General features: G+C 39.1%; 3 protein-coding genes and 1 long non-coding RNA gene across 18 annotated transcripts in view; 2 read left to right on the top strand and 2 right to left on the bottom strand.

The window, feature by feature from the left end:
• The window catches only part of zbtb40 (zinc finger and BTB domain containing 40), a 31867-nt gene extending 17509 nt beyond the window's left edge, over nt 1-14358 (bottom strand). For 4 of the 9 annotated variants that reach the window (XR_015866588.1, XR_015866589.1, XM_088423316.1 and 1 more), the window contains exons 1-7: nt 13739-13837; nt 13186-13372; nt 8477-8907; nt 5911-6092; nt 4915-5149; nt 4480-4830; nt 1-132 (exon numbers count right to left, since the gene is read on the bottom strand). The exon at nt 1-132 is cut by the window's left edge and continues 75 nt beyond it. Coding sequence is in view for 7 of the 9 variants with exons in the window: in XM_088423316.1 (XP_088279442.1) it covers nt 1-132; nt 4480-4830; nt 4915-5149; nt 5911-6092; nt 8477-8907; nt 13186-13337 (1483 nt within the window). In the remaining 2 variants the exon portion in view is untranslated. The other 5 variants (XM_088423313.1, XM_088423315.1, XM_088423318.1 and 2 more) reach the window with 5 other exon arrangements.
• A 1244-nt stretch (nt 14359-15602) lies between these two features.
• usp48 (ubiquitin specific peptidase 48) lies at nt 15603-49938 on the bottom strand. 5 transcript variants are annotated; one of them, XM_088423500.1, is made up of 28 exons: nt 49798-49938; nt 49255-49392; nt 48844-48964; nt 48625-48766; nt 45843-45970; nt 45611-45735; nt 45026-45134; nt 43081-43214; nt 42844-42929; nt 41853-42032; nt 41600-41737; nt 41283-41432; nt 40331-40531; nt 39371-39482; nt 34818-34969; nt 32935-33009; nt 32713-32837; nt 32280-32402; nt 32148-32209; nt 26926-27036; nt 22656-22786; nt 19308-19414; nt 19104-19211; nt 17368-17550; nt 17137-17262; nt 16967-17015; nt 16266-16292; nt 15603-16168 (listed from the first exon to the last, which is right to left on the bottom strand). In XM_088423500.1, exons 2-28 carry the CDS (start codon nt 49386-49388, stop codon nt 16146-16148), a joined length of 3162 nt encoding a protein of 1053 aa, XP_088279626.1. In that variant the 5' UTR covers nt 49389-49392; nt 49798-49938; the 3' UTR covers nt 15603-16145. The 5 variants fall into 5 exon arrangements, with proteins under 5 accessions (XP_088279626.1, XP_088279629.1, XP_088279628.1 ...); XM_088423503.1 differs by having other exon boundaries at nt 19137-19211; XM_088423502.1 differs by having other exon boundaries at nt 34827-34969.
• Nucleotides 49158-51208, top strand: LOC148417653 (uncharacterized). 3 transcript variants are annotated; one of them, XR_015866603.1, is made up of 4 exons: nt 49158-49292; nt 50694-50855; nt 50949-51048; nt 51123-51208. It is a non-coding gene; the product is annotated as an uncharacterized LOC148417653 (long non-coding RNA). The 3 variants fall into 3 exon arrangements; XR_015866601.1 differs by lacking the exon at nt 50949-51048; XR_015866602.1 differs by having other exon boundaries at nt 50694-51048.
• Nucleotides 51209-60492: 9284 nt separating this feature from the next.
• Nucleotides 60493-72089, top strand: part of LOC148417652 (calcium/calmodulin-dependent protein kinase type 1D-like) — a 14669-nt gene continuing 3072 nt past the window's right edge. Inside the window, exons 1-10 of the mRNA XM_088423045.1 lie at nt 60493-60590; nt 61962-62074; nt 64199-64324; nt 64433-64507; nt 64593-64731; nt 64860-64983; nt 65209-65284; nt 65622-65734; nt 67492-67570; nt 68870-68957. Coding sequence (XP_088279171.1) covers nt 61989-62074; nt 64199-64324; nt 64433-64507; nt 64593-64731; nt 64860-64983; nt 65209-65284; nt 65622-65734; nt 67492-67570; nt 68870-68957 — 906 coding nt within the window. The 5' untranslated portion in view covers nt 60493-60590; nt 61962-61988. The remainder of the gene's footprint in view (nt 60591-61961; nt 62075-64198; nt 64325-64432; nt 64508-64592; nt 64732-64859; nt 64984-65208; nt 65285-65621; nt 65735-67491; nt 67571-68869; nt 68958-72089) is intronic.

The following is a 72089-nucleotide window of genomic DNA, read 5'->3' as shown; positions in this document are numbered from 1 at the left end:
GGTAAGGTTTCTCTCCTGTGTGTAGCCGCATGTGATTCTTCAAAGAGGAGGTAGCTGGAAATTTAGCTCCACATGTTTCGCAAGTGTATGGCTTCTCCTCAAAATGCTCTGTCCGCTTGTGGTAAATCATACCTGAACAGAAGTAAAATGGAAGGAGCAGAAACAGACCAGCATCTTATTAACTCTTTCAGTACATACATATGTGTATATACACGCATATATATATATATATATATATATATATATATATTCAGTATATATATGTGTGGGCCCCCGGTTTACAAACCCCCTGTTTTATGTATTTTTCATCTTACGACGTGGACCACGGCGTTTTTTTGTCCCCCTCTTACGCACAAACCTTTCGTTTTACGAACCATCCAACATGCCGGTCAGTGTGTCCGCCCGATTTTTTTCGCTTTGCTGCATCAACAAAAACAACTTTTCTCGCACGTCACGGAAATGCCGATATGCTATTGGTCGATTAAGGTCACAGTCACGGTCTCAGTCACGGAGATACCGATGTGCTATTGGCCGGCGTCCCGTCAATCACAATGTGAGAAATTCCAAAAGGTTCAGATACTTTTTCATACCACTGTGTTTTGATACCAATTTTTAATATGTAGTATGTACAATTTTGATGTTCTAACCTGTCGTTCAAAACGCATTAACTATTTAACATAGGTTTGGATTGCCCGCCATACGGCGAATTAGCCTGACGAGCCAACCGTGGAACGGATTAATCTCGTAACCTGGGCGCCCATTGTATTACATGAGATTATATAACCGGCGGAAGGTTGTCCTAATATGGTTAGATTTCGCTGTTTGGCGACATCTCGTCAGTATAATGGAATGTTCTGACCCATGTTGTTATGTAACCAAAAAAGGCTGTTATGTAACTAAAAACTATATAAAGGTGTGTGGCGAAATAAAAAAACACCTTCTTACACCAAACTGCTCCAAATGCAACATTTCTCTGCCGTTCTCCAAAAGGTAGTGTAATATATTACACACAAAAAAATATAGTAATATTGTACCTGTTACAAATCCGAGTAACGCAATGCATTATAATGCATTTTTAGCATGAAGTCAGGGGCAAAATGTTAACTTGCTGATCTTAGTATCTACTACAGCAGAGATCAACGCGGCAGCTGCAGACAGCAAGTTGAGTATGTTGAATACGTACACAAGATGGACATACGCCCATTACTTTAAGTTCATCAGCAATAAAGACAAGAAGAGTATTTTAGTTAAGTGCACTTAGTGCCTGACACCTAAAGTGATAAGAGAGGTAGAGAATCCAAGTAGATTCAAACAATCTAATTTCTTGCAAGCATTTTTGAACAGACTCTTCATTTCTACCCATTGGGGTGTTTGCCAGTTGTTTACAGTATTTAGGTATTCCTTTTCATATGAATCATAGAAGTTTTTTTGTTTTTTTTTAACCAATGAATAAGCAATAGTTAATCCGCCATGTCGTCCGCTAATAAAGAAATTCCGGAGGACACGCGTTGATAAACATCTGTTCCGCGTGGACTCCATGCGGAGGGGCATGGTTGCCGATGACGCGCGGATCATTTCATTTGCGTATGTGTCAAGCTTAAATGGTCAGTGTGTAAGATTGACTGTTTTTCATTAAAAGGGAATGAATTAAATGATTATACATTTCAAAAACTTGCAAATTAATGTGTTCTTAATGACCAACAGTATGTTTTTAATATACCCATAAGTCTAGTTATCATTAAATTATATTACATGGGGGGTGGCACTTCTCCAGAGGCGGTCTTGTTTGTTTTGGCTATGGACAATGGTAAATGCAGCAATTGCAACACCTCCTGCTGTCTGTAATGAAAAACAGTCTAAATCTTACACACTATCCCTTTAAACCAAGCTCAACACTTGATAGGACAGGAGAGGATAAAAGTAATAAAGATGACAGATGGATGAAGAAAAGTGAAAGACATTATGCAAGAAATTGATGTTTTGACCGAAGTATGAAAATGAATGCTTATTGTAGATTTCGCAATTTCTTTCTTTCTTATTTTTTTTTAATGTTGGATGGTTTTGTTTTTATTTTCAGATTCTTAAACACTTTTTTTATGTTTATGCCCGAGACATAGATTTTGCTGTAGTGAAAAGTCCCCTGTTGTGAAAAATTTCTGTCTGCAAATATGATTTTGTTGTAGAGTTCTACAGTAATTCATTGCTACTGCATCAACTCCACACAAACAATGCACACATGGCTAATTTGTATTAGATTTTTTTTTCATCTGTAGCAGCATGGAACAAAATGGTGCTTATGGTCTGTTGGCTGTTGTGTTCACCCGGAACGTGCAAACGAGAGTGCGTCACATCCACTTGGGCGGGAGGAGGTGGACTTTTATCATTAAAGTACAAAAACTAACAAAGCATTACTGTCATATGATACAATACGGTAATACTAATAATATTAAAAGTAATTCTCCAGCCCAAGTCCGTGTTGATGCACTCTCATTTGCCCTTTCCGGGTGAACACAGGGCAAACGAGAGTGCGTCAACAGATAGCATACAAGCAATCTCATTGGATACCAAGCTGTCAATCAATGTGCTTTTACAAGCTCTGATTGGCTGATTTTGTGGCACAAACATAACGTGTGAGCAGAGCAGAGCGCACGCAGAGGACAACTTGAGCGAGCGAGAGCTCTATGTTGAGCAAACGCAATGTTGAGCAAGGGAGGGAGGAGTATCGCTCGCGAGATGTTGAGCGAGAGAGGGCTATCGCGAGTGAGCAAAAAAGGAATTTTGAGCGAGCAACCTCTTTTTCTGTGTTCAAAATCCATCGGCGCTCGCTCAAACTCTTATCATTACGCGCTCAATAGTTTTTTTCCTGCGCTCAAAATCCGTTTTCGCTCACTCTGTTTTATTTTCTGCACTCAAAATGTTTTTTTCCGCGCACACAATTGTGGCACAAATATAACGCCATAATATTCAACCCCCAAGTGAAATTTCTTTTCAGTACTTAGTACAATATCCTTTAGCAGTTATGACATTTTGAAAGCGTGACACAAGCTTGACACAAGTTTCTTGCAGCGACCGTAGGGTATCTTGGCCCATTCTTCATGGGCAAAAGCCTCCAGTTCACTCCGATTCTTAGGCTTGCACTCTCCAACAGCTTTCTTCAGGTCCCACCAGAGGTTCTCAATTGGATTTAGGTCTGGTGACTGTGATGGCCACTCTAAAATGTTCCAGCCCTTTATCTTCAACCGTGCTGTAGTGGCCTTAGATGTGTGCTTTGGATAATTGTCCTGTTGAAATGTCCAACGTCACCCAAGCTGCAGATTTGTCACAGACTCCATTACATTTTTATCTCCTGGTACTGAAGGGAATTCATGGTACCCTGTATACATTAAAGCTTCCCTGTACCACGAGAAGCAAAACAGCCCCCAACCATCTTTCACAGTAGGCAAGGTGTTCTTTTCCAAATAATTCCAATATAGTTTCATCAGACCACAGAGCGTGGTCCAAAAATTTTTGTGGCTTGTCCACATGACTTCTTGCATTCAGCAGTCTACTTTTCTTGTTCTTTGGAGTCACCAAAGGTCTACTTTTCTTGTTCTTTGGAGACAGCAAAGGGATGGGCCTGGGAGTTCTGGCATGGAAGTCTTCATTCCGCAGTGTGCACCCTATTGTATTTGCTGAAATTTCAGTGCCCACATCTGAGAGATCTTTTTGCCATTGCTCAGCAGTTACACGAGGATTTTTCTCTACCTGGTGCTTCAGGTAGTGCACAGCAGCTGCTGTCAGGATCTTCTTCCTGACACGACCAGGTAGTATTTCCACTGTGCCCTTTGCCTTGAATTTTTTTATGATGCTTCCGATAGTGTCACTTGGAATTTTTAACATTGTAGCTATCTTCTTATACCCATTGCCTTTCTTGTGGAGAGAAATAATCTCCTCCCTTGTCTTCTGGTACCATTCTCTTGTCTTCACCATGTTGGTAAACACACCAGTAAATGTCAAGAAAGGAGCTGCACAGGAGCCCTTTTAAACCTGCCTAATTGGTGCTTATTATGCTTGATTGATGCTCGTTGACATTCACAGGTTTGCAATACCTAATTGAAAACACTTGAATGATTCTCTGTTCTTTGTAGCCTTTAACCTCTTTTAAGATAAAGGGGGGTGAATAATTGTGTCATTGAATATATAAAAAAAACATTTAATACTTTGACAAAAGCAACTGATGTCATTTTAGTTGCATTTGGTTCTTTAACAAGTCCTTGTAGGATGTCACTATGAACACAATTACAAATGTACACTGAATTCACAAAACACCTATACAGCATAGGGGGTTGAATAATTCTGATAACAACTGTATACCATGGAGTAAACTTGGTGGGTGCTCTTTTGTGCACAATTTCAAATTGTGACGTGAACTCAAATGCAATTATTCAAGCAGCTCAGTTTTGTATTATGTATTAGCCTGGTTCCTGAGGATACACTCACCGGATGGGTGTGCGAAAGTCCGCCCACAGAGGTCACAGGCCACTTTCTTCTTCTTCTTGTCTCCCACAGTACCTGGATGAGCCTCAGCTAAATGACCCTGTAAAGCCCGCTGGTTGGGCAGCTTCATGGGGCATTGCGGACACTTCAGCTGACACTCTTTGGACATGGGGCAGCGTTTCATATGAGCCATAAGTCGGCACTTGTAAGCAAAACTCTTCTTGCACCAGGAACAGCGGCAGCATTTGGAGGATGAAGAGTTTGAATCTTTCTCTTGTACTTCCAAGTCTTCAATGTTGCTTTGCTCCAGTTTGACTTCACTTCTGCTGCTGCTCTTCTCCATGTCTGATTTGGCTATAATGACAACAAACCAGCACCATCACCAACGCATCATTTATTTATTTATTTTTATCTTGCTTGAGTGGTGTATCTGCTCACTTGATGTTTCTGCTGCTGTACTTCCGGCCTGGTGTCCATCTGGCTCCTGTGTATTCTTGTCCAACTTCTGTAGCTGAGAGAGCAATGATTCAGGGAGGGAGGAGGGAGATTCCCGTTGGACCGCATGTAGCAGCCTCAGGACAGCTTGCTCGCTAACAAGTCCCTTCTCCATTTCGCCCAATAGCTTAATCACTACTGAGCGCGGGTCAGCTTCTTTACAGCATTCACACACTAACTTGTGGGAACAGAAATAAAAGAATAAATGCCACTTCCATTGTGTGGTGTCAACTTGCAGCATGTCATTGCTGTAGTATTCATTTTGCTGCTTTTTTTTTTTTTTTTTGTGCATAATTTATTTTAGGTTGGTGTCCATGTCGGTTTTGTGACTGCATATTCAATGCATTTTTCTTTTCATTCGTTTGCAGCAGTTTTATTGTTAACATGTCTATATTTTGTTTTGCATTTGCTTAGTTGTAAGTTTGCTTCCATTTTCTTTTTGTTATTCCATATTTTCTGCCGCATATTTTATGTGTTTGCATTTTTTGTTTGCAGTTGTTATTTTGTTTGTTTTCTTTCACACCTTTGGCATGTCTCTGCCCCCTTCACTCAATGTACACCACAGTATATTAAACAGGTAAAAAAATATATCAATAATCCTCAACAGAGGTCCTAAATATTTAATTTGATTCAAACTTGAATTACAAATACACTAAACCCCAGGAAATAACATTAAAATATTTCTTTTTCATGTTATACTTTAATGTTGGACATGAGCTTTATGTATTTCAAAAATAACTTTGTAAGTCACACCCATGCCTTATGAACGTTTCTGCAGGTTGAGGCTGTGCTTTAATAAACCTCTTAATAAGTCCTATTTGAGTTTACATCTGCGGTCATTCACACAGAAGAGCAATCGGCAAGTCTAATAAAGATTGTACCTATTACTGTAAGAAAAGCTCCATTGTGATCTAACTGTGCACGGATAAGGATGGATACCTGTCTCTCCTGGTCATCCAGACAGGTGTGAGCTGATTGGCTCAAGAGCTGAACAACGTCTGGCACGCGTGCAAGTTGCTCAGTCAGCTGAGATGAGAGCTCCAACAAACTAGGTGTAGTTTTGGTGGCTATTGCATTGTCTTTTTTTACTACGCGGTCTGTGGCTTTGTTTTCTTCTGGCTCTGAAATGGGATATAGAAAAATTGAGTCTTAGCAAAGGAAAATATTTTCAATATTACCTATTTCCCAAGGTCTATAGAAGTGTATAATGATCCTGATTATTTGAGTCCGGTGTCATAGAAAACATCCAGGACACCAGCCCACACAAGGACCAGAACAGAAAACTCCTGGTTTAGACATGCAACTTAGGATGCTATAGTCACACGCTTTTACAACCCCAATTCCATTGAAGTTGGGACATTGTGTAAAATGGAAATAAAACCAGAGTACAATGATGTGCAAATTATTTTGAACCTATATTCTACGGAATAGACTACTAAAGGCATTTAACATTTAAAATGATAACTTTTGTTTTTTTTCGCAAACATTCAACTTGTTTCAAAATGGATTTCTGCGACACGTTCCGATGAAGTTGGTGCAGGGGCATGCTTGCCACTGCTATATCCCCTTTCCTTCTGACAACACTCAATAAGCAACAAAAGACAAGGAAAGTTGATGAATGCTCAAAGAACAGCTCAGGACAGCTTTGGACTATTCTACTGGGGAACAGATTAATTGCAAACAGGGGTATGAATGGAGAGGGTGTACAAGAGACATCCCCAAAAGGCTCAGCAAAGACGGGGCGATTACCACAACTTTGTGAACAACTGTGTGAAAAAATGGTCCAACAGTTTTAAGGACAATGTTTCTTAATGTTTAAGTGTCAGGACTTGTCAAACCTATGGACTGTGGGCCCCTTCTGGCCCTTGAACATGTTTACTCTGTTGTCTAGAAATAAAATATCGACGCTGCACTGTATTGGTTTTTCACTTGTCAATTTCTTACAAAAGGCAAGAGGATCCATAAGCTTGCTTTCGTCTCTCCTGTGTCTCTCCTGTAACCGCCCGTGTGTGCTCAGTTCAGCACACACGCACATGTTACGAATGTGCTATTAAGCACATTGATTGACAGCTTGGTCTCTGGGAGCCGATCACGTGACTCGTAGGTGTGCCGAGAGCAAGCGTGTTTTGATTTGTTTTGATTTTTGGTTTTATTCTATAGTTCAGTATTGCATTGTAAAAAAATAAAAAATATAATAAAGCTGACTACTTCACGGATTTCACTTTGCGCGTGTTATTTTTGGAATGCAAATCCCGCGATAAATGAGGGATCACTGTATCATGACTGCTAATTCGGCCCAGAGGAAAAAATACTGTACATTTTCCTCTATGCGGCCCACAAGCTAAAATGAGTTTGACACCCCTGATCGAAAGGCCATATCATCATCAAAAGAATAAAAGAACATGGCGGACTCTCTAAGTCTTAGGCCGAAAATCAACTGCATTAAAAACTGACATCAAACATTAAAGGATATTACTGTCTAAGCTCATAAACACTTCAGAAAGCCATTGTCAGTTAACGGTTTGTTGCTCCAGCCACAAGACTAAGTTATGACTAACCATGCAAAGCAAAAGGCATACATCAACAACATTCAGAAATGCCAGACTGTTACCGGGACAAATTTCAAAAGCCATCTGTGAGGGAATAGGGGTTTGTTAGTGCCCTTTGCATGGGCAACACACACATCTGTGATGGCACCATCGATGCTGAAAGGAACATCGAGGTTTTGGTGCAACAAATACTGCCATCCAAGCAATGTCTTTTCCAGGGACATCATTTTTTCTTCCAGTAAGATAATGACAAGCCACATTGTACACGTTATAACAATGTGGCTTCGTAGAAACTAGAAATGTTGCTTCTCAGATACCAGACTGACTCGCCTACGGTCCAGACCTGTCTCCTGTTGAGAATGTATGGAGCATTATGATGTACAAAATCCAACAACAGAAACCCTGAGCTGCTGAAACTTAAATTGGACATCAAGCAGGAATTGGGAAAGAATTCCACCAACAAAGCTTCAACAATTGGTGTTCTCAGTTTCCAAACACTGAGTGTTGTCAGAATGAAAAGTGATCCAACACACCCCGTTTCAAATTCAATGGGGAATCAAATTTAAAACAAGTGAATATTTGCAAATAATTATAAAGTTTGTAATATTGAACATTAAATATCTTGCAATTGTAGTCTATTCAGTGGAATATAGGTTATGTTAATTTGCAAATCATTGTACTGTTTTTATTTCCATTTTACACAACATCTTAACTTCATTGGAATTGGAGTTTTAAGGATTAATTCTGCTTAATATTAAAAAAAAAAATCACAATCGTGTGAAGAGAATGGCGTTGAACGTTGACGTTGAACCTTGCGTTGATTTTGCAACTTTTGCGCAGAGGATGAACATTTCTATGAATTTCTTAGTACTGTAAATGTGCTCCAAAGTATCTTGAATACACACCCTCCCAAAATATTAAAAACATTGTTTAACATGTGACTATTAGAAACTGACCGGAAGACTTTGAAAAATCTGAACAGACTCCTTTGAAAGGCTCCTTTGAAATTTCACTTGCATCTTGACATCCATTTGTCTCTGACGTGTCCATCAAGATCCCAGCATCAGCTGACTTGTCCTGAGTAGGGTCCAGCACTGAAACTTCGGGGTTTGAGCTCTGGTGTTTGTTGACCGGAGTGAGCACTGGGCTTTGTGTAGAAGGCGGGGAGCCTAGGGGGTGCTCGTTGATAATATTGGTGAGGGCATTTTTAAAGCTCACAGCTACATCAAACATCTGCAGGCTGTCTGCAGCAGCAACGATGCGGCTGACGTTATGCTTTCCCAAAGGTAGCTTGCCTGTATAAACCATATCCAAAAGACAATCAAACTCTTGCGAGGAAACCAAGGTGGTGTCGATGGAGACAGTGTCAGAAAAATTCAGCAGCGACCTAAAGGGATACACACAAACAATTTTTTAGCGCCTAATTTTTAGCATTAATTTTCACATGGAACAGCTGTTAATGCCAAACAACTTATAGCAAACCAGACCACCTTTGATGTTTGACTTTATTTTTTAAGATTTTAAATCATTGTCACTGGGTTTGTTCGAAACATGACCATCAAACGGAATGTAATGCTCACTGAACTTTTTAATTCAATACAAGGGAAATACGTAAAAAGCAGAGGCGGGCATTTTACTTAGTTGTGCCGATCCGTCAGACTTGGGTGCCCCGCACCAACTTCGGTCATCATTGGTCCACCAATGGGAAAAATATAAATAAAAAAAAATAAAGATTTAAACATCTGAAAAATGACCATGAAATAGTACTTCACAGGTTGCCCTTAAAGGGACACTGTGTAAGATTGAGACCATTTTTCATTACGGACAGCAGTGGTTGCTGCATTTACCATTGTCCGCAGCTATAACAAACATGGCAGCCTCCGGAGAAGTTCCACCCCCCATGTAATATAATTTAATAACTGGACCTACAATTATATTTAAAACATACTGTTGGTCGTTAAGAACACATTTATTTGCAAGTTTTTGAAATTTATAATCATTTATTGTTTTTAAAGGGATAGTATGTAAGACTGAGACCGTTTTTCATTACGGACAGCAGGAGGTGCTGCAGGTGCTGCATTTACTGGTCTGTACCTATAACAAACATGGCCGCTTCCGGAGAAGTGCCACCCCTCCATGTAATATCATTTAATGATAACTAGAACTATGATTATATTTAAAACATACTGTTGGTCATTAAGAACGCATTCATTTGCAAGTTTTGGAAATTTAAAATCATTTAATGTATTCCCTTTTAATAAAAAATAGTCTAAATCTTACCCAGTCCCTTTAATTAAAAACGGTCTAAATTTTAGTGTCCCTTTAAGCAAAAAAATAATGACTAAACTTTACAGTCATCGTACGCCAACTGAAATCAAAAGGAACCTACTGCTCATCACACATTGCCAGCATAAGACTGCAATTAGTGATAAGATATTTTAACGTCGGCAATCCATTAGTCTAACCGTCCATCCCACCCACAGGTGTCAAACTCCAGCCCTTGTGGGCCAGTACCTGCATGTTTTTTAGCCTTATCGCTCAAACAGACGAGATTTAAATAATTAGGATCATTCTCAAGCTCCTGCAGAGCTAGCTAATAAGCTAATCATTTGAATCAGATGTGTTGGGAAGAGAAAACTGGACAACATGCAGGATACCGGCCCTCAAGGACTGGCATTCAACACCTATGATCTAAACGCTTTAAAAAATATTTTAAGCGATGGTTACTAGACATGGACAACATACAAATCCCAAGAGACGAGATATCTCACGAGATTGAGTCAACCCAAGAGACGAGATCTCACGAGATTGAGTCAACAAGAACAAGATATGAGATTTTAGTAAAATTTAAAAAATAAAAAAATAACTGCTGATATATACTTTCAAAATGATTTATTTTCATTGAGCAGGCTGCAATAAACTATTTTTTCCATATGCTAATGCAATAAGTGATGCAGCTGATTTCTTACAGAATAGTCTAACATAAATAAAATATTTTCATTTCACATGCTGCTTCAAGAAAAGTTGCAGCTAACTCTTTCAAAGTTGAACATGAAAAAAATAATACAGTACATTGTTTAAAGTTACCGCGGTCTAGGGTGTGAATTAGCCGTCAAAATCCACTGCCTTCCACCGTCAAAAATGGCTTCATAGCGATTTATTGTACATACCAATATCCTGTGTTGTTTTGGTAGCTCTTGCACTTGGTGGGTCCAGTGGTGATGCAAAATCATTTATTGTTGCTTGCTTCATTGAAGGCGTTTTTGAAGAGTTGGCTAATTTCATGTTTTGGTGGTAGTACTGCAAATGCCCTTGTATAAAGTTCGCGTTAGATGCAGTGTATGGCATACTTAGTTTTTTGTTGTTTTTTTTGCAGCGTTTACAAACTGTCTTTCACTTATCGGTCAATGTGTCACCATCCTTTTCTTCAATTGGAAAACCAAATTTTTGCCACACAAGATGATTTAAAAGTGATTGGGCCTTCTTCATGAATATCTCATGTACTCCATTGAGCTCCTTCTCCTTTTCAATTGATGGCGTATTGAAAAACAACGGTTAGGTGCATACCAACACCTACTGTGTTGAGTGAGTGTTGCACTCAGGCCTATCTACCCTAGTTGTCCTCAATTGCACTTCTGGCTCAATAAGCCCTACCCTCAAAAAAGGTGAAAAGAAAATTAAACTCCTGGCATGCCACAGCGAGAAATCTCGAGGCGTTCGATCTCGCGAGATCTCGTCTCATCCCATGCCTAATGGTTACATGTAGCAACAGCCACATGTCATTTGACACATACATGTAAAAAGCACAGTTTTGCTGAGCTTAATTTACTAGATAATGTCAATTTGGAGGAAATTAAAAACTTCTATCATGCATTTCCTAGCTAAGAGCCAATCAGTGAGCTGAACCTGATTGTTGTCACCTGCAGAAAGGCATCCCAGAATGCTCTCAACTATCTGCAAGCAATTTATTAATTAAACTCATATCAAAAGACAAATAAACACGAAAATCTCAATTCTTAATTCCTAACATTTTTTACTTTAAGTCTTTACGATGAATGCACAAAGCCAGATGTGTGACGTATGCACTTGAGTTCATGAAAACATGACTTGGAAATGCAGTCCAAATAAGGAATTCCTAAGCATGCTGGTGAGTAAAGAGATTGTTGCTCAGTGCAATACATTGAGTACATTTTCTTTCTTAGTTGCTGCATACTAATACTTAAGTTCTCAGCTAGTTATTCCTAAATGCCAGTTTACCCTGAACATTACCCTGAAATTTGGAAGATTCAATTAGGTAAGGTGGTTAACGACAGGTGTAGGTGATTATGAGGACTAAAATGTCAGATGAAATCTACAGTTTTGTCAGTCATAAATCTGTTGTTGTTAAAGTGTTTTCGTCATTTGGTCCGTTGGCAAAACACCATTTCGCTGGTGAAGGACTGACGGACAGTACATCAGTACTGATGAACTGCCCACCTCTGGTAAAAAGAATCGTATTCCCCAGTGTGTGGTCTATTTGAAGCGCTGCATATATTGAAAAAAAAGTTCAATCAACGTTTAAATATATAAAATAGGAGATAAATAATATTTGGTTTTGATCGTGATTAATCAAAATTAATTCACCATAATAACCATTGTAAATAGCAGATGACTTGCCTACATTTAAAATAGGTTGAGTGTAATCATGTTGCACTGCGATCAAATCCTGGAAGGACATTTTGGCGCAAATAGAGGTCAGTCAGTTGGCAAAACATGTTTCTTTAAAGCAGTGCTTCTCATTGATAATTTGCAAAACCCCCACCTAGGAAAAACATTTTCGAGCCCCCCCTCCACCTCGCTGACCATAAATAATATTATCTATAATATTTGTATAAGTACAACTAAAACTGTATCCTATTTTTAACATTGACACAAAGAAAAGGGATTTAAAAAAAATCTTTCAACAACTGTTAACTTTTTTTTTTTTTAAACAGCATACATGTTAAACATATGGATCAAAGTGCCTGAATGAAAGAGGTCAATCCTTATTTTATCACAATTACACTTCACACGGCAAAAACAAATAATTTTCCCAGGGGTCATTCGTGCCCCCTGGCATTGCCTCGCACTCCCCAGGTGGGCTGGCTGCACGATTTGAAAAACAATTCTTTAAAGTGAAATAATCAAGAAATGACAAAAACATGGATTACAACTAGAGTACTGTATTTAATTTTCCGTTCGGCGGTTCAGCTGGAACCCGCCTCTTTTCATACATCACCATCGAGGAGCGACAAGACTTTCAGAGGATACAACAGACGTCCCTCAATATACCTGAAGGCTAGACCGTGATAGCTTCTTGATGCTCGATCCTCGCACCGCAATGCGTGTTTAAGGCAATTGAAACACTCCTTCATTTGGCAGCGAGAACTCAATTTTTGAGTCGTGTGAGAAAGCTTTGACCGTTGCAAATGTATTTTGTGAGGGTCCCGTTCTCATTGTGCATAGTGCTGCTGTCCTCTTGTGGTTGTGTTCAACGGAAATAGGGACCACACATTATTATTTTTTGACATGCTCAAATGACTGGATCATACATGGTCAAATGCCATAGAAGAGCTAATAAAAATAACTAGAAATTGAGTTCCTAGTCATAACAGTTGATTATAGGTAAAACAGATACTTGCAATACCTGAAAAGCATGCTGGAAGCTGCTAGCACCAGTTTATGTGCACGATGAGGATTGTCTCCCACCAGGACAGTGCAGTCACAAAAGTGGCCCTCCTTCCGCAGGGCCCACAGTTGCTGCATCAACTGGTTGCTGTAGTTAGGGAGCTCTACCATTTTATTGGTCAGGGGAGGAGACCGGTTCCTCTATCCTTGATATAGAGAGAACATTCCGTTAAATTGTTAAAACGTCTAAGTTTTACTCAAATTCTACATGACGAGGATATGTATTTTATGCATTTGGTATAGCTGCCACATTGCGAACAAGGACTCACTGATAACTGATGACAAACCGTTGCTGAAACGCATTTCTCATAATCCGCATATGAAGGGTATATAGGCCACGTCTGATAAAGGAAACTGGGCAAAAGCTAATATCAGTTTTCCCCAGATTAAGATCAAACTAGCTTGTAGCTACGAATGCTAAAGAGTCAACAACATTTCAGGCAGTGGGAGACGACCGATTAAATATTGGCAAAAAGAAAAAAGTGATGCTCTCATTCAGTGAGTCACTTTACCTTGGATTATTCAAACGATGCATTTCTTTATTTAAATATCGTTGTCGGACAAATCCAGAACGCGCAATAAAGCTACGCAGTTTTGAAAATGGCGACGAACGTTGTAGCACATGATTGCAACATTTCCGGTTAAGAAACCTTCTGGCGCATGATTACGACATGCAAGTACGTGCCTACAGCCACATTGCTCTAGAGGGGCGAAATTATCAGCGCACTACATGAAGGCAAGCAAACCCAAAACAAATGATGTGGGCACTTTTGTACTACAATACGGTTGTGCACACGCCACACATTTTCAAAGTACCTCCAGATAGCATTTCACATAAAAAAAATCCTTATTTTTAATGTGTACTGAATTAAAAGGCACGCGTTTTGGCTGACAAATGTAAGCCTTATTTTGTAAAGGAAATTAAGCGTATTATGACTACGTTTCAAAGTCCATACATGACCTTGGATAAGAAGCAAGTTATGACTACATTTCAATGGTCCATACATTACTTTAGATAAGAATGTCCCCCTTCCAACATGGCCGCCGCACTGGCACGACAGGTAGCTCAGGCGCTGCAGCTTGCGTGCGTCTTCTCAGCCAACTTTTTAAACACTCCAGTCTAGTTCCTGATTGGTTCCACGCATGCGCGACTAAAAACAAAAACAAAAACAAACAACGGCAGTGCAGTAACGGCACTGAAAACACCTATTTGACAGTGATGGTCAGAAGAAGCCTTCTGAACCCTTGAAGCTTTCCATCCAAATGTTTCACGAAAAGGATCAAGTTGTGATGCGCAATGTCCACGCAAAGCCCGCTTGGTGGCTCAAACCTTGTTTGGTGAACTTTGTGAATGAATGGATGACGGAAGGAAGGAAAGAAGATAAGAAAGGAAAAAGACAAAGAGAAAAACTTTCCACGACACATTTTTACAACCCTTCCAGCATGATCCCATGTAGAGACTAGAGAGTCTACGCAGCATTTCCCAGGCTGTGCTCAAGACGAGTCTGCAACACCTCAGATATCATCCGAAACACAAGGGAGGCATTCTGATCTAATTCTTAAACCACCATATCCCGGGGACGACCCAGGACACGCTTGGGAGAAACCATGGCCTGCGAATGCCTGGGGGATCATCTTGGAGGAACTGGACAAAATGGCTGGGTAGAGGGAAGTCTGCTCAAGATGCTGCCCCTGCGACCTGACCTCGGATGAAGTGGTTGATATTTACCTCAAAAGCATTCAACCCCATGCTAAATGTCCATTCTATTGAGAGCCACTTGAGAACAAATGGCCAATGTTAAGTTAGATTTGTTGAGCCAATTGAAAGCTTTTTTTTTATGGGGGCCCGAAAGTGCCAAAATTCAATAAATGTACCATTCAATAATTAAACAATTACATGTTTTATTAATCAATTAAATGTGTCATTCATTAATTGAACCATTAAATGTGGCATTAATTGAATGGCTAACATTTATTTGACATTTTGAATGAAACATTGAATTAATGACACTTTATTTATTGAATGTTAGCACTTTCCCTCCATAGTTTTGTTGACTCATTGCCAACTACTTTTACTACTACATTGCCAACTACTTTTAAGTTCGAACAATTGGTTGTATAATAGTATCCATCCATCCATCCATAATCTACAGCCTCTTATTCTCACAAGGATCGCAGGCTTGCAGGTGCCTATCCCTAGACTGGGACACCCTCAACTCAAAATTCAAGAGTTTTTATTGTCATAAGTATAGTATTATTATACCACATTTGTTGCCAGCCATTTGCAAGTGTATTTAATAACAATAAATGATTTCATGTTTGGGTCATTTGTAATGGAAAATGAATAATTTTTATGTCAATTATGTATGAGTAGAATGATTGAAAAATAACTTTATTGCTAATATGCAATAACAGTGAAAATAACAATATACATCACTGCTTGTATTCAGTTCCAAATGTGCAACCAATAGGGTTTGCATTGCTAACATTTCTGTAGGAAATAACTTCTACACATATAGTGAGGTAACAATTTTTACATACTTGTGCATTCACGTAACACAACTTGATCATTTCAAGTGAGAATACAAGTCCCCACCTCTTGAAACAAAACACTGCACTTCCTTTTATAATTTAAAATGCCAAACGTATAAAACTATAGAACTCAACATAAGGGATAACATAGCCACTTAACTATCTCAATTTGCACCGAAGCAAAAGTGCAACAAGAGTCCAAAGACAGTTTTGAAAATGTGTCTTGAACAGGTAAAGAAAATAGGAGGCTTTAAGCATCGTTACAGTCACGATTCAACAATGAAAATACACTGGAAAAAAACCCAAACAACAACAACAATATACAGACACTCAATAAGTTCAAGCATTTCTAGTCCAAGTCAAGCATGGCAACAGCTTAGATTGTCTTCAATGTCCAAGAAGCCCTGTGCCTGTGGGATAAAAGAATATATTTTTACATTTTAAATTCAACATATAAGTCATTGACAATATTGGATTAGATTTAGTGATGGTGTAAAAATTGCTTACCTTTAAACCCCTCTTCTGGCATTCCCACTATAAATTAAGCAGTGGTAATAATTGTTAAAAAACAATTAACATTACTGCGGTAATATGAGAATAGATTCTACTTGAGCAATGCTTTTCTAATAGTTTCTAATAGTTCGATGCACTAATGCACTTTTTTCTGCTTAGACAAAACTTTAACCTGTATAAACACCGCCAACAAAAGTAGTTAACAGTTGAAAGTTGGTTAAATTGATTTTTACTTTTGTCGACTTTAAAAAGTATAGTTTTAGGTTTACTTACACTTTTTTTTACGGACAATAATCCTATTTATGGTTGGCGTGACATCATTTTTCTTTCCGAGAGGGCTTTGCAAAATATAATTGAGAAGCACTGTACTATTAGAATTTCAAATCCAGCCCTCGAGTGACACTATCCTGTATACTCCCACGTATCTGATTCAAATGATAAGCTCATCAGCTGCTTTGCAAAAGTCTACCAACGATCCTGATCTTTTGAATCAGGTGTGTTAGAACAAGGAAACATCTAAAACATGCACATAGCAAAGCATGATTAAAACTGTCCCAATCACTACTCTGTGGAGCTTCTTCAAGAATGCCTTTACCTGCAGGCTGTAATCACTGTTAACAGTAAACATGATGCCCTTAATGAAGGCATCTCTCAATCTGAAACTCTATCACACAGCTACAAATAACGATACTTACCTTGATAGACATCATCCATTGCTGCAAAGTCGGCTATTGGTTCATCTGCCTGAGAAAACACAGTAGCATGAAATTATTTTACATGTGATTTTCGGGAAAATTCACAAGGAACTAAAATCAAGGAGCAATGAATAACTGAAGGATTACCAAGTGAATCCTGCGCTTCTTACCTTAAGAGAGATGATACTTTCTGGGATAACGCCCAAACTTCCCAAAGTGGCTGAGTCGTCTGTCAGGTTCTTCCCATTAATGGATAGGTTTTGGTCAAACGGCGCCACAGAAAAGGCATGCATAATCTAAAGTATTACAAGAACATACAGAGCAATGTTTATTAGACCGTGTAAACGAGTGATCCCCTTATTATGCCAGATGAACAAAGGAACTATTGCAGGTAGTCTTACCTGAATTTTCAGCTCTTTGAGAGTTTGATTAGCAGACACAATCAAGGCTTTTTCACCTCTGAGTTTTCGGTGCCGAGTGCTTCTCCTGATTGCACCAAATTCACTGGTGTTAGTATCTGGAGAAGCCACTCCTTCTGGGGTGATGTCGTCACTTAGTTTAAGCCGCTTTGCACCATCTACTGACTGGGAAAAAAACAATATTATGAATATTAATTAGGACAGGATTAGAACGCAACAAGATTCTCATACATGCGCAGCATGAGGATTTTTTTTTTCTTTTCTTATGTTTTGCTTGTTGGGCCAGAAGTGCACTAAAATACACGTGAGAATGCACTGCTTGGAAATGGTCTGCAGGACAGTAAAAAATGCTGCCAAATGTGGAGTAAAGGCCAGCCAACACTTCAAAATGAACCTCAGCAAACTAAATGTTTTACTAGTACGAATTTTTTTTTTAAGTTCTTCCCAAGCGCATGTCGTTACATCAATCAGCTTGACCCTAGTTACTCTAAAAACTGTTTCTCCCAGAGTGTGTCACGATCGTTAATCTGAAATCACGGTCCATTGTCAATTCAGGATACTATTTAACAAACCAAGCTGACTCAAATGTTTGTTCTGAGGGTGGGAATTTTTTTTACTAATTTTTCAGGTATCATAGACTTATAAAGAAGTAATATATGCCATAAGTTTTATTAAAAAAAAAAACAGGATCAATAGTGAAAGGGCTAAACTGAAAAACGCAAGTATATTCAGCACAAAAACAAACAAAAAAATTGTGGGTGGGATTTTTTTTTAACCAATTTTCCAAGTATTCTAGAATTATAAAGAAGTAATATGTGCCATAAGTTTCATTTTAAAAAAAAAATCGGTAGTGAAAGGGATAAACTGAAAAAGGCAAGTACAGTATATTCAGCACAAAAACAAACAAAAAAATTGATCTGAATAAAAACTACCATTGAGTGATGGTAGTTCATTTCGAATCAATCATTCTACATTCTACTACAATGTGTATCAATCAACAGTAATATGCAAATTCTGTCATTGACGAGAGTTTTCTTGCCTCACATGCTCATTATCGCTCGCTCACTCCCTCCCTCTCTCACTGCAAGCTTGTATCATACTCACAAAGTTGTCTACTCATTTTTGAAAGCCGAAACTTCCCAGAGAGCCGACTTTGTTTATCTGGATTGGCGGGAAAGTTCGATTGGTTCACCTTAATACCCACACTCCAGCTTGATAAGACTGCTTGTGTCAAACCTTGCGGGATGACAAATAAGACACACTGTGACGGTAGCATATGATAACATATTAGCCACTTTACCCGCCAAGTTGGTTGCAGTAGCAAATTTACAGTAGTACTGAAGCGGACAAATCACAAAGTGGACAAGGCGATGACCACTTCCATGTTTTTCTGCATCAGCCAGATGATCCAAGACCTCAGCAGCAGAGGAGGACTCATGTATTATATACAATGAGAACTGCACACTGCAGTTGCCAGTTATGATAGCCAACGTGGGAAGGGGAAAAAATAACCGGATTTGACAGATTCAGACAATTTATACATATTGCCAGTACAGCTGCTATATTCTACTAGTAAGAAGGCAAATAAGACAAATGTCCATCTTTTCAGTACAGGCGTGAGCAGTGAATTCCTATTTAGACGGTAGTGCAGCTTTCAATACCCTTACCACCAGCAGTTGAATATAGGTAAGCTACAGTACATATTAGTGCTAATTCACCTGGCTGAGGTCTGGATCTTTCCCTTTAACTACCTTCAGTTGCTCTTCTTTCTCCTCCTCTGCTTCGGAGCTGCTGGCATTCACCTCTGGAACTGCTTCTTTGATCACCTATTCATAAAACAATATCAAAGGTCAGTTAGACTCGCACGCACATCAAGTTTTTGACCGTCCAACCATTCAATTCTAATTGGGGATTTGTCATACCCTTTTGTCTTCAATTATTTTACGTATGTAAATTGTTGCTTGTGTGTACTCTCTGAGGTCTTTCTGTTGCTGGAAAAGGAACCCCTCTCTGCACTCCCAGCATAGATCTGAATACATGAACACATAAAGTAACAAGGTTGATATTAAAAAAAAACAAAACAAGGTTGATATTAAAAAAAAAAAGTCACACCGCAATCACAGAAATCACAGAAATGACTTGATTGAGGTTTGTTTTTCAATCCCTTCTTTACGTTTTTTTTCCCCAGTTTGTGACAAAAACAACTGTCATGACCCTAAGGGGTTGGATGTACAGTCGGCCCCCGGTTTATGAACACCGGTTTACGAACATTTCGATTTACGAGCGTGGACCGCGGAGTTTTTTGTCCCCCACTTACGCACAAACCTTCCGTCTTACGAGCAATCCGACATGCTGGCCATTATATTCGAACATTTATTTTAGCTTTGCTACGTCAACTAATTCAGAAGTTGACGCTCATCACGGTAACATTGAACGCTATTGCTCTTACAATGTCACAGTCACTGTCTCAGTCAATGTGTCAGTCACGGACTTAGTCACGGAGATGCTATTGGCCGGCGTCACGTCAATCACAGAAATGCCGATATGCTATTGGCCAATCGCCTTTATCTAGCATGATGGCACAGCTGGTCCGGGATGGAAGGAAGGAGAGAAAATGAGTGAAAAACGGAAGGAAGGTATGTTGTGAAGACTTTGCAAACTTTATCTGTTAGACATAGCTTCTAAAATTGCAAGTGGCGGTAAAGGAAGAAGTAAGAGGATGATGACAATAGAAACCAAGCAGGAGATAATAAAAAAATACGAAGGAGGCGCACACAAAGTTAACGTTGCTCGTGAGAATGGACGTAACCGCTCGGCAATTTTCTAAGGGCAAGACTTTCCTTGCCGGGGGACGGACCTCGCTCGACAACAAAATGGAGAGACTTATTTTAATATGGATTAAAGAGAAGGAAATCGCCGGTGATATGTTTTAGTTTGAGAAAAGTTCTTGTTTAAGAAAATAAATCAATACATTCTGCGGGTTGGTCTCTGCTCACCTCCTTCTCCATTCAGCTCAAAGTCACTTCGCCTCAGAGGAGAATGTCATTTACCATTTGCATATCAATGTTATTTAGATTAATTATACAGTAGATTATGTTAATAATTTTAGTTTAGTGTGCAAATTCATGATGCTTTTGACTATGATTTTACCACGCGTTGCCAGTCGATGTGTACATACAAATGACCTCTCTTTGCTACATCAACGACATCATCTGCTCACGTTTAACACAGTAATGCTGATATGCTATTGCTCTTATAATGTCACAGTCACTGTTTCAGTCACGGTGTCAGTCACGGAAATGCCGATATGCTATTGGTCGAACGCCTTCATCTAGCTTGATGGCACAGCTGGTCGGGACAGAAGGAAGGAGAGAAAATCAGTCAAAAACGAAAGGAAGGAATGCTGTTAAGACTTTGCAAACTTTATCTGTTAGACATGGCTTCTAAAATTGCTAGTGGCGGTAAAGGAAGAAGTAAGAGGATGATGACAATAGAAACGAAGCAGGAGATAAAAAAAAAAAATACGAAGGAGGTGCACGCATGGCTAACCTTGCTCGTGAGTATGGTCGTAACCGCTCGGCAATCTTCTTCTGAGAATAGTTCCCGTTTAAGAAAATAAATAAACCACCCAGCTCAAGTCACGTCGCCCCAAAGGTAAATGTCATTTTTCCTTTGTATATGTTATTTAATTTAACTGTACAGTAGATTATGTTACTCATTTTTAATATGTGTATAAAGTCGTGATGTTTTTACCAAAGGTTTTTGCACGCATTCACTAATTAACATAGGTTTGGATTGCCCGTCATACGAGCAGTTCAAGTTACGAGCGTAGCCGCTGAACGGATTAAGTTCGTAACACGGGAGCCCACTGTATTTGTGTTGTTTTGTCTCCATGTGCAGGCATTATTAGGTAATTGCACTTATTTTCTGTTGCCGTCAAACTGCCTCCATGCCACACGTCACTACAATGCTGGTCTGTTATTGGTCGGCGTCTCCTCACGAAGGTGCTGGTCCGCTATTGGTCAGCCTCACTTATTTCAAAATGACTTAAGGGTAAAGCTTTGTTCTATCGTGAGTCGTTACACAACTGTATTTTTTAAGTAGAACTGCCACTGCCCTAAAAATTGTTATGCATAGTATGTTTTTGTCACGAGTTGATGACATATTCAAAGCTCTAATACGTGTTACAAAATATTCAACCAATAATTATTTTTTTTTAAGTCACCTTTTTTTTTTGCTCTTATAATGACTGTGTGTGTGGGGGGGGTGAATAAATAAAAAACTACATATGTATGTATAGATCTGATGCCATTGAACATTTTGAGAAATTGAAAGACATTTATTTATGACATAGTTTACATCTCAAAAGCCATCGTCCATTGTGGTCGAAAAATGTTTGAGGGGAATTTTTTCAGTATAACTGCCACTGCCCCAAAAATTGCGATGCATAGTATTTGTTTTTATGAGTTGATGACATATTCAAACCTATATTACACGTTATAAAATATTCAACCAATCTTCTTTGCTTTTTTTGATACAGCCCCTTTCATTTTTTTCGGTCGGGTTTTTTGCACTTATAATGACCATTGGGGGTGGGGGTGAATGAATAAATAAAAACCGACATATGTATGGATATATCTGATGCCACTGAATATTTTGAGTGATAGAAAAAAAAATATTCATAAATGACTTTGAAACACGCTTAAAAAGTCCTTTCGTCATTGTGGTCAAAAACGTGACAGTGGTAGTTAAATCAAATCATGTGTACAAGGGTTTAAAAAAAAATAAATAAAAAGGTATAGCTCACTCACAAAACCTCTTAAGTGTTCTTGCATTGATTTTTTTTCCCGAAAATCCCCACTGAATAAAGAACTTTTTTGTCCCCTTACCTAAGCAATTAACTGCAGTTAAGTGTCATTTATTTATACCCCGACGGTTCCCTAACTGCCCCGACATCGGAAAAAAATTCTTAAAAGAAACACTGGAATGTCGGCGAAAGTAAGAGGCGGCATTCTCGTCTGCCTTCGTTATACTTTGCAAACATTAGCCTCTATTGAGCTTGTTGCAATTTTGAAAAAAATAAAGTAGAATTTACAAGCAGCTTTCAATGTTCCCCTGATGTGAAGGCACATTTACAACTGTTACCAACACCCACAAAAATAGGGGCTTAAGTTCCAACATCCTGATGCAGTAGGTACTTAAGAAGTTTCTCTGCGAAACTAAAGCACAACAAAAATTTTGCTTCAACTTTGGCAGTTTTGTATTCTTACCAGGCTGGGTGGTGTATTTAGTGGTGGGACCTGTAGGTGTGGTCTGTTTGACGCAATGGATGGAGATGGGCTGGTCCACAATGAAGAGTTTACTGACTACCTCCCATTCACTGGGCCAGAGTAGAGCAATGCTGTGGAAGGACAAACCTCACAGTATGAGACCACGTTCAAGTTTTTCATGACAATATTACATGCCTTACATGCCCCTAAATAAATAAAATCCTACACATTCTTTAAGCATTGTTTTTACAAATCTGGGCTTTTAAATTTGAAACTTTTTTTGGGGTCATGCATTCAATTTGAAAAACTGCTCTAAAGAGACGCTATGTAAGAATTAGAACGTTTTTTCGGAAAAGAGGAATACATTAAATGATTATAAATTTCAAAACTTAGAAATACATGTGTTCCAACAGTATGTTTTAAATATAATCATAGGTCTAGTTATCATTAAATTATATTACATGGGGGCTGGCACTTCTCCGGAGGCTGCCAGGTTTGGTGGTGGTTGATAGTAAATGCAGCACCTCCTGCTGTCCGTAATGAAAAACCATCTAAATCTTACACAGTGTCCCTTTAATAGTTACTTGTAAATCGTAAAACTGATTTTCATAGGACGAGAACATGTACTCTTAGTTATAATGTATTTTGACAAGAAAGAAGCCCAAGCCACTTTGAAAATGGAATTGTGTCACATAAATGTGTCTCATAGTATTGCATCCAAGTATATTATAGAGTTGGTGATGTGAATTAGGTACACAACGAACTTGACAGCCATTTTAAGCCAGTAGCAGAGCAGAAAATACGCCCATTTAGATTATTTTTTTTTCATTATTTTTTGGAGTGGAAAATGAGCCGTGAATGTTTCATTTGTCAAAGGTGGAGTGATGAGGGAATGGTAGACCACTCCATCTCTGTACAAAACAACACTGGATTTGATATGACACAATCAAGACGTACATTTTGGGCAGAAAAATGTTAAACTTTACCCGCACTGCACACAAATGTTTTACAAAGGCAATGGTGTGACCAGGAAAAATTTATATCGAACAAAAATTGAATGGGAACGTGCGTTTGGACACACCTTCCCATTCAGTTTTTTTAAAGAAATGATGTCCACTCATTTTTCCTTTCCTTGCTGATTAGTTTTTACAGCTACAACACAACTGATGGTCCTAACATTATCCTATCACTGATAAAGCAAGAATTTCCACTAGAATTAACACTTTCAGATGACTACCTCTTAAAGCTCTCTGAGAGAAATCCACGAGTGTGCAGGTTTTCTCTTTTTTTCCTTATAAGGTTTGTTTACGAGGTTCTCTCGGATTAGATCTATAAATCGTCCTTTACCGTCCTTTACCCACAAGTCTGGTGTTAAGACCTGTGTAAGCACGTCATGGCAGGTTTTAGGCACACGTTTCTTTTCCCCAAGACAAGTATATTTTTTTAACCATATTTTCCGCACTATAAGGTGCAACGAGATACAAGGCGCACCTTCAATGAATGGCCTATTTTCTAAAAAAAATCATATAGAAGGTGCACGGGATTATAAAGCACACATAGAATTGAAACTACAGTACTGGCTGGGGTTGCATTATGCATCCACTAGATGGTGGTGCACTACAGGGAATGTATTAAAAACAATCAGCTAAGTCATCAAACTTTATTCATAGAATATAAGCTTTATTAATACAATATAAGCGTTCTCACAACTGCCAAAATGAATAATCAGCTGTTTTATTTTAGTACTATCTGAAGAATGGGGAAAAATACCTCTTGATTACATTAAAAGACCGTTTAGACAAATGCCAAAATGAATCAAGAGTTTGAAAGAATATACAATGGACCACCATGTTACAACGTCTCTGACTTATGTTATTTTCATGTTGCAACCTGGAGGACTGAGTTTTTTCATCCCCTCTTTATGATATTTTCCTGGTTTTGCACCCAAAATAACTCATAACGCTAGGACAGTGGTTCTTAACCTTGTTGAGGCACTGAACCCCACCAGTTTCATATGCTCATTCACCGAACCCTTCGTTAGTAAAAAAAAAAAATGTTTTTTTTTTTTTAACTGGTGCACGAAATGAAGTGATATGCTGGCAGCGTGTCCACTCCTTTACAGCCGTTTTACAACGTGTCATCACCGTGGGTAAAAGTACCAGTTCCCCGCCGCCACGTCGTGAGTCCGTGCGGCGATCGACCCTTTAGATCGCCGGCCGCAGGAGCTTATTTGCCTGGATTGGCGCTCTGGAGATAGTGTGCTAATTCCGGTGTGTGGTCCCGACTGAAAAGGAGGTCTTACTCTGCTGCTTATCCAGCGCTCTCAAAGCGGACCGGTAGGGAGTCACACTCAGACACATATACAGCCCTCTCTAAGCGGTCTGATAGGGAGGTCTCACTCTGCTGCATAAACCAGCGACCTCAAAGGGGACCGGTAGCAAATCTCAGAGCAGGACGTTTTCAATGACTGTGCCAACTAACTGCAGACTAGACTGAGGGGTCGACCTCTTCGGCGGAGGCTCCACCGAACCCCTGAGACCGACTCACCGAACCCCTAGGGTTCGATCGAACCCAGGTTAAGAACAACTGCCATAGGGGGTTGGCTGTATTTGTGTTGTTTTGTCTCTATCTGCAGGCGTTTTTAGGTAATTACATTTATTTTCAGTTGCCGTCACTGCAATTCTGGTCTGCTATTTGTTGACATCTCCTCACGGAGATGGTGGTCTGCTATTGGTCGGCCTCACCCGTTTCAAAATGGCGGAACAATAAAGCTTTGTTGGATTGTGAGTGGTTACAAAACTATCTATAGTGCATTTTATTGCTTAATTCAAAGTTGAAAGGGTTAGCCATGGGTCCCAAGATGTTAAAGAGAGACGTAAAATGATGATTTATATGGAAACGATGCTGGAGATTATTAGGCAATATGGTCATAACAAGCGGCACTCAAAGGTAAATAAATTCTTTCTATATTTTTTTATTTATGATGTTTTATGATGTTTTATGATTGTATACATGTATAATATATATATATATATATATATATATATATATATATATATATATATATATATATATATATATATATATATATATATACGTAGCACTTCCTCTACTATTTTAGTACTAATTTTTTATACGTATGTACAATTTTGATATTTTACCTGGGGTTCTAAACGCATTAGCTATTTAACATAGGTCTGGAATGCCCATCATACGGCAAATTCGCCTTACGACTCCAACCGCGGAACGGACTATTATACAGTAATTATGATTGAATACTAAACTTAAATGTTTTAATCAAATTGCAACCAAATACCTTAAAATATATATATTTTTCTTCAATTGCTATTTGTGATTGTAAACGCAACAACGCCAGACCAATCACAAAGATTCGTTTATGCAGTCAGCATCCCGTTGTCAGCTTTATTTTGGAGGTACAGTCAGAAGTCGCTGTGTGTTGGGACTTGTGTGAGGTGTCCCAAAGAAAGTTTTCCGTGCAAGTAGGAAAGGCAGAACCGGTATTCTGTATTCTTTTGGATGCAGAACAACTGATGCCCGTTTATTATTTAACGCCCTCCAATAATCTCTCCAGTCTCTTGTCATCCCCCTGATGTAATCACTTTCGAACACTTCCCTACAATCCAGCCGTTACAATAGCATGAAGGCTGTGCTCATTCAGACGACTCCCTTATTCAGGATTCTTCCAAAAGCAATGACTGTAAATCTTTGTTTTCATGTATTTTGAACATAGTTGTTGCCACATGCCGTTGACACTTATATGCATCATACGCGTGCCAATGATCTAATTAGCATATGAAAAGATCGTGACCATGGTTTATTATTGCAACAGCTAACGTTAGCATCGATGCACATTCCTTCACAAAGGTTATTTGTGGCGCATTGTTTGTTTAGTAATGGCTAATGCTTATTTAGTTTTTACTTTTAGTATGACTGTATGTTCATAAAGCACACTCCACTAAATTGAGATAATAGCAAGACGCTCAGCTTCATGGCTTGTGAGACATTGCATTGAGATTGCTGTTGTAACATTTGATATGATCAATGTATTAGGTGCACTGGATTATAAAGCGTACTGTCAGCTTTTGAGAAAATTTAAGGCTTTTAGGTGCGCTTTATAGTGCCGAAAGTATGGTGAATTAAATATTGTATTGTGTAAAGGTTATGTTTTCCCTCAGTTTTTGCCCATGTGTTTGTTCATACTGTTATTCATCATTTAAGTCAAGGACATAAGTTAGTTACAGAAACTTACTGCTGGGCATCTCCGTTGATCAGGGAGTTGTAAGTATACATGAAGCCTCCATGCGGACATACCAGGAGACTGTTGCCCACATTTGACACTGGGGAGGATTTGGTCGGTCTCCTGTCAGTAAGAAATGGTAAATGGACTTACATTTATAAAGCGGTTTTCTACCCAAGGTTACGGAGCATCAGGGGAGGAGGAGGAATGGAAGGAAGGCAGGCAGGTGATGGAAAGGGAGAGAAAATGGAATGAAAGCCAACAAGAAAGGAAGGAAAGATATACAAGATAATCTCATGAGGAAAACTACACTAAAAATACATAAAAGCATAGCACAAAGTGCTATATCTTTAGCTACCACACTCTAATTCTGTTCTACTGTATGTTCAGAAATTTGTTTCAGCGCACAGCATGTCAGTCATCGCACAGAAGGTGGCAGCCGTCTACGACACAGGTCAGGTCAAATCCTTCGGGCATGAATAAGTAAATATTTGAGTCTGCATATGTACCACAACCACAGTCATTGACTAACTAACAAAGCTCTAGTTGCTTTCTATATAGGAAGGACTGTGTCTTGTCCTGCTTTCTTGACAGGGTTCCCACTACTTCCTTGAAATTATTTTTACGGACTTTGCCAAAACATGCACAAATGTTACAGCAGTGATTTTCAACCCTGTGCCATCGCACAAATGTGAACTGTAAGAGATAATCAGGTGTGTCAAGAAAATTAACATATATTCACAGCTTTTGAATAACTGTTTTTGTTCATTTATTAGAGCCAACTATTTAACAGGCAGAACAATCAAATGCTCTACCATAAAATGATTGAAGGTACATTACAGTAAAACTCCTCCACAACAAAACCTGCATGTGCAAAAAAAAACCCCAGTGTGGAAAAAAAAAAAACATGCATTGATGCCTTTCCCTCTTTCTTACTTCATTGTACAAGGAGAAATGCCCCTGATGCATAATACGAAATGTCTTTTTTCTGCATTTGTGTTGAACTGAAATTCACTACGGCGAAAACATTTGTAAAAATATTCCAGAAGATACATGTTGTGGAAAATCTGTTCTGCATGTACTCCGTGCGGAGGGGCGTGATTGCCGAAATAACGCCATTTTGACACGTACAGCTGCGCAGAGATAGGAACCAAGCCAATACATGAAGGCAAGGGTTACTCACATGAGTACCAGAACGTAGTGTTTGGTATGCACACCTCCTTTCATTAAAAAATCTCAGTCCTTCTTAGTGTCTCTCTCACATCAAGTGCACTGTCTGTGTGCACACAGTGACGCCACGTTATTCAAGTCTGCATCTTTGAAAGGTTTCAACTTTCAGTTATGGTTTGCATGGTTCGTTCAGGACCCAGTTTAATTAGTCCAAGGAAGGCAGAGGGCAAATTCTCTGACACTGTAGAGCGGTGCTTCTCAATTATGTTTTACCAAATTTCAGCTTTGATTTTTAGATGTTTACATCTGGATCTGATACACAACTTAGAAGAAAAAATAATTTGTGTAGGAACACTACATTTTTGGGTGATCAAAAATATTGGACCTCATGTGACTTACAGGTATGTTTTGTTGCTCAGCTGTTTCCTAATTAGTTCAAATACTGTATATACCCAACTCTGAAACTGAGCACAGCAGTTGATGACTAACTGCAGTGCTCAGTTTCAGAGTTGGGTTTTGCCTTTGGAGACTACTTCTAGTAAGAAGTGTGTCAAACATGAACCAGAGCGCTGTCTATGGGGAAGAAAGAAGCAATTGTGAAGCTGAGAGAAGCTGTGAAGTTAATCAGAGCCATTGGACAAACATTTACCATATCCAGTACAACCATTTAGAATGCCTTTAAGAAGAAGGAAACCACTGGTGTAGGAAATAACAGACGTTGAACAGGTAGATAACTGTTAGAGACATCACCAACAACCTCCAGAGGGAAGGGGTTAAGCTATTAGTTTATTACTTCAGATCTTACATCCTGGGAAGGACGCATATTGTCTCTTATGGCAATGCGATCTCTGAATCTTTCTCCGTCTCATGTGGTGGTCCCTTACTGTTCAACATCTACATGATTCCTCTTGGCGATATTATACGTAAACATGCTATTAGTTTTCATTGCTATGCTGAAGATACCCAACTGTATATGCCTTTAGAAAGAACAAATCCGTGCAAGTGCAGTAAACTGTAAGCCTGTCTTGCAGAGATTAAACAATGGATGTCTTCCAATTATTCTGCTTCTTAACCCTAGTAAAACAGAGATGTTAATTATTGGCCCTGCTCATCATCAGCACTTGATTAAGAATACCACGTTGAACCTGGAAAACTGTACTATTTCCCAAAGTGGTTCTGCAAAAAATCTCGGCGTGATTTTTACTCAACTCTCTCCTTTCGAACACATATTAATAACATGACAAGAACGGCCTTTTTTTACCTTCGCAATATAGCTGTAATTCGCCCTATTCTTTCTCCTAGCGATGCTGAAACATTAATTCAAGCATTTGTTACGTTGCCCCTGGACTATTGTAACGTTTTGTTCTTTGGACTTCCCATGTCCTACATCAAAAGCCTGCAGTCTGTACAGAATGCAGAAGCGAGATTATTGACAAAGGACGAGAAAGTTCGATCATATTACTCCAATTCTAGCTGACCTGCATTGGCTTCCAATACACGTGAGATGTGATTTTAAGGTGCTGTTAATTACCTATAAAATTTTACACGGTTTAGCTCCTTCCTATCTCGTCGACTTAGTATCACCATATGTTCCGCACCGACAACTTCGGTCACAAAATGCCGGTTTGCTATCGACCCCACGGGCTAAAAAGAAGTCCACGGGATCAAGGGCAATTTCCATTCACGCGCCAGTACTATGGAATGCCCTACCTATGGAAGTTCGCGCAGCCACCTCAGTAGAAATCTTTAAATCCAGACTAAAAACACATTTATATTCAAAAGCATTTAGTTAATTGAGCCTGTCTGCAACTTTCTTCTTTTTTCCTTTTTCCTGCCCCCCTCTGCCGGCTCGGAGAGGGGGCTAGCTAGATGGTGAGGGTTGACTTGACCGCCTCCATTTGGTCCTGCGCTGATCGACCATTGCGGGTTAGGAAATCGGCCGTCTGCGGTCCACTTGGTTGGAATGTGGGATGGTTCCTGCCCAATGGCTTTGCCTGCTGTCAAGACATCACTGCACTATATAGCACAATGTTTTCTGTAATATATATTGTTTATGTGTATCTATTTGTCTGTATCTGGTACATGCAGCATCCACTTCAACCTGTGGGCCTGGATGGGGGCTCCACCCATCTGTGGTCCCTGCTGGAGGTTTCTGATTTTCCCCTGATTGGGGTTTTTGAGTTTTTCCTTCCCCTTCTGGGAACTTTGACAGGGGATGCTGTTATGTACCTTACACTGAAAAAATGTCTCTGTATGACTTCTTTTTATGAAAGAAGTCTGCACATGACTTCTTTTCATCTGTGAAGCCCTTTGAGGCTTTGGTGATTAATGGCTACACAAATAAAATTTGATTGATTGATTAGTATTGACTGGTCAACGAAAACTTCATGAACAAAAGTATCCGAATTCTCAACAAATCCCTCACTAGCTAATCTGCCTCCTACTGTATGCAATAACAATATCTTGCATTAAAAATTTTGCACTACATGATATTCTGCACTACATTATTAGCACTATTGTCTCTGTTTTTCATTGCTATTTCTTGCTATTTATTTATTGCTCGATTATGTAATGTCATCTGCTGCCCGGGGAAGTGAACAGAAGAATTTCATTGTGTGGTACAACTATACATATGACAATAAATCTCTTGAATCTACAGTGTCTATCTACACCAATGCCACTCATCGTCAAGATTATTAGGAAGGCCAGGCAGGATTTTGCCGTACAAATGTACAGATTAGCCTCAAACATTCTGGGACAAAGTTTTATGGACTAGTTTATGGTCAAAGAATAATCTTTACCAAAGGGACGAAGAGGCTAAAGTCTGGAGAAAAAAAAAGGATCTGCCCATGATCCCAAACATACAAATTAATCTGTACAACATGGTGGGAGCAATGTCATGACTTGGGCTCATTAATCGCTGTTGGTGATGTAATACCTGATGGAAGTAGTAAAGAATCATTTGGTCTGCTAATTTAAAGAAAAATGCAACCAAAATGATTGAATGATGAGTTCCATTATGCAGCAATATAATGACACAGAACAAACTTCAAAAACAACAAAGGAGTTCATCAGGGACAAGAAGTGGAAGGATTTAGACTGGCCAAGTCAGTCTTCAGATTTGAACCCTTTTCAACTAAAGAGGAGACTAGAGATTAGCAAACCTCCAAAACAAACAACAGTTGAAGGAGGCTGCAGTAAAAGCCTGGAAAAGCTTTTCAAACGAAGAATGCAAAGGTTTGGAGATGTCAGTAGTTCATAGACTTGATGCAGTTATTGAGAGCAAGGGATTTGCAACAAAAGCTCAAGTCTTATTTGCTTTAATTTATCTGTTCCAATACTTTTAATCACCTAAACGTAGTGCTTCTTTACAAAAATGTTTTCTTCTGAGTTGTGTATCAGATCCAGCTGTACATACCTGAAAATAAAAGTTGAACTGTTGATCTGTTGTCTCATATTTGTCTTTTGATGTGAAACTCAAATGTTTCCAGGCTACAGGGAAAAAAAGGTCATTTTGCTGCTAAAATGCTAAAATTGTTAAATGCTAGTTAAAATCAAAGCAAAACTTGTTTTGAATTTTCTGTGTCCTTTTAATTTTTGGGGGGGCAGGTGTAAAAAAATCAGAAATCAGATAAATAAAAATAAAAAACTGCATTTTTAGGCAAAAGCAGCTTGAGGTACATGCAATCTTTGTGGTAAGTCTAGAAAAGGCAAATATGCAAGTAAACATTGGTGTCACTTGCTTAGCGCTGAACAACACATCGAGTGGGATCTAAATCGCGATCTCAGATGAAGCAATTTCTTGATGGTCAATGCTGTTTAAGAGCTCTGATCAACTCACCATTGCTACTGTGTACTGTACAGATCACACCAGCAACACTGAACTAGTTAACAAATTTGTCATGTTTACGTCACCCAACCTCGCAGCTGCTTGTGAACGATATGTGCTAACTTGCTCTAGTGGTATGACAAAACGACTGTAGACACACACACACACACACACACACACAAAAACACACACAAAAAAAACAAGAGTTCTTTGTTTTGTTACGAGAAAAACATACCTGATATATTTTCTCCACTCATCCACAAAAAACAGAGGGACAACGTAAAGTGTGTCTGTGTCCTGCGAAAATAACGCATGGGGGGGATTTATTAATCAGGTCCAGCACACAATTGTGTGATGTTGTTACTACCTGAGGCCACTTGCTAAGAGTTGGCCGGTTCTTCTCATGGAAAAGGTTGAGTAGCTGGTTCTTCTGGTCCAGAGCCATCATTTTACTCACAGCCTCATTGTATTTTTCTTCCTGTTCTAGTGTCTGGACACAGAATATACATTTGTGATTATGCTTCATTCATTCCTGACAGACATACAGCTGTTTTATTCAATGAAAAATGTAAATCTTTTAAGTAATTTTGATAGGCAATCATTTTGCTCTGATGATGTAAACTTTCAAAATGAGGGACACCTCAGGAAATGTGGAAAAAAATCCCAGTTACTTCCTCCACCAAAACAGAGTATAAATAATGATATGTTCAAAAAAAAAGACCCAACTAGTAAAATGAACTTTGTTTTTGGATTAAATTAAAAAGTAAGGGATCAGAAACAAAGCAACAGTGTACACTTACCAAACACTGCGGACAGGGACTTTGGTCTTGAGCAAATTGAAGGGCGTTAGGGAAGTACGCTCTAAGCTTGGTCCAAACTTCCAAAGATACCAACTTACGTTCAGTGTCCAGGATACTCAGTCCTCCTATTGCAGCAAAACCATTGCCTTTAATTAACCCATGCCATAAAAACAAAGTGGGGATTTGTGCACGTGTTGTTTGTACAAGCTACAGTGAACATACCATGACTGCAGACAATGTCCTCATTGAACGTCTTCATCTCCTCCTCATTGCCCTCTGAGAACTCAGGGCTACAATCTATATGAAATAGAAAACTCTCAATTTAGGTTGACATTCATAAACTTAATTTAATACATTGACAATGCAGAATGATTCCTAATGCCACTATCTAAGATCAAGTTTCACACATTTGCAATGGTATTCCCTTGCCATATTGCTGTTCATTTTTTTGTCTATATCTAACTGTCACTTTATTGAATAGTAACAAATTAAGCACTTCACAACAGCTGCATGGCCACAGCTGACACAAAGTCCCTCAACATCCAAACTGATAGCCAGTTAGCCAGTTATAGGTCAGCCAACCTTAAACACAGGCCCCACCTTTGAAGCTACACAGCCTCAGTCACAAAAGGCACATTTCAAATAGCCGAGTTCAATACCATGACAGATGGCCTTGCTTGGGCCCAAGTAGTCGCTTTTTTTCAATTAATTTTCAATGCTGAGCACAAAAATAAATATGTGCGTGATTTATTCTTTGAACCATAACTAATATAAATAAAACACTAGTAAAAATACTACAGTAAATATACCGTAACTTTACTGACAGATAATGCTACAGAACACGGTTTCTAAGAGTACTCATCACCTCACTGTCTGAAGTGATTGGAGTTAACGAAGTAGAGCATGACATGCAACTGTACGTTTTCGCTGACCACTTATTTACACCATCTTCCCCTCCAGTTACATAAGTGACAAGCAAGATAGAAATGTTTGATTCTTTTAAGATACAACAAACATTTGTGCAATATACACACTTGCATGCACGTACATGTGTGCATGCTCATGAACACATAGGATTTTTCTATCATAATGGGGGACATCCTATTGACATAGTGCATTTCCTAGTCCTCACCAGAACCTTAACAATTGGCCTGACAAGGGCAAAACAATTGAACTAATCCTTATTTTATTGCAATTACACGTTAAAAACACTTTTTCCTAGGGTCACCCCCGTCCCCCCGGAATCACTTCACACCCACCCAGGGGATCCTGTCGACTATTTGAGGTTTTTCATGAAAATGGTCATTAATATCACTAAAATGTTTGCGGTCCTGCTTTATTTCAAAATGTGTGTGCATATAAAGTGGTGAGTTATGTGAATTGTGGAAATGTCACAGCAAAGTAACTAAGCATGAACAAAAAATATAAAGTACATTAAACTCAATTTTCTGGCAACCAGTCCAGGGTGTGTCCCCCGCTAGAGTTAGGGACCAGCAAGCCAGCGACCCGAGTATAACTCTAGTCAATCACATTTTTTTATGTCATTCCCTGAGCTTACTACATTATTTGGGAGCCATATTTATATGTTTTATTATATTAAGTTGCAACAGTAAATACATTTAATATACAGTACACTGAAAATGTTATCTGTACAGTATTGGGGGGGGGGGGGGGGCAGAGCTGGCAGTTATCGGTGCATCACAGCATCTTTGCACTGGACATTTACTGATTAATATGAGACAAAGTGTTGATTTTGGCACTTAGCATCTAGTGCAATCTATAGTCCTTTCTCAAGGTTTCTTACTTTTTCCCCAGACGGGGTTTTTCAGGGGAACACCATTGTACATCTGGAATGTTCTGTGTGATCCTATCTGCCATTTCTTTTTCACTTGTTAAACAATTTGAGCCTGTGGTGATTCGGGGCTGTACGAATAAATTTGATTTCATTTGATTTGACGTTTCATACACAGGGCAACTGAATGTGTTTCACACAAGCCAAAGCACATTTAAAAGCATTAACAAATAGTCCAACAGAAATCAGTAGCTAGGATATAAGAGGAGAAATGGTGGTTGTAGCTTAGTTAAATATAAGAAATGCTACTCACTGTTCTTACCTTGACTGTTGTTGGCATGTGGTCCCTTTCCATTGCTCTGACCATTGCTTGGTTCACTTTCATGCCAATCCTTCTCCAATTGTTCTAAAGCCAGCTGCCTCCAACTGCGCAATGAGGCTTTGCCCACCCAGTAACCTTCTCCGCTGAAGAACACAGAAAGACATATGTGTGTGTGTGTGTGTGTGTGTATATATATATATATATATATATATATATATATATATATATATATATATATATATATATATATAAAATCGTAATTATCACAGCAATTAAACACTGGAATTAAACAGAATTCATAACATGGGTGGACCACAAAAAGAATTCTTGAAAGGACAAATACAAAGAAATAACTATGACCTGACGAATATGATCAGGGGTGCACATAATTTTTTTCTGTGGATTACTCAGGTGAGTATCACGACATAGTATTTGGTACGCACCCTTTTTCAATGAAAACAGTCTCTCAATGTCCTTCTCTGTGTCGCTAATTAGCAGTACAACGATACCGCCTGTATGCACACAGGCAGCATGCTTCCTCAAAGTTTCATAACTGTGTAACATTATTCATTTATTTGCATTTGAATGGATATTCTGAATGGATGTTGCTGTTGGCACATTTGATTGACATGTGCACAGTAGAGAGCGGTGCATTAGAGCAAGAGTCATGGTGTGAAGGAAAACAAATGAAAATGACAGAATTGTATATTCACGACTTTAAAGTGAATGGGACCTGTGACAGTTGCCTTCGGAGACCTGAGAACCCCTTTTTAAGGCTTACAACTCTTTCAATTATGGTTTGTGCGTCTAGTCCAAGAGTTTGTAGTAGTTTTGTCTTGTCTATGTAGTTTGTCTTGTCACCTAGCAAGAGGGCGATAGCTATTGCTTCTCGATTAGCTTGTTTGTGACCCATAAGCTGCGCAAGCTTGTTTGTGACCCATAAGCTGCGCAAGATTCACGTGCTCTTTTGATACTTGTCAAATAAAACCTGACTGAAAATTTTGAGTCAAACGGACTGCTAGGTGAGATAATTAGCAGTAAATTTTGCACCACATTTTAAGTGTGCATCAAGCCATGGTGCGTCATGGAGCCACTTTTCCGAAGGAAAAAAAAAAATTGTTCCGCTCAGACTCAGTTGTTGTCATGTTAGGGTTGGTAGGGTAGGCAAAGGTGCTTAGTGAAGCATGCATTGTTGTACATCAGTGATTTCTGTCAAACATGCGTACCTGTGTAGCAGTTATGTGCATGTCTGAATATGATCATTCCTCATGAAATAGTGAACAGTGAGGCTCTGAATATTTTTGTGGAGCAGGTTTGTGAACAAACATGCTAACAAGCAGAGTTTGCATTTGAAATTCCAATTATTATAAACGGTAACAGGATCTCAAAGCTCCTGAACTTGGCTTGTTATATTTGGTCAGCTACAGGCTTTCACTTTAGTTCGACGTCCGAGCGCCGTTAATAAATTCTGAGCGGTGTTAATAAATTCTGGTACACATGTAAAAAAATTCCTGTGGGAAGAGGTGGTGGGGGGGGTCATACTTTTGTGGATTTTACTTATTGTGGGGGGGTTTGCGGTACCCATTAACAGTGCTCTTGTTTTGCCTGTGTCGCTGCGTCCCAGATGCATAATTTTTGACAGGGATGCATAATTTCAAAATTATGTGTGTCCCTCAAACGCTTCATTTTTTGGTATCAAAATATCAATCATTATCCATTTACTCTTTTATTCAACAAAACTTGAGGACTTAAGATCATTTGTGACAACTTCGTCCGCCAAGTTTGTTTTGATTGCGGAAAAACAACGTCAAATGAGAAAAATAACATCTTTGTTTACATAAATGCTGGTCGCTGTGAGGTAATGATCAAGTAGATGACAGATCGTTGTCACCAATTAAAAACAAATTAACTTCAGAGCACACATGCCACATACATTTTAGTATATTAATTCATTGCAACTGTATTAAATCCACAAAAACAATGTGCACATGGTTAATTAATGTGGTCATTTATTCATGTGTAGCTGATATTAATTCCGTGAGCGTGCACAGAAGCGGCAGGTGACGAGGATCACTGCAAGAAGGCTTAAGTTCAGCCGAAAAAAAAAAAGTGTTAAAAATATTATTTTAAATTGAGTTAAAGTGTAACTCTCAGATCGATACTGGGAAGTTATTTGCCTGCAGCAGGGATAAATTAGAGAGATAAATGAAGTCAGCCATATTAATTTGCTGTATGAGCTGTGTTGGCTCTGTGTCAATGATCATTTTGCATAAGATTATGTTAGTTGACAGATATAGCCTCTGGATTAGTGGCGTCAAACCGAATCACAGAAATGCCCATATGCTATTGGCCGAACGCCCTCATCTAGCTTGATGGCACGAGCTGGTCCGTGTGTTGTGAAGACTTTGCAAACTTTATCTGTTAGACATGCCTTCTAAAATTGCAAGTGGCGGTAAAGGAAGAAGTAAGAGGATGATGACAATAGGAACAAAGCAGGAGATAATAAAAAAATACGAAGGAGGCGCACGCATAGTTAACCTTGCTAGTGAGTATGGCCGTAACCGCTCGACAATCGCTACAATTCTCAAGAACAAGGAATCTATTAAAGCAAGCAAGTCTTCTAAGGGCAAGACTTTCTTTGCCAGGAAACGGACCTCGGTCAACAACAAAATGGAGAGGCTTCTTCTATTATGGATTAAAGAGAAGGAAATTGCCGGTGATATGTTCTCGTTTGAAAAAAGTTCTCGTTTAAGAAAATGAAAAAAAAAAACAATTCTGCGGGTTCATCTCTACTCCCCTCCGCCTCGACCCACCACCAGCTCAAGTCACGTCACCCCAAAGGTAAATGTCATTTTTTCTTTGTATATTTATGTTATTTAATTTAACTGTACAGTAGATTATGTTACAAATTTTTAATATGTGTATAAAGTCGTGATGTTTTTACCTAAGGTTTTTGCACGCGTTGCACGCATTCACTAATTAAAATAGGTTTGAATTTCCCGTCATATGGCGAATTCGAGTTACGAGCCTAGCCGCTGAACGGATTAAGTTTGTAACACGGGGGCCCACTGTATGTATGTATGTATACACACACATGTATATGATACATATGTACATGTATACGAGCAAATTTTGGTGACTTTTCGTGCATGTTTAGGCCCTCTTAATATATCTCGACTTGAGGATACTGCTGGAAATGTGAATTTCCCTACGGGGATGAATAAAGTATCTATCTATCTATCTATCTATCTATCTATCTTTCACGCCTCGTCTGCGAACGGGTGGCAAGGAGACTGCCAACTCAACAGGAGGGGCAACGGATATAGCCTTGTCAGACTCCAAAGAACCGGTCACATCATCCAGGGCCACACTCATCTGAAGCAAAGAGGGCGTGTCAACATGAGCCCCGGCAACGCAAACAGTGCCCACCCCTTCCCTTGAGTCAGCCAGCACAACGCAACAGCCACAACTGTAGCAAAGCACAGAGCCCTCCATAAGACTGAGAAAAGTGTAACAAAAGCTGTCAAGGCAAGAGCCGGAGTGGGACGCAACTTCTGCGAACCAGAGACAGGCAAGAGACACGGGGCCGAGAGCAGAGGCGAGGCGCCGTCAATCGGCAAGAGGAACCACGCCACAAAAACCGCAATGGGCGAGTAACGCACCCGGTCCAGCGGAAGATGGACAACAGCAACCAGCCGAGATCATGTGCGAAGCGCAAGCGACATGGCACAGGAGGGAAGGGGGCGAGGATGGATGACAGACACAGTCGTGACACCAAAAGCTGGCGGGTGAGCAGGCAACACGAATCGCGTAAACTTCACAGCCAATCAAAAACAAAACACAACTTTATGGCGAGCACACACAAATATACAGGCATACAATCAAGTAACATAAATAAAAAACATATATAGGATTTATTTACCTTTAAGTGAAGTGACAAGCTTGTTATGACCATATTCACTAGTGAGGGTAGCCTAGCCTAGGCTAGCTTAGCCTTCTTCGTATTTCTTTATTATATCCAGCTTTGTTTCCCTAGCATCACTAGCAATATTGGGGCCCATGGCTAACTAATTAATGTTTGAATTAAGCACTAAAATGCACAATAAATACCATATTGGAAGCACTTTCAAACGAGATCAAGTCTTTAGGGTAGCCATCTTTGTGACCCCATTTGCTGACCAATAGCAGCATCTTCATGGTCCCCGTGACGCTGACCAATAGTAGACCAGTATCTTAGGAAGTCGTGACACCGACCATTAGCAGACCAACATTGTAGTGACATAAGCAGTGGCGCTTGTAATGACGTATGACCGCTTTGCCCCAAATAGACACACATGCACACTGACCGCCATGTTTGAGGAGTCATAAGGCCAAAAAAATGGAGTAAAAAGGGGACAAAAAAAATCCAAAGATCCACGTCGTAAGGTGAAAAAAACGTAAGGCAGAGACGTCGTAAACCAGGCGTCCACTGTATATAGCTATATATCATAAATATTGATATCTGTGCATTGAATATTCCAATAGCGCATGCATAATATGAATACCTGATTGTACGTTTGACCAGATTGGAGACTTCCTTGTAGTCCTCATTAAGTTGATTCTTCAGACGTAGCGCCCTGCATCGCTGTTCCACACATTCTCGACATAGAGAGGAACCTGCAGTTTCGGAAAAGTTGTGTGCTAAACATACATATTTCTCATGTAAATGTATTACAAGGTCCCTGATTGACATTATTTCCATGTTGCAACCTGGAATACTGAGTTTTTTCACCCCATCTTGATGTCATTTTTTCTGGATTTGCGACAAAACAACTGTCATGACCCTAGGGGGTTGGCTGTATTCGTGTTGTTTTGCCTCCATCTACTGGCGTTTTTAGGTAATTGCACTTATTTACAATTGCCATCAAACTGCTTTCGTGCAACGCATCACTACGATGGGTCTGCTATTGGTTGGCGTCTCCTCACGGAAATGCTGGTCTTATATTGGTCTCACTTGTTTCAAAATGACGGAACGGCAAAGCTTTGTTTAATTGTGAGTGGTACAAAAACATATTTATAGTGCATTTTACTGCTTAATTCAAAGTTGAAAGGGTTAGCAATGGGTCCCAAGATTGCTAGTGACGTTAAAGAGATAAGTAAGAAGATGATTTATATGGAAACGAGATAACCCTTATTAGGGAATATGGGCATAACAAGCGTCACTCAAAGGTAAATAAATCATTTATATATTTTTTATTTATGATGTTTCCTGATTGTATACATGTATATTATATATACGTAGCACTTAATATACTATTTTGGAACCAACTTTTCATATGTATGTACAATCTTGATGTTTTTAGCTGGGGTTCTAAACACATGATTTAACATAGGTTTGGATTGCCCGTCATATGACGAATTCCCCTTACGACCCCAACCGCGGAACGGATTAATGTTGTAACACGGAGGCCCACTGTATGTGCTGCTTGAGCATATCAATACAAATCCATTTTGTCTTCTCTTACCATCCAACCTGGGCCCTCCACCGTAGTGCTCGTACAGGATCTGGACAGCTGTCTTAGAAATCCTTTTGGCATCCCCCACTTTGTCTGGATGCAATTTCCCATGAGAACACAGGAAGAGTGAGTTGTCAATTTTCTTTGTGGCTGTAGAGTCATCCAACCATTTCTTCAACCAATCCAGAGGTATAAACTCATAAGGCTCCCCTATTAGCAAGGAGACACACACACACACACACACACACACACAAACACACACAAAATTAAACAACGGATGAATGGATGAGCTGTGTGCTCATTTGACTCATTTATTAATTACTGTCTTTTGGCTCATACACATAAGCATAAGCTTTGTGAACCAAGGATGATTCACAACTTCGGATATTAATGGTAAAATGAACTTGAGGCGCGTTAGAAAAACAACTGCTTTGAGTGTATTCAGTTATACTGGCAAGGCGTTCATGAATGCTCACAATGTGGGAAATCTGAAACACACTATACATATATATATATATGTATATATATATATATATATATATATATATATATATATATATGTGTATATATATATATATATATATATATATATATATATATATATATATATATATGTTTACACACACTATGGCCCCTCCCACAGGTGGTGAGCCCATCCAGAGGGGGGCCCCGGTGACCCGCGTCCGGGTGAGGGAAACGCAATTCCATTTATTTTGTTCATCATATGGGGTCTATGAGCCGTGTTTAGTCTGGAACCTCACCTAGGACCTGTTTGTCATGGGTGACCCTACCAGGGGCATAAAGCCCCCGACAACTTAGCTCCTAGGATCACTGGAACACGCAAACCCCTCCACCACGTTAAGGTGACGGCTCACCTTATATTGTAGCTTTACTCAAATCAACCAAATAAAAATTACAGCTACCCAAGGTAGTCGATTAGGGATTTTTTTTTTTTACTGACCATCTCTTGCAGGTAACAGCTCGTACAGCTTCTTCACTTCTTCGTGCTTTGCTTTGCCCTTATCCACACTCTGTTGCCTCATTTCTGACATTTCACTGCACCATTCCTCAAATTTATGGTTGTCTTGGTCCACTAACCTCTGAAGGAACTCTTGAGTCAGAAAAGAAGTAAAACAAACCTCAGAAATGAAAACAGTTATTACTGCAAATTGCAATGTATAACTAAAGAAGGCTTCTGAAGTCATCATTTATTGTGTTTTCAATGATAAATAAATAAATTAATAAACAAATAAATAACAACAAGACAAGACAACCCACCAGGCACTTGAACTATGGTCTTAGAGGGGTCTAAGGTTTCCTCTTCTTGGATTTTGTACACCAACATGTAGGCATTTCTGGAGCAGTGGAAGCCTTTGCTGCACTTGGGTTTTCGAGTCTGAGATTTTATTGTTTCAGCTGAGGCCAAAAATAACACCAAGTACAGTATGACAACCAATACAATTTCTTGACAATTGTAACAAAAAAAAAGGCAACTGGTTGGATCTACTGTTACATATTTAGTGTTACTTACCAATATCTTCTTCAGTACCTAACTGCAGCTTCTTGCCTTCCATCCTTTCAATTTCTTCGTCATTGAATTTGTACCAGTCGCTGGTGCAAGCGTCTTTCACATGGGCGATATAATGTCCTGAGTAGGCACTGATGCCACGATGAATCAGCACTGCACTCAGTTCATATACACATTTCTGATCTACAAAACCAACCAGAACACATATGGTTTGCTCCAGGAGTATTTGGATAACATCCAGTGTTGCTGACTTTTGTAGGAAGAAAGGGCCAAAATATCTTCTCAGATGTAAAAGTCTCATGAATGAATATAGAAATACTGTTCTTGATTTCACTTGTTGCTGTTGAGGGTTGTCCAGTCACTTAAACGTAGAGGGCAAGTAAATATTCACACACAGCTAAACAACGCATCAACCATTCCATTGTGTCGGTAATGTCAGCAAAATTCTACTTTATCGATCCATTTTGCACGTGAACCACTGCATTCTGACAAAGTCAGGAAAATTCTACTTCAAGCACCCATTTTGCATGACAAGTACCGTATTTTCCGCACTATAAGGCGCACCGGATTATAAGGCGCACCCTCAGTTAATGGCATCTTTTAAAACGTTTTCCATATATAAGGCACACCGGATTATAAGACGCACCCTCAATTAATGACATTTTAAAACTTTTTCAATCACAACATAGTAATACTCAAAGTAATAATATCTCAAATAATAACTTTAAACTCTCAATAGCTTAATAACTCAATGTCAATATGATCAACCTTGTTCAACTGTAAACACACAAAAGAAACAAGTAAAGCTTACTTTAACAGTGATCCATATACTGTATAAGGTGCACTATCAGCGTTTTAAAAAAATAAGGCTTTTAGGTGCGCCTTATAGTGCTAAAATAAGCTATTTGTCCTTTTTAAAAGCACATAGGAAAACACAAGCACATGGTTTCATAAGAACACAAATGTTTGTCACAGAACTTAAAAAAAGCAATACCTTTTGTAACTTCAAAAAAAGGCGCCATATCCAGTTGCTCGGGAAAACTGATGTAGGTGTTGAGTTTCTTCTTGTGACCTGTCTGTCTAGAAATTACATTACAGAAGCTGTCACTAAAAGGTAAACTAGCAATTGCATGATGAGTTATTTTTCACAATGTTTTACATAGAGAATGTTCGCGTATTCAGTTCTAATATGAATAGTATCTGTTTTTTTAATTTAAGAGCTGAGACAAACCTGTCAAACACAAAGCGCATGAGTTGCAGGTTGAGGGTGGGAGGGAGACTGTGCAGTCTAATCCTTCGTGTAGCATTCTGTTTACCTTGGCAGCTTTCACAGAAGTAGCGGTTGTCTCCATCTAGTTTCTCTTCCTAAAAAAGTAAAACAAGCATAGTTAAGTAATAAAAAAGAATGAAGTACAATAGAATGCCTTTATTGTCATTACATAGCTGGTATACAACAAAATTGGGAGCAATTCTCTGATTGGTGTGTATTAAGCCTTGTGCGGTATTTTGTCCAACCCTTTGACCTTTACATCAAAGGCATTTCACATCAAAATCCAAAGCATTGAAAGAATACAGCAATGAGCTGATATTCACTGAAATAGTGTCAAAGTTCAACTTGACATAACCACTTACTACCAGGAGTGTGCGTGCCATCCCTTGGCTGAAGCTAGGACTTGACAGATTATCGGCCGATACGATTATCCGGGCCGATATTGGTGTATATCCGCATCAGCCTTTTTTCCAGCCGATAAACTCCGTTATTATGTCTTTGTTATGCAGCCTTCACTGCATGTGTCTGTGTGGAGACTGGCCTGTGTGTCTGTGTGGAGCCGCCCATAGCAGATTGGTTAGTTGTGCAAGGCCACCACGCCGTGCCCCTGACTCCCTGGATGGTCAAACTGTGCTTGCGCGCGGACTTCCAATTCAAGCAACAACAAAAAAATAAACTAAAAAAAAAAAAAAAAAAAAAAAAAACTCTATAAACTTCCAGGAACAAACCAAGCTGCATTTGTGTAAAGTTTGAGTGGATAACACTTTCACATGATTCATTTACAATGGGTCAGTACATACAGTATTAATTTTTACTTTTAAGTGAATCGATAGTCATGACAAACAGTAATATATATTTGTACACTTGTTGCAGTGTCAATTAACAAAAGGAAGCAGCAGAGCACATCTTTTAAGTCCTGCGTAATGTTGGTGGCCCATGGTGCAACAGCGCAGCCACGGGGTGGTGCATACACAGGATGTGGAACTGCTCTCATTCATTAACATGGCGCCGTTATGCTGCGAATTGCAATAGTAATGGCTTTTTCTGGCGATTTCATCATGAAAAACGTTTTGTTTCAAGAGCAACCAAATTGACTGAACTTCAATTTATTGGCCCAGCATAATGCCGCGTTCAAAAATTTGAACTTTTGTCCCGTCGCGTCAGCCAATCAGCTTTGGGAACGTTCAATGGCTCACACAGGGGGCAGTAATGAATCATTGCGACATTGAAACTTTTTATTTTTTTTGGCAGACCAGTATTGCTGTAAAGCGAGGGACATACAGTGTAAAAAAGAATTAAGGTGCTGTCGGAGAAAATATTGTCTCCGCCACATCCCGGAAAAGTGAGAGTTCTCAGCAATGCTCTCCTTTCTGGATCCACTGTAATGTGCACAGCAAGCTCACTCCCCTCCCCTCACGTGACACTGTTGCGTGAAAAGTGAACTTCACCCTGATTTCTTTTGTAATAAATTGAAATTTCAGGTGTATTGTTATGATTTAAGAGCTTTCACTTTAATTCGATGTCCGGGCATAATCGTTTATAAAAATCTTCTTGCTCAGAAAAAGAAAGAGGTCAACACTTACTCATAACAACGTGCGGGTTCAGGACGAAGAGGCATAGCTGGGACTGTGAAATACGCGAGTGACAATGTTTCTAACTTTGTACTACTATATTAAAATGATTGTCTTTAAAACAGGTTCTTTTTTATTGGTTTTTTTTTTGCATAGTTTAGTATTGCAAGGTAAAATAAAAAAAAAATAAAGCTGGCTACTTCACGGATTTCACTTAGCGCGAGTTAGTTTTGGAACGTAACCCCCGCGATAAACGAGGGATTACTGTATATATAAGCAATTATATTTCCAGGACACATTTGATGGTGTTAACATTACTAGTGATTAAAACCTACCTTCAGAAACTCTGTAACACATTCTTTAAGGTTCTTATGGCCTTGAATGTTCAATTCCAGTTCATAGAATCTGGATGGCAGCGCAGATGATCGCCCACATTGGTTACAGCTGAAATACAACAGCGACAACAAAATTGTATTATGGTAACCAAATAAATCTTTGCAGTCTGTAAGGGGAGCAGTGCCCTATGGTGATGCTACAGCCCGAATAGGATTGGCTGGGGTCAACCCCTCCGCCAAAACAAAAAACAATGAGCAGACCATCTCAGAATTGAATAAACTTTGTTACACTACCAAATCTGAAATCAAACTACACCAGTAGTTTGGGAGATACGTGCTGACAAACATTTTGGGGGAAAAAAAATGAGCGCAGGCTTCCAACATTTACACCCATGTGGTTTCCATGCTCAGTTTGCCGAAGTCTGAAAATTTCAAAAGGCTCTAACTGCTGGAGTGGTATCCATAAAATTTGGATTTGATGTTTCAAGATGGCATTGAACAAATACTCCAGGCTCCATCCTATTCTGAGACGGTTTGGTTATCTCCATCAGGTGAATTAAAATGGCCCACAGTTGGGTTGCTTACACAGTTACATAGGAGAACTGTCCGCAGAATTGCTGCTGAATGACATTATGCAAGGATGGGTTCTTCTGCTTTGACAACGTGTCCTCCAACAGGGACAAGAAGAGCTTTGAAAACTCCTGGGCATCCTGACCACGAAAAGAATGAATTTAAGTGTGTTGTGGAGTTTCCACTAGGGCATCATACTTTTGAAGTGATATAGAAAATATTTTCTGACAATTTCAGGATCTCTTACCTGCTGTTGCCCAGTGTCTAGGCCAAGAGCTTTAACTAGTCCTGAAGGATCAATGTATTTTCTGTTGCTGTTTTGTAGTAGTGCAAACAAATACTGTAGATGCTCACAAATAGACAGAGGTTCATAATCTGAAAAAGTAAAGCATTATTTATCAGTGTGTGAATATTTGCCAAAAAATAACAACAAGCAACTTTAACAGCTTTTGTATTTCAAATAATTATTAGCAAATGATGGCTACTGGCTGTAACTGTCAGGAAATTTTGTTTTGCAGTGTGCATGTGTATTTAAACAAAACAAAAATTTGAAAGGCTTTAACGAAAAATCCAAGCAGTTCACTGGCTTTTCTGGGTGTGATCGGCGTATACTCGCAAACTCGCCTTGTTGAACGAAAACTTTGAGCAACCAGACTATGTGAATTCCTTTAAAAAGTAAGCGCATACATGAATTTGGAACTGCAAGAAGGTGAAACCTAACCCTAATGTGTCTTTAAAATTCATTGAGGACATTCGTCAACTTATTAGCAAATTCTCAATGTCAATAATCAGGGCAAAATTATGTTTATACAAATGACTGTGGGAGCAATAGGTTGAGGATCTTGAATAAAAACGTTTTTGATGTATTTTAATAAGCTTATTATTTGTATTGGTCTGATACTTTTTTTGCAGAATATGCATAAATTCAAATACAAAGATACTGCTGAAGTACACTTTTGTGCATCAAACGTGCATATTCACATTTTGCACACAAATTGGTGCAATTTACTAACCCTGCACTTTTTTTATGAAAATGGGCATGGCTGCTGAATTTCTCAGTAACTGGTCCTCTTTTAAAAAACATATCGCTGGGAAGGGGAAAACATAAGAAATCAGAATTCAATATTTGTTTCTTCATCAGCATACATCTAACTGAGTTAAGTGGTATCAAGTCGTCATAACATCACTAAGTCATCATCGCATTACAGTAAATACAGACGAGAGCAATATTAGAGGGAGCACATCAGTTCACGAAAGATTTGTTTTGATGTTATTTAAACAAGAACTTACATTATTAACAGACCATTGCCAACGAGTAATTTATGTACCATAATTTTCCAAACATAAGATGCACTTTTTTACCCCCAAAAAATGAAAGCCAAAAGTAATGGGTGCATCATATAAACGGTAACTTAAAAGTTGTTTTTTTCATTTTCGTCTCCATTTGAGAAAGATTGATCTGCTGATCCGTAAGCCACATAAGCAGAGTTATGAGGCAGAGATGTGCATTTTTGTATCAGCCCTATTACAATTATAACTGTAACGGTACGAGTAAGAGGGTGTACGTCAGTTGGCTGTTAGCAACCAGTGCCTGTCGCAGCTAAGAGCAGCTCGTGTTAGCTGAGGTTATTACGGCTTGAGATGGTTATTTTCAAGAAAAGAAGCATGCAGATTGAACCAACCAACCATATTAACAAAGTTATAGGAGGCAGTGAGGCACAACACAGATGATTCTTTTTACTATGTACAAATTTTTGGCATTGAATAAATGCTCATTTAAGCACATTCCTCAATCTAAATATGTACTCGTGCTGTGTACGTCTTTGGTCCGCCATTTTTTTTCAAGACAAAATTTTTATTGATCGGTCCGTTGCTCACTTCCGTTGTCAATCGCCCACCGTAGCTCACTCCATCAACTCCCCCCATGAACAGCTCCCCGCAAAATAATGTTAACTCTACTAACATCACCTACTTAAATGTAATTTTTAATTATACCACTGCACAGCACTAAAAGTACGCAGTTGAAGTTTGAACAATAAAAATTTAGTACATAAGCCTAAAAATCAAAAGAAACTAAGACCCCCTTGATGGTAAGATGGAATGAGTCATCATGTTTGGTGAATAGCATACATATCAAAGTCAAAGTCGAAGTGTGTGCAGTCGGGACGAGACTGCAATTGGGAGGCATTGTCATCCTCCTTCAAGCTATCCAATAGCCCCTTGCAGTTCCATTAAAACTGTCATATTTGTCTAAATTTCATCTGACACATACAGTTCAAGTAAAAAGCAAGGTCTTGCTTGCTGAGCTTCAATTTACCAAATAATGCCTTTTATTAGGGAATTAAAAAACTTCAACCTTGCATTTCCAAGCGAAGAGCCAATCAGAGTGAGCATGTCACTTTGGGATGTGCCTATTGGTTACTGGAATTACATAAATCTTTGCCCACAGAAAGGAATCACAAAATGTTTTGATTAACCATTGGCAAGCAATGTCTTTATATAAATGTCATTTCAAATGCAAAAAAAACACAAAACAAGGACACAGGGTCAACATAGAGGAAACACTGCGCGAGTTACCTGTATTGTCCCACAACTAGTTGACATTTTAGGCTACACTTTTTTTTTTTTTTTTGCATCCCTATTATTTAGGAGTGTCCCTTATTATGAATTCTCGTCAAAACATATGCCAAAATGTAAAATTTATTTTGATGCAAAACAAACACCAGCTATAGAATAAAAAAAAAACTGCTATATCTCAGAAATAATTCATCTGATCAAGTACAAAGTTTTGCTTTGGAACCTATGTTTGACTTACACACACATTATTGGTGAAACCTGAAAAAGTAGGGGTTCACCCATTGGATGAACTGAGGTGGAATGATCCTAAATTGCTTTAATGCAATAGTTCCCCTTAGTACAGGTAAATAAATTGATATAACTTTGCTGATGTAGCTGTACACAGACAGTGGTGAAAAAAAGCTGTACACATTTAAAACCAGATTAATGACCATATGCATTTGCACTTGTACCTGACTCTGCATTGTGTTCCTGAGCACGAGAATTGTAGCACTGATAGAGATTTCTTCGCAGCTCAAGGTTGTGGAACCACACTTGCAGAAAGGTGTTGACATAACAAGTAGCTCCCAGATTGGTCAAACCAACAAACGTGTTCTGTAAGGGACAGAAAAAAGGTTAGATTCTAGGTACGGACTGTGCTGTCAAGAGTCTGAAGTGATCAAGTATTGTACCTTATCTCTACGTTCTAGATTTGGGTCATCAATATTGTGGAAAACATTTTCATCAATCTCCCCAAGCCACGTCTGTTCACCAATGCCAACAAGACAGTTAGGGTTGCCTTTGCAGTTCCTCCTGAAAAGTCATATGAAGCACACAAACTTAAAACGTTAATCGAAAACAACAGCATATACATATACTATATGTGACAGGATAGAACTTTCGGAAACTACTTATGGGCTAACGTGGTTTATGCTTGTCCTTTGATAATATGTCGCAATACAGAGGGTTCAATACGATGATTATAGAATTGACACGCTACATTTAGTTCTACATCAAAGAGAGTATACTGTCAGGTGATGAAAATGCCAAGCATGCTTAAGGCTTTGTGTGTACTTGCTATGATGCGACATTTCTCAAAGTACCTGCAGGTTCCTCTCTTGCAGGCCGGAAGACTGATGCGGTAAGCGAGCTCTATGTGCTCTTGGCTGATTTCTTCAGGTTTTACAGATTCCACCCAACGCCAAGCCGCTTTCTCCAACTGTAAGCGCGGTGCCATTGTCCTAGGGATGGAGGTTAACCAAAAAGATCAAATATGTAGAAGAACAAAAAGACTGAAGGGGGAATGGTCACACTACTTGAAATAATGCTAACACACGCTAAAAGCGTGATCGCTTCGAAAGCAACCTATCAATAGCAAAGCAGCGCTACCTAATTCAGTCAGCAGAATGAGTTAATATTTCACATCGTTTCTCGCCACGCAACACCGAAAGAAAAAACTCTTACTGCAGTAAATGACATTTTTTACTGGGTAGCCAATGTAAGAGCTACCCTTGAGTGCACAAGTAATGGCTCGTGATTAACTTGACAAAACTTAGCTCAGCCCTACCCGACCTTGTTTACCACTTCGTGATAAATTCTCTATTAAAACGGAAACAAGTTTTAGATAATGGCAAGTAATATCGCACCTTTTTCAGCAATTGGTTCGTGAGACTTTACATTTTAATCAATTTTATTTCATATTTATCGCCCTTGTGTTCGTAAAGACTCAGTTAAAAATCTGGCCAACGTCAAGAAATAACCATGGGAACACTTGTACCAGAGGAAGAGGAAACAGTACAGTGTTCTTCTTCATGTCGCCTACAACGGCAGTTTGGAAGCTCAAGCAGTGCATTACTGCCTCTCAATGATATGCTACTTGAACTGCATTCTTTTTCACGGGCTAATCATTACGACACAAAGCATATACAGTTACATAGTACAGTCCTGCTTGACGTTTATATAATAAATCCATATTTTTATACTAATATTCTCCAATAAAACCTTAAGTGATTCAACGTGGGGTGCTTCAAAATCGGAACGAGACTGCTTGATTGGCACATCAGCCAGACAACGCCACTGAAAGCAGGGGGCAAGCTGTAATCATTTCCTCTCTAGATTTGTCACATTCAGTTCATTCGTTGTCCACTTCAACCTGTGACAAATACTAAAATGATTGACAAAATATTTAAAGGGATAGTGTGTAAGATTTAGACCGTCTTTTCATTACAGCCAGCAAATGATTGACAAAATATTTAAAGGGATAGTGTGTAAGATTTAGACCGTCTTTTCATTACAGCCAGCAGGAAGTGCTGTAGGTGCTGGATTTACGATTGCCCTTAGTTATAACAAACATGGCCGCCTCCGGAGAAGTGGCACCCCTCATGTAATATAATTTAATGATAACTAGCCCTATGATTATATTTAAAACATATTGTTGCTCATTAACAAAACATTAATTAGCAAGTTTTTGAAATTTACAATTATTTAATTGATTCTTTTTTTAATGAAAAACGGTCTAAATCTTACACACTGTCCCTTTAAGGCACAGCGGAAGATCGACTTGCACGTCCACCTCACAGTTCTGAGGTCTCTGGTTCGCTTGCAGCTCCAGCATTCCTGTGTGGAGTTTGCATGTTCGCACTGTGCATGCGTGGGTTTTCTCCAGGTACTCCAGTTTCTTCACATAATCCCCCAAACATGCATGGTAGGTATATTGGACATTCCAAATTGCATTGAGGTATGTTTGTGAGAGTGATTGGTTCTTCATCATGGTACCCCACCTAATTGCTGCCCATAGACAGATGCGATAGGCACCAGCAAGCCTGCAACCCGTGTGAGGGGAAGCAGTTGAGAAAATGGATGAATGGACTCTATTTTGGACTTTATTCACAGTAAATGTGAGCTTCACTGAGGGAAAATTTATCAGGTGACAAACTAAAAACTATTGTGATGTTTTTATATTTTTTTACAGATTGAAGTGGACACGAGTAGGCCTGTCACCTTTTGTCCCGTATGCTACTTCTCACTGCTAAATAAATTATTTTATAAATGTTGTAATTTTGTCATTTTGCAAATTTATAAAAGTTTATAATTATACAGTATATTTTTTATATTGTATTAGTGATGAATAAATACCCAATGAATACATCAGTTTATCTCCTTAAAAGACCTCACGTCGAACGTTACGTCACTTTGAACTACTACTCGTCATATTATCTACATTTTATCGATTCCTGTTGCGTCTCTCATCTCCATGTTTGCCCATAAATATTATTTAATCTGGAATATCCTACACTCTACCTTGAAAGGATTACAGTGATCCCAATGTTTTCGCGATTAATTGGGGGGGGGGGGGGGGGGGGGGGTTGTCATTGTGGGGACATTTTTTTTTTAGGACATTAGCAGCTGGGAGACATCGAGAAAAGAAAGAAAGCTTTGGGATCCTCTTACCTTTTGTAATAAATTGGAATTTCAAGTGTAAACGCTGCCTTTTAATCACGTTTGGCGCGCTCTTAGTTGAACATACAAGCAACTGTGGTGCCGCGGCTCACCGTGATCTCGACTACTACAGCCGAGACATGGAAAGAGAACACAAAATGACATCACTCCGTTCTCACCTAATGTGATTCTGGCCATATTTAACAGCCTCCCATCAGCACCAGGGTAAAACAGCACTGTTTCTCACCTGATTCCTAATCTACACCTTGCTAGCTGTCAAATGAGACCTATTTTGGAAAATCCGGTTAGCAAAAATTGAAAGTGATTTTGAAATCACACAAAATTACATCACTCTGTTCTCACTTAAGTTGATGCTGACCATATTTAAACAGCCTCCCATCAGCACCAGGGTAAAACGGCGTTCAGTTTCTCACCTGTTAATCTACACCTTGCTACCTGTTATATGAGACCCATTTTGGAAATTCCGATTTGCAAAAATTGAGTTTGAAATCACACAAAATGCCATTACTCCATTCTCACTCAAGGTGATGCTGGCCATCTTTGGCAGCCTCCCATCAGCACCAGAGTAAATTGGCGTTGAGTTTCTCACCTGTTTCTTAATCTACATCTTGCTAGCTATCAAATAAGACCCATTTTAGAAAATCCGATTAGCAAAAATTGAGATAAATGGAGTTTGAAAACACAAAAGTATATGCTCCATTCTCACTTAAGGTGATTCTGGCCATTTTTGACAGCCTCCCATCAGCACCAGAGTTAATTAGCATTGATTAGCTCATCTGATTCTTAATCTACATCTTGCTAGCTGTCAAAAGAGACCCATTTTAGAAAATCCGATTAGCAAAAATTGAAATTGAGTTTGAAATCACACAAAATTACATTACTCCATTCTCACATAAGGTAATGCTGGCCATGTTTGGCAGCCTCCCATCAGCACCAGAGTAAAATGGCGTTGAGTTTCTCACCTTACATCTTGGCAGCAGTCAAATGAAACCCATTTGGGAATTGCCGACTGGCAAAAATTGGAATTATATGAGTTTGAAATCACACAAAATTACTTTCTGGTACTCCTTTTTCTTATATTTCAAAACCATGCATGGTGAACTAAATACTCTAAATCAGGGGTGACAAACTCATTTTGGCTCAGTATTGTACATCTATAAAACAGTTATTGTTAATTATACAGTATGTAGATTTTTGCACTGCACACTGGCCTGGACCCTAATGGCCTCCAAATAATCAACTGTAAATATATTGTCAAAAAGTGGTTTGGCTTAGTTTGTCAAATTCATTTATAATCTAAAGTAGTGACCAGTTGGCTTGGTTTGTCACATTCATTTATAATCTAAAACTTAAGGGGTTTGCAAGAAGCCCGGCTATGTGTAGACAAGGTCTCAGTCAACATATAATCTTGTGGTCGCCCACTGGTGAGTTGCAGTTCAGCAACTTGTTGCTGATGCAGCACTCTGAAGACAAGCTGTCACCGATCACCATGCTGGCGTGCCCCACTGGAGGTTGCATTCGCAGGGCCGGAGGTTTTCTCCAGCAAATGTTAAAAGTGGGAATTCGAAAAATCCAGCATGCTCCCAGCCTTCGTGAACCTACCGTATGCGGTTCAGAAAATTGATGATTTTTGAAAAATGTGCAGCACCAGACCTCCAGCAATTGAGCCAACTTGACAGTCGAATGTAGCTGGGCTGAGAAGCGTTGTTTTTGACCAGAGTGAGCATACACACTGTAGGTAGACTTAATTCAAAAGTCAAGTTATTGCTTATGAATTGAAATCCAAACTAACGAAAGAGCTGGCTGCTCTAAAAACCACATCATCCTTCTCACTATGTATGTAATATCAACAGCGGCCAGAGGCGGCGCCAAAAATACAAAGATCAAGCACAAACGTATGAACTGTTGAACTAAATCATCTCCAAAACATTATTTCGGGTGCAGCCCATGCGCCCCGGTACCAGTTGATCTGCAGACCAGGTGTTGGGGACCGCTGGCAAAAAAATAAGTAAACAATCGTATGATAGAATTGTACGTGCTGCTCATATGTTATCATTTATGCGCCAAGGAGAGGTTAATTGTATTTTAAAGAACTGGGTTGAATTGGTCATTGGTGGAGATGTTGACAATTTGGGGACCAAATAACCCCACAGGTTTCAACATCAGCGTGTGTACATTTTTGAATGGGCAAATGTCCAAAAAAATGGTGGGGGCGTGGGACATTGCCATTGTAATAAAGTAGCATGGGCGTTTTGAAAGTCATTAGTTTGATTTTACAATACAAATGGATACGACTGAAAATGCAGGTGTAACTGTTAGAATAATTATTGTTAGAATAATTATAGATATAGTGATTATACATTTGCTACAAAATATTAATGCAGTGAACGCAATGAAGAAATGCTTTGCTGTGTGAATGAATAAACTGCTGCTGTACTGCTAGGTATGTTGATGGTACGCTGGGAGAATGAGTGCACTGTTTGTGGGAAAAGAACTGTCTCATCATTGTTTTCTCTCAAGCAGAAGGAAGGCCGCTCAAGCCTTCTTTTTTTAGTGCGTTGTGTATAAAGTAGTAGTGACAGATGTTTTTCTTGTGCCTGTTCACTGGAAAAAAAACAAAACATGTGCGCTGGGCAGCTTAAAAAACCTTATCCTCGACAAAATATAAACTGTCACGACGCGGTATGGTAAGTTGAAGTGTTGAAGGAGGGGACCCCCAAAAAGAGGCTAAAAAAAAATAAGAGACCGCATCCACAAGAACAAAGTAATACAAAGTAATAACAGAAAACTCGAAACTGAAGCAACTCACGGAAGGCATCAGGGACACAGACAGGTAGGATGGAAATATTCTGAAATAGTGATGTTACGCTCGAAGCAGATGCTCGACTCAAGTGCCGAGCGTTTGCAGCAGAAGTATCACAATACGTGGGTCCAATGACCCGTTGTATCTGGCGCAACGTCGAGTGCCGTCACGCTTGAAGCAGATGCTCGACACCTGCCTAGCGCTCTCAGGGAAAGTCACGATACGTCGTTCCAATCCCAAGTTGTAACCGTTGGAAGATCACATGAAAAGGGAAAGGAGGAAAGGAATTGTTACGACCCACCGGTGACGGTTGACTTGTCAAAGCCAGGTAGCTTAGGGCGGGGCTAGTGTCTGTCAATTGGACTGAGTCTAGCTCACAGTGTCCATAAACAAGCATGCAAGATCCCTTGGTATGATGTGAGTTTTGAAAGGAAAAGCGCATTTGCACGCACATTTGAAAACGAGGGATGCTGAGTTGAAGATTAGATAAGAATTAGAATAATTTGCAACAACACAAGTTTAATTGTTCATTCACATATATCATTCACTATATATGGGCATCCATCCATCAATTCATCCTTACACATACATACTGTACATATATACATACATGCGCACAACATACGATACATACCTACTTTACATACTGTACTGTACTGTACATACATATATACATGCATAGTATTGGTAGACCGTCAGGACCAGCAAGGCCTTCTCTGCTGGCCTAACATTTTTTCTAAATGTTGTTGGAATTTATTTCTAAATCAACATAAACTCCAGTTAGTAATCTGACTCCAATTTGTTACCTTACCCAGCTGCCACTCATCCATCAATTTGCGCGCTCGTTCTGCAATAGAAAGGTATCAGGAAGCCGGCATTTTCACACATGAGTGAATTTATTCCTAACACACAGACCTAATACAAGCACCTGGGTCTCGGGTCCCTCTCAATACAGCCCTGTACGCCTCTTGTTTCCACCAGCAGACGTACTCTACATCCGAGTTGCCCAACAATGAGTTATTCTACACAATATGCAAATGGAACAGCAACAAAGGTATCCTGGCATTATTCTATTGGCTATGTGTATACTGCAGTGAACTTTAGCTTGCTCTCATTGGTCTTTCGTCCCCTGCAGAATCGCTTGCTCCTCCTGGTTGTAGTTTTCCTCACAGTTGTTTTCCACCAGCTGCCTCTGGGTTAACTCGTCTCTGCATCTTTCTTGCGACCACCACCGCTTGTTCTGCAACATTCCACTCTTGCACCCCCTTGCAACACACATCCTGTCTTGCTCCACCAGTCACACGCCCAGCACTTTACAGTCTCACACTCTCATACACAGGATGTAGCAACATCTAATGAACTACTTTAAGCTCAAACTCTTATGTTCCTTTATTGTTTATATTATATAATTTTTTTAATTTATAAAATTATTCTCCATATTCTGTTCTGTTTTTGTCATATCCATTTGGTTACACTCCTTCTAGTGTTGTATTTTTTAATTGGAGTTTTTAGCCTAATAGAATTCGGCTAAGTGCCTGTTCCCGGAGGCGGTGGGGCAGGGGTGTCCAAAGTCAGTCCTCGAGGGTCGCTGTCTTGCATGTTTTCCAGGTTTCTTTTCCTGACATACCTGATTCAAATGATCAGGATCGTTATCAGGTTTCTGCTGAGCTTGCTGATGAGCTGATCATTTGAATCAGGTGTGTCAGGAAAAGAAACATGGAAAACATGTAGGACACCCTTGTGGTAGGGCATTCGCGTCAACAGTTGCGGGCTTCTCCGCAAGCGCAGATGCATATGTGAGCGGCCTGTGTAACTTAACAGACAGCTGTAATAGCCAACCGAGTCATAAGATTGCCATCTAGAGGCCTCATGTTGCAATGTTGCAAAAGGCGGTGCAATGCTCAACAAGCAAGCTTGCATTGCTTTAGAGCAGGGGTGTCCATACTTTTTGCAAAGGGGGCCAGATTTGGTGTCTTAAAAAGGTAGAGGGGCCAACCTTGGCGGGCGTTCTTAACATATAACAGCAATTAATTTAAATACATTTCAGCGAGCCGTTCTGTGTTTCACATTTGCTTTTTTTATGTTAATTTCAGCTATCTTAAGCATGTGTTTTGGTTCATTTGAAATGTGCATATCAAAATTGAATTGACACTAAATATTGAAATTGAATATTCACTTCACTTTTTTTAGCACTTCAACTTTTTTCAACTTCAACATTTGAACAGAAGTAATTCTACTCTCGGGTGCAAATTACATTTAAAACATAAAAATATATCTCACCATGGCAGTTCATTATTTATAAAAAAATTAAACACAATAACAGAGAAATGAACAAGTAATAATCATATCAACAAGTGCAGGGCTCATTTAAAATATGACATTAGTAACTATAAATGTTGATTGGATTTTTAAATGGTTATTATTCTGGAGTGAAAACTTAAAAAAAAAAAAAAAAACGTTTTCAGAATTATCATGAAGGAACAATGACTTGTCCGCATGAGTGTGATGGGTGAAACTGAGATCTGGAGTGCAGGACAAAGGCCAGGTGTGGCGCTATGGCAGTGGTATGGATGCGCAAGATGTCTTGTAAGTGAGAGTCCGATAGCTGTGTCCTTACACGGCTCTTATTTAAGTTCATAACCGAGAATGTTTTATCACAAAAATACGTCGACCCGAACAAGCATAGCATTTTCTTACCAAATGCTCAAATCTCTCAGAACTTGTCCTTATTATCCAACTGGCGGTAAAGGTTGTAAAATATTGCTGCTGTGAGATTAAACTAGCTTCAAGATATTTCAGTTTCTTGCTGCGTTCACTACCTGTGATCTTGCCATATACGTCAGTGTCACGGTGGTGCACGGCGGGTGTGAACGCCGGCGTGGTTGCGGAGGAGGAGGACCCAAAAGCAGGGGAGCGTCGGGACAGGGGGTTGATGAAATCCATGTTTATTAATACAAAGAACGGGAACACAAAGCGGGAAAAACAGGACGGCAAAAACTAAGGGCGCAGGCAAGCTGGAAAAGCAGAAAACAAACACTACGGGCAGGCTGGCAGGAATACACGAAACTGATGGACGAGACGAGACGGGACTACAAGACGACAATGTCATGACACGACAATGATCCGACACGGGCTGTAATGAAAACCAGGTTTAAATACATTCAATTCTAATCAAACAAACACACGGCAGCTGGGCAGGGACAACAGGCAAAGGGAGCAGATTGGAGGACACGAGGCGCAGGTAACAGACAGGTGGACTAAATCAAAACTAACGCAGGGAGACGCGACAGGGGCAGAAACAGGAACTATAAACAGAAACAGAACCCCTCAAAATAGACCCACAACCCAACAAACCATGACAGTCAGCATGTTTTGTTTGGTAAAGTCGCTTCACATTTAACTATTTAAAAACAGCCACAGTCTCTTTACAAATGAAGCAGACACAGTTGTTCCGTATTTCAGTGAAGAAATAGTCCAATTTCCACTCATCCTTGAACCGTCGGTCCTCGCAGTCAACTTTTCTCTTTTTGTTGATTGTCGCCATTTTAGAAAGTTAGGTCAATTTCTCATATACTAATTTGCTGTTCCTAATTGAGCCCATAGATGGCAGCAATTAGCACACGCAGGTAACAGCGCTGCTGCCCAATGTATTAATTCTCCATGCGGGCAAGACTTTATTGATTTTATGATGGGAGGCTCCGGGCCGGATGGAAATTGACCACGGGCCGCATTTGGCCCCCAGGCCGGACTTTGGACATGCCTGCTTTAGAGGCATAGCGTAGCTATTAGCTAATCTGTCCCCACTTGACCATATTTGTGAATGGGCTCGCAGGGGCATGAGTTACCCTGGCAAATAGTTCTGCTTGAAATGCTGGGAGTGTTTGGAGCTTCACTAGATTGGCAAACTTCAATTGTTTAACCAAGGTAGCAACGAGACACCAAAGCACAAATGGACACAGTGCTTTTAAAAACTTATGGGGAGACCCGAGTGGATATACAGTATTGTACATCTCATTTCGAAGGTAAAGAGAGCTCCTCAATGCGCTACGGTGTTTTTAAAAAACTTTTGGGAACACCCGAGTGAATACACTGTATATCTCAATGCTGAGAGAAAGAGAGGTCAAATAAAATTGTGTAATATTGAAAAAGTAATCGATTGTGACCACTGTTTTTTTTTTGGTTTTGGTGAGTGCAAGCCTTTTCTTTATTTATTGTTTCATTTTTAATATGTTTGTGTTAATTCATTTCATTCATATTCAATTGACAGTAAAGGAATAAAAAGATGTTCTTATCTAAAACAGCAATTTGTTATTCGGACTTCATAACATTTTGTGGATATTTATTTTAAATTATTATATTTTTTAAAGTTTTGACAGCATAATGACAAGTTTTATTGGCTGATGCGGGTTTATTGACATTTAAAAGCTCTGAAAAATAGCCTGTATAGCCCTGTAAAGTGTACGTGTGCAAGCATGAGGGGTATTTATTTGAGAGTCTGACACCACAGAAGGCGTACGTGTGAAAGTCACGTACTATACATACATACATACATACATACATACATACATACATACATACATACATTCATACACACACACACACACACACACACATACACGCATGCACACTCACACACACACGTACATACATACTCATTCCAGTGTTTCTAGGATTTGAACCATCCATCAATTAATCAATCCATTTTCTATCGCCTCTTATCCTCACAAAGGTCGCAGGCTTACTGCTGCCTATCCCATCGTACTTCAGGCAGTAGACGGGGACACCCTTAACTGGTTGCCAACAATTGCAATTTTATATAAATACCATCACAGTATCTTGTTGGACAAGAATTTCCCGTTTTTTTTTAATCCCTAACCCTAACCCTATTATTATTTGTTATTTACATTGTTATTATACATTGCCCAAATGTCAAACAGAAATGCAATTATGATTTCATCCAAAATATGTCATCATACTGAATTGTGTCAAATGCTTTAAAACTCTGACCTATTTAGACACATTTGTCCCATTGATGCAGTGTTTCAGAAAGCAGTGTCGTGATGCTCAACACAGATTCATGAGAATGCAATACTGACACATTTCAACACAATTGCTTCAGACTGATTCCGTGGATCAAAAAGCTTTGATACCTCCACTACTCTGAACGCATAAACTGATGAACTCGGACAGACCGGCAGTGAAAGATACAGACAATGACCCGACAACTAACTGGAGACACACGGGCTTAAATAGACTACACAAAATTAGGAGAACATGAAACAGCAGGAGCAACACATGAGGCAGGGGAATTTGATAGGTGGACCAACGAGGAGTAGGCAAACACAGACAGATGGACAAAATCATACTAACGGGGACACAGACAAGGAAGACAGACCCGAGGGAAACAAACATGAACTGAGAAGCAAAAAACCAAACCCTTCAACAAATCTCAACTGAACATGACATAAACTATAAAAAATGTAAAATACAATAATTACAAATGGCTACAATAAGTACCTGACCAGTACAACTATGAGCTATCAGCCATCGCGGGACACCGCACGGTAGAAAAAGCGCTGTGGAGCTGTTACATCCAAACAAGTGGAATCCTTACAAAATGTAACTGTTACACAAGTTAACATCATTTTCCGGAAAATACATTAATTGGGCTTGCTATAGACAAACTGACCTTCCTGCTCTTTAAGATAATGAATGGATGGATGTCTTCAACGTGTTCTTAAAAAGCTGGAATGGGTTTGAGAGTTGAGGTTTGCTTTAAAAAAAAACAAAAACAAAAAACACCTACTTGCAATTTAAACATTCCAAGAGGTAAATTACAAAGATACGAGCCTCATGTGAATTTATTTTTTGAATGTACTATGTGATTCTTAGAATCTGTATAATTTCGCCATAATTTACATTGCATTGTGTAGGGCCGTATCTTATTTAATATGTGTTCGTTATATTCTAAAAGTCCATTTGAACTAAAAACGTTTATTCAGAAGTAGCCCGCGTGTAACATGCACTAGTCGTTGCGCGTACACTGCTAGTGTCAATGAATGGAAGACACTCCGCAAGGCTCCGCCCCTTGCATGAACAAGGCTGCATATTACCTGAGAAAGTAAGATACAGTCCTCAAGGATACTTCATCGCTCCCTTTTCTCTCCGCACCACAAGGTAAAACGTGTTTAATTTTTCTTGGCTAGTTTATTTATTCAGTACTGGCTACCAAATTGGGGAGGATAGTTCAGTCCTTCAGATTCTGAAACGCTATTTCATGCATCTAGTTTGCTGTAACCCTACAAAATCAATTTGTAGTCAAAATTTTAAGTGACACGTGGATTCAAGCCTGGTCTTTAAGTCTTTAGTTTCTGGAAGCCTTAAAGAAATATAAATGTAGCGTATTTCACAATTTAACCCTGGAGAAAACAAGAACTCTTTTCTCCTAACAAAATACCGTTAGCAACCGACCCCGTGGGTTCTCCAGGATTTTAAAATAGTTTTTTAGAAAATAATTATCATTTAGTTCATATGTATGTACGTACTGAATGCACGCACGTACGTATGTATGCACAGTATATGCATTGAAAACCTGAATATACATACCTGTTGCTATTTGTTGAAATTAAATTACATTGATCATAAAATGTAACTGGATGGGTTGAAAGAAGGCATATCCTTTTCCCAAGAGGAACGTTTTTTTATTTGTCTGCTTATTACCAATTATGATATTAAAACGCTGTGCTAAATAAGGAAGATTTACTTGTCCAGAGTTCAGTGATCTATCAAGGCGAGGATTATGAACCGCCCCAGTTCCATTATGGAATCAGGTGTTAATCCATCCTCTCAGTTGACACAGAGGAGCAGTTAGGAACGAAGTGAGTGAGAGAGAGAGAGAGAGAGAGAGAGAGAGAGAGAGAGAGAAAGAGAGAGAAAGAAAAAAGAAAAAGAGAAGGAAGGGGCAGATACAGTAACAGTATATGTGAGGAAGTTTAACCATCCACTGCTATCTGCCCCTCTAATCCGCTACGTTTTTTGAATGTGAAAAAAAGAGAAAGAAAAAGAGAGAAAGAAGGGGCACATACGGTAACAGTATATGTAAGGAAGCTTAACCATCCACTGCTATCTGCCTTTCTAATCCGCTACATTTTTGAATGTTGTGCAACTGATAGGAACAAAAAGGCTTTACTTAGCTGAGGCTGAACTCAACTGTGGACATGCAAACCTTTATGTAACCAGACTATCAGGTGCGTGAATAGTTGTCCATCCCTGTGTGCAGTGGAGTGAACAATTTTCACTTTTCTAAAATTCTACTTTAATGGATAATACACTGCAACAAACCTTTAAAATACACACCAATGCACGTAATTCTCCAAAGCATCCACAGACATCGTTTATGAAATGACAGGCACTTAATACAGCCATAACATTCTAGCTAAAATTTCAAATAATGATTAGATTAATACCTTTTGTCATTAGGGTTGCATGTATGCTGGAATTAATATGCGTCTGTCATCATTTTAATGTATAATGCCGAATGTGTTTCAGGAGTCTTGCAGCAACGTTAGAGCCAACATGGGGCGGAAGGAGATTGTTTGCAGTTGGAAGAAACCCGTAAATAACATCAAAGATGTGTTTGATTTCAAGGGGAAGATGGGATCGTAAGTACGAATTTGAGAGAAGTCAAGTCACAGACTGCCATTGTTCCAACTTTAGTGTTGCACTGCTGCTATGTACAGTGAATCTAACGCCCTTGTCCAAATATCAAAATGAGGACACTCCAGGCTCAGATTGGCACAGGTTTAAGGACAATCCTCGCTTTACCTTCCTCACAGTTGACTTTATCAATGGACCCTTTTATACCATCTGTGTAATCCACTCACAGCTCCACTCCCTAACAGAGGGTGTCACATTTAATTCCAATAATGTTTGTATTCTGTAACCACACAGTCCCAGTGAACTGCAACTGTTGCTTAATTTTGAAACACAAAACAGTAAATATATAAAATGCATATAAAACATAAAAGTGTACATTAATTGTTTTATAATACAATGCTACCCTTTTGCATTGAAATTGTGCCTCACACTTCACAAATCCTCTGCAAATATGTCATTCAAACATTAGAAGTGAATGAGCGAAACAAATGGACAGAGCAAGTGGGTACAATGTTTAGCTCTCTCACCCAGGTATAGTTTTACTCACATTGTGAAGCAAAGTTGGGCTGACAACAACAAAATGCCACAAAGTGAGTGGCATCAAATACTTGTTAACTTAATTCTAAGCCTGTTACCTCATTGCTGTCTTGTGGACACAAAGCTGCTTACTCTTATCATGGACTGAATAAGTGTGGTGTGTGTTTGTCTGTCCCTGATCACTGACGTCAGACTGGAGCAGTGTGGGAACATCCTAGCCCCACTCATTATAGGATTAGCCGTCTGACTGAATATATAGCATTCATGTTGAATGTACTCTATTTTGTTAATGGATATCAAGAATAAAGCAACGCAATAAGCGATAATGTGTGCACGAATGGAAATATCATATTTTTTTAACCCATCCCTCAATTTACCGTTATTTTAATTCCAATTTCCTAACATACCCCTTAATCTTAATTGCAATATACCATTAATCTTAACCCTTCAAACAGAGAATAAAAGCCAAATCGATTTCACTGTCAGGCATATTCTTTTTGGCTGTTATAATTAAGAAATTGTCAAGATGGTGATTTCTGTCCCAACAAGGCTGGTGGTCAAAATGACTTCTGCCATATTTGTGGAGCTTAGCTCTAACTGACTATTGCAATATTTTACAATCCCGTGCTGCAGAAAAAAACAACAACAACAAAAAAACAAAACATTGGAGCTTCAAGAGCCAAACTAGCAAAATTGCAACAAGCTAAATATTTTCATGCTGCTCCCTCTGGAAATAGTGATACAAAAACGGAATATTTTATTGAAAAATCTCTGCAGCCCGGAGGGTTTCGAACTTGCAAAAAAACCTTAAATAGAGGCCCACAAAGCAACTTCTTGGAGGCAATTCTTGCTTCCTCAAAATGACATACAGTTTACTATTTATTGTCTTCCAATTTCATTGGTAAGAGAATTAATGTGGGCTCTGATGTGAAAGGCGGTGTTATGTTGACATGTTACTTGAAGGGCAACTACTGTATGTTTTGGTGTTGCATTATCACAATGAAGTGACAGAAATACAGTATGATAGAATATGACTTTCTGTAATAATTTTGAACATTGTATTTTGAGTAATTAAGTAGTTAGGAAAAGCTATGATAGAACTTACGGTCTTTGCTGACGATTGCACCCTTTTGGGATGTAATAGACTGCCAGGAAAAATTGAAAAAAATCAAAAATGCATAATGAGAAAAGTGTTCATTATTTAGTCATTCATGCATATTCGACACTGCTTATCCTCGTTAGGCTTACAAATATGCTGGACTCTCTCAGGAAAGGTGCGGTACATCCTGTACTGGACACTGGCCAATGGAAGGGAACATATAGATAAAGACAGAAAAACAAGCATTCTTACTCACATTAATACCTAATGGCAATTTAGATTTTTCACAATCTAACAGATTGAGTGTTCGAGTGTGTTTTTGGAAAGTGGAAGTACACCAGAGTACCGGCAGAATATTTTGTGTCTGTTCATTTATAATATTTTTGTATTTAATTAAATGTACATTAATGGAAGTAATGGTTTCAATATTGTTTGACGTGTGTACATCTTCTGACTTCCAACTTACCTTTATTTTTGCCATCTCTTTGTGTAGGGGATCTTTTTCTGAAGTTTTTATGGTGAGAGAGAAGAAAACAGGGAAACTGTTTGCTCTGAAATGTCTGAAAAAAAAGCATCTCACCCACAGCAAACTGGAAAACGAAATCAACGTTTTAAAAAGGTTAACACATACTCACACAGATGTCATAGTCTTCAAAAAAGAGACCAACACTTTTGTTCACGTGTGTACTTGTGTTGTTAATTAATATCTAAATGTCTTTCATTTCAGGATCAAGCATGAGAATGTGGTTGGTTTGGAAGATTTTTATGAGAGTCGAACGCACTATTACCTGGTCATGCAACTGTAAGTGTACATGAAGGTATTGCTGTAAAACCCATATGTTGACTGAAAGAAAATCACTGATGATATACTCCTCGTTTGTGTGCAGGGTGTCGGGTGGGGAGCTATTTGATCGTATTTTGGATAAAGGTGTTTTTACAGAGAAGGACGCGAGCCTTGTGATCAAACAGGTGCTGGAGGCTGTTGGCTACCTCCATGAAAACAGTATTGTGCACAGGGACTTGAAGGTGCACACAATACAATGAGACATAGTAGTTTGCCACCCTCCCACCATAAATGGTTTTAAACCATAATACTTTGTACTCACCCATGTTTATTCATCTTTTTGTTCTTCTCACACTTATTTGCTGAGTAGCCTGAAAACCTGCTATACTATAGTGCAGATGAAAATGCGAAGATCATGGTTAGCGATTTTGGCCTTTCAAAGACGGTGGAGCATGGGGTGATGTCCACGGCATGTGGTACGCCAGGATATGTTGGTAAGTTGCTTAGTAGGGCATGCATCATTAGAATCAATTACAAATTGGTATGTCGCCTTTTAGTTGTTCTGCTTTTAACAAAAATAACCCCCCAAATAATATTGAAATAATGCTATTAAATACAAAAGAAAACAATCAAATCACTGTTACCCATCTGTTAAATTACTTGGACAGTGTTCTATGTTGCTGTACCTGCATAACTATTGTCCATTATTTTCTATTTAGCGCCAGAGGTTTTGGCCCAAAAACCCTACAGCAAAGCAGTTGACTGTTGGTCCATTGGAGTTATTACTTACATCTTGTAAGTGTTTTTTTCCTTTCCTTTTGAGTGCAAAATTGCACTTTACACTATTTATTTCAAAACTTGAGATATTTGCTAGCACTTGAAAGTGTTCCATGACCAGGAACAAGAGGTAGCTTTCCGGAACCTGGGCAGGTTACTTGAATTGCTAAATGCTTCTTCCTATTTGAGGATAGCAATTGCCAGAATCAAAACTGGGGCCTTTTAGTAAAACAACAACAATAACAACATAATTTGTACTACCTAGAGCAAATAATTTCTGTATGCATAATGAATACACAAACTTTCTATGTTAAAAATGCCTGTGTATTTTAACCTAAATGTCTGTACATTGCAGGCTGTGTGGATACCCTCCATTTTTTGAGGAGAATGAGACACGTCTGTTCTCAAAGATCATGAGAGCTGAGTACACCTTTCATTCTCCCTTTTGGGATGAGATCTCCAAGTCAGGTAAAAATAAAATGTTCTGGAAATAATCCTCATTAATGTTTTGATCATCTTTAGTTTGTAGCAATGCGACAAGATTAAGAACAAAATAAAAAACAGAAAAAACAGAAGAAAACCTGTCCAAATGCAGGGTGTGTTTGATAGAGCCACTTTAACCTGAATACCAAGCGGATAGAATTTTGAAAATCGGGTGATGCATGTTGGGGAAATGCAGCCTTTCTTGTAGGATAATGGCATTTTTGGAAATGCCAAACGGCCTGAGGCATATACAAAATTTTGATTTATACAATGTAAATGCTATCTAATAAAGTACTGAAAAGGTTTGATGGAAGACCGCGTTAGAAGTGTGGAAAAAAACAAGAGAAAGCCTTTATATATGCAGTTTTTTAAAATAAACACATAATACAGACAACATTTATTTACTTGATAATTTTAACTGTGTTTAATTTGTTAAATTAAAAATTAAATTAAAAAAACTTACCCCTACATCTTTCTATTTTTCCATAAGCAGCCCTCAAAGGAAAAAGTTTTAACATCCCTGCTTTAGCGTTATAATGTCAATTGAAAAGCAATGTTCTCCTCACTCTTTCAATTTCTTATTTCTGAGAACCACTTCCTTCGATTGGCTGACAAGTTTCAGTTGAAAATAGCCACCAATTTTGGGGGAAAAGACAAAATTCTAAGATATCACTTTGTCAAAATTAGTGTCATGTTTCAAATGCTGACTCTTGCCCAAAAATTCAAAACAAGATTGAAAATTATTGGTAAGTGTGGGGAACACAATAGGTTCTGAGTGAAATCAATCCATTTTTATTTTTCAAGATTTTTTTTTTTTGTTAAGGTGTTTTATAGAAGCAGGCCACGAAAAATGCATTTATCTTGATCGCTCATCTTCACGAGGCTGGCGGCCGATGGAGACTATTCCAACAGCAGAGCCAAAAACAGGCATTTTACTGATATAACAAATGCAAAACAGTGTCAATACATCGCTCTCAATAACACGCGTTCAAATCATTCCCCATGGGAACCCATCATTCATAACAATTGTTTCGCTTGCAGGTGACTTATTTACGACTGACCCCGATTGTCCAAACACACATTTTCACCACTTCACCATTTTCTACAGTAAAACGTTGTAGCTAATAAATGAAGCATTACTGTTTCCATTCATTGCCGACTTGACTAAATCTCACCTCCTCAACTCCGTAAACAAAATGAAAATAAAAGATATGGATAAGGCCTGTGTGTATTTTCGCTTGCACGGGCGATACAGGGAGGCGTAGGAGTGGTACGAATTGCTCGTGTCGTCATGAGCGCGCTTCAAGACAATTTCTTGGCCAATGTAAGCTCGCGGAATATGCAAGGAACGCGTAGAAATGCATCAATGAAGGATTTAGGAGTATTCAATATTGGAAGATGGTTAAAAAGCTCCAAAATGTAACTTTTTATGATAGGGCCTCCTTAATAAACACAAAAAAAAAGCAGTGTGCAAAAAAAAGAAAAAATGAAAGATAAAGAAGCTAAACCTAGAATGTCAAAGCGTTCCGCTTCAGTGGCTTATGCCGGAGCAGTAGCTTGGAGGACATTGTGTTTATTATTTTGAAGCACAATATACAACCATCCATCCATTTTCTTAACTGCTTGTCCTCACAAGGGTAGCAGGCAGAATATATATATTGTCTCTTGAAGAAATGTTATTTTGAATGACCGTTAACATGTTTAATTTGTGGTCACTGTACATCTCATCTTTGTCTCCACAGCAATAGACTTTATTAGTAATATGATGGAGAAAGATCCCATGAAACGATTCACGACTGAACAGGCTCTGCGGCACCCATGGTGTGTCTTTTTTTTCTTTCACTGAGAAACATACAATGCATCAGAAAAGCATTCCCCGCGCTTCACTTTTTCACAGTGTCATGTGACAGCCTTAACTCAAAACTGTACGGACCGTACACTATTATGACAATGTGAAAATGTTTTTTTGATTTTGGTTGATTATAATAGAAAACTAAGAAATCTTATCTACATGAATCATCTTAGCCTTTGCTTAATACTTCGTTGATCAACCAACAATTAGAGCCTCAAGTCTTTTTGAATATGATGCCACAAGCTTAGCACACCTATCTTTAGACATATCTGCCCATTGTTCTTTGCAGTCATTCTCAAGCTCCATCAGGTTGAATGGGTAATGTCTGTAAAGACATTTTCAGGTCTCTTCAGAGATGTTCAATAGTCTTGACAGTTCCTGCTGCTCAAAAACATCCCCATTGCGTGGTGCTGCCACCACCGTGCTTCACTGTTGGGACGTTATTATTGCCCTGGTGATGAGCGGTGCCTGGTTCCCTCCAAAAATGACACCTGACTTTTACGTTAAGAATTCAATCTTTGTCTCATCTCACAAGACAATTCTGTTTCTCATTTTCTCAGAATCATTCGGATGCCTTTTGGCAAATTCTCGATGGCCTGCCATATTCCCTTTACTAAGGAGAGGCTTTCATCTGGCTGCTCTATCATATAGGCTTGATTGGTGGATTGCTACAGAGATAGTTGTCCTTCTGGAAGACTCTCCTTGCTCCACATTGGAGCGCTGGAGCTCTGACAGAGTGACTGTCGAGTTCTTGGTCACCTCCGTGACTATAGATCCTTTGCCCTGATTGCTCAGTTTAGACGGCTGGCCAGCTCTAGGAAGAGAGTCCTGGTAGTTCCAAACATCTTCCATTTACAGTATGAATAATGTATCCCATTGTCTTCAAAGCAACAGATATTTTTTCTGTATCCGTCCTCAGATTATTGTCACAAGACAATCCTGTCTTGCAGATCTACAAGCAATTATTTTAATTTCATGCTTGGTAATTGTGCTCTGAAATGTGTGGCCAACTATGGGACCTTATATAGGCAGGTATGGGCCTTTCCAAATCATGTCTAATCAACTGAATTCAACACAGGTTAGACTCCAACTAAGCAATTAACTAAAATATGGAAAAAGTGAAGTTCTTTGAATACTTTCCTGATACACTGTATGCAGTCACACATATACCAAACTTAAACTTATCCTTATCTGTGTTATTTTTTTCCCTGAAGACACACTATATTGCAACATACAATAGTTCCTGACTATCATTGATTCTATTACAGGATTGCTGGAAACACAGCAAAAGACTTGGATATTTATCATTCTGTCTGTGAGCAGATGCAACGAAACTTTGCCAAATCTAAGTGGAAGGTGAGTAATAATGCAGTGTTGTTTATATTAAAGGCATCACCTTTTTTTTTAACATACACTACTCACAAAAATTAAAGGAGCACTTTAAAGAAACACATTAGACACATCAGATCTCAATTAGAAGTTGGATATCTATACAAATCATGACAGGGCAGTATCTTTGGAACAAAATGATGCCAAGTCTTTTAATGGAAATAAAAGTTTTCAGCCAGGCTCAATTGTATAGACACCATAAAATCAGAGTGAAATGAAGATGTGGCAGGTTAGTCCATTTTTTCCAAAACTTAATTTCTGCAACTCAAAATGCTTTTCAGTATCTTGTGTGGCCCCCACGAGCTTGTATGCATGCTTGACAATGTTGCGGCATGCTCCTAATGAGACGACGGATGGTGTCTTGTGGCATTTCCTCCCAGATCTGTGTGAAGGCATCTCTGAGCTGTTGTACAGTCTGAGGAGCAAACTGGCAGCGCCTACTGGATCGAAACATAATAGCCCAGAGATGTTCTATTGGGTTTAAGTCAGGGGATCGTGAAGGCCATTCAATTGTTTCAATTCCTTCATCCTCCAGGTACTGCCTGCATACTCTTGCCACGTGAGGCCGGGCATTGTCGTGCATTAGGAGGAAACCAGGACCTACTGCACCAGCGTAGGGTCTGACAATGGGTTCAAGGATTTCATCTCGATACCTTATGGCAGTCAGAGCACCATTTCCTAGGCAGTAGAGGTCTGTGCGTCCCTCCATGGATATCACTGACAGACCATCACTGTCCCACCACCAAACCCGCCATGCTGCCTGCAACGCCGTTCAACATAACGTTCTCCTTGTCTTCTCCAGACTCTTTCACGTCTATCGCAGGTGCTCAGGGTGAACCTGCTCTTGTCTGTGAAAGGTACAGGGCGCCAGTGGCGGACTTGCCAATTCTGGTGTTCTTGGGCAAATGCCAGTCGAGCTCCACGGTGCTTCGTAGCACCCGACGTCCAGTAGTGGGCCCTCAGGCCACCTTCATGAAGTCTGTTTCTGATTGTTTTGGTAGAGACATTCACACCATTGGCCCTCTGGAGGTCATTCTGTAGGGCATGAGCAGTGTTCTGCCTGTTCCGCCTTGCACAAAGGAGCAGGTATCGATCCTGCTGAGGGGTTGAGGACATTCTACTGCCCTGTCCAGCTCTCTGAGAATAACCACCAGTCTCCTGAAATCTCCTCCATGTTCTGGAGATTGTGCTGGGGGGACACATTAAACCTTCTTGCTGCAGCACGTGTGGATGTGTCATCCTGGAGAAGTTAATGCAACCTGTGCAACTTCTGTAGGGATAAGGAATCACCTCATTCTGCCATTATAGATAATTACGCAAGCCAAAATCAGCACAAGTGGAAAACCAGCCAAAAAAGATCAAGAGGGAGAAATTTGAAATGACCTCCACACGTAAAACCAGTCTTCTTTTGAGGGTTTTCTAATTGTTGCCACTGAACTGCACCAGTTGTTCCATGAACACCTATACAGCTGAAATTGATTTACCAGGCCCTCAGATGCTGAACCAACCAGAAAATTATCAGACAGGTTTAATTCAATTCATGTCAGGCCCAATAAAAAAAAGTGTTCCTTTAATTTTTGTGAGCAGTGTCCCATTGTCACCATCATCATCCTCTAACAGTATAATTTGTTACTGATTTGGCTAAATACATTGGAATTATTGACTCGCCAAAACTGACTTGACTTCATATTGGTGAAATTAAGGTTACTCTAGTCCAGTGGTTATTCTAGTTGGACCTATTTGTGTTAGAAATGAAAGAACTCATATAAACCTCATATGAAATTATTTGATTAAATTCTGTGTCACATTTAGCTTTCGCCCAGTTTCTACAAGCACATGGGTTTAATGACTCAATATATCTATTATTATATTCCAAAAGTGGGAAATATGATCGAGTTATGATTCGTACTTTTGCCTCACAGTCAGGCAATATGGCTTCAACTTTACATCCATGCATGTTGTTTGCATGCTCTCCCCATGCTTGGGTGGAGTCTCTCCAGAAGTCCACTGCATCCTCAAGACATGTTTCTCATGTTGATTAAGGGGTCTTCATTCTATGTCATTCCTCTTTTTTTATTCCACCTGTTTTTTATGCGTTTCAACTCATTCCCAGTTCACACCGTTCGATTTCATATTATTCTAATTAATTGTGCGAGATTACAAATATTGACATATTTCCCACAATTCCCTCTTTTCCAGCCCAAAAGTCCCATTGACTTAACGTTGGGTGATTTTACATTTCATATTTACAGCTTTCAAATTTCATATTTTCAATATTTAGCTCATCTATCTTGCCTTAGGGATCATTCCCATCATTTCAGTAATCTATGCATTCCAATATTTTCCCCATAATTCCATATTTTTCACCCTTTAATATTTCACCACTCATTTTCACTGGGAGGATTCCCCATTCACTCCCAGTGGGAGATTTAACATTTCACGTTGAGCTTTCCTATTTCACATTCATTACTCTTTCATCACTCTTTCATTTCACCTCATGGATCATTCCAATAATTCATAATTTGTAATATTTCCCATTTTTTCATATTTTCACTTCAATATTTTAATATTCATTTCCAATGTGAGATTTAACGTTTCAAATTTTGAGCTTTCCCATTACACATTCAGAACATTTAACTCATTCATTTTGCCTTAGGGACCATTTCCATCATTCCTATAATTCTTAAATATTCATATTTTCCCATATTTCCATATTTTTCACCTATAATAATTCATAATTCATTCCCAATGGCATATTTAACATTTCACATTTGAAGCTTCCCCATTTCACATAAACATCATTCAATTTATTCCTTTCACATTTTCATCATTACTAATATTCACACATTCCAATAATTTATAACTATTTTAATATCCTTACCAATAAATCCTCATTAATTCCCACTTCTCACCAATATTTTGCAACCTATCTTCTTCGCCTTTACTCATTCCCACAATTCAAACTTTTCCCACAATTCCATTTTTTTCAGTTTTTCCCTTGTGCAGTATCTTCTACATTATTTGGCCTATTCAAACCATTCCAACTTTGTAATATTCAGAATACTTGACAGATTCAAGCCATTCAAACATTTCACACCA

Source organism: Hippichthys cyanospilos, chromosome 9 (assembly GCF_059441005.1).
Source record: "Hippichthys cyanospilos isolate Australia breed blue-spotted pipefish chromosome 9, RoL_Hcya_1.0, whole genome shotgun sequence".
NCBI classification, from domain to species: Eukaryota; Metazoa; Chordata; class Actinopteri; order Syngnathiformes; family Syngnathidae; genus Hippichthys; species Hippichthys cyanospilos.
Note: the sequence above shows the minus strand (reverse complement) of the source record. Positions and strands in the feature narration are given on the sequence as shown.

What these genes read in the sequence shown, in the direction of transcription:
- usp48 (XM_088423500.1), bottom strand. Translation starts at nt 49,388, where the DNA reads ATGGCACCGCGCTTACAGTTGGAGAAAGCGGCTTGGCGTTGGGTGGAA. An exon ending in AGGTACTGAAGAAGATATTG is followed by an intron (nt 41,738 to 41,852) that starts GTAAGTAACACT and finishes TTTTGGCCTCAG; the next exon opens with CTGAAACAATAAAATCTCAG. An exon ending in TAAATACACCACCCAGCCTG is followed by an intron (nt 19,415 to 22,655) that starts GTAAGAATACAA and finishes TCATGTATTCAG; the next exon opens with ATCTATGCTGGGAGTGCAGA.